This window comes from Lacerta agilis, chromosome 9 (assembly GCF_009819535.1).
Source record: "Lacerta agilis isolate rLacAgi1 chromosome 9, rLacAgi1.pri, whole genome shotgun sequence".
NCBI lineage: Eukaryota > Metazoa > Chordata > Lepidosauria > Squamata > Lacertidae > Lacerta > Lacerta agilis.
The window spans coordinates 27,983,765-28,041,596 of NC_046320.1; the positions used below are offsets into that span (position 1 = coordinate 27,983,765).

The following is a 57,832-nucleotide window of genomic DNA, read 5'->3' on the forward strand; positions in this document are numbered from 1 at the left end:
AACACAGGATTTATCTCTAGTATTATGAAGGAACAGCCGCAGTTGTTCCTCCACAAAATCTATTCAATGACACTATAGCCAACATGCATACTTAATTTACATGTGGTGTAGAACTTTTCATCCTCTTTTTTGCCATAATTGTGTTTTTTAACAAGAGGACAACCATTAGCATAAACCCTTTTTATGAAACAATACCAATTTATTTAGGCATCTGGACCTCTGAATACAGTATTTTTACAATCACTACAATGAAAGGAATCAAATACTTTAAAATTTACATCATGTATTTTGGTACATTCCAATAACTAGTTTAATTACAAATTTTGTTTGAAAATAAATTTTAGAAATATGCTTACTCATTTAAAGTAAAGAAGTGTTGACAAAATATAAGAAAAAAGATTCTCATGCCAGTTGAGGTGTAAAACTAAGTATTCCAAAATACTTGCTAAACAATAATCTGTGTTTACTATACAACCATTTAATTTATGCATGAATAATTATTAGATTATCAGAATACAATCCATCCTCTCTAAGAGCTGCATAAGCTCCATTCGTTTCAGAGGATCTTGCACGACAAACATGTTGCATTCAGTAGGATGTGTGCTTAGCTTCCACCACAAGGATACAAATACACAAACTTTACCTAAAATAGGAAGCATATACTTCCCATCATAGGCTGCTAGTTCTAAAAGCAGCCATACTGCTCCAAATGGCATAAATAACATGTGTAAAGTGCATTTCAAATTATGAGCTTCAATTTGTGCTATCCTTGCAACTTCAATAGAGTGCAGATACTTCTCTACATGCTTCACATGTTTGTCCACAGAAACAACATTTTATTCTATTCTCAAAAGTCCATGGCTGCCAATGACTCTTTGGATTATCAAATTTAATATAAAAATTAAATTTACATAAAACTATCCTTCAAGTGGGATTCAACTTCAAATCCTCCAGCTAATAAATATAAAATGATAGCAACCAGCATATTAGCTGTTTGTTTTTAGTAAAAGTGAGGAGATCTTATGTTCTTTTGTTAGAATGGGTTGAGCCGTATTCCTGTACCCAGTGGAGAGAAAGGATTCACTTTTGCCCACATTAATGCATCGTTGAGTGAAATTGTGGACTTTCCATCTTCAAGGAAAAACACTGGACCCTGTTGGATGTAAGAAGTATGGGGGAGGGAAGCAAAATATTACACATTAAAAATACAGTACTCTTGAGAGAGAGAAATTGTGGCAGAAGTTAATACTTTCAAACTTCTAAATGTAATCCAGCTCCACTAAGAAATACCTGTATCCTTAATCCTGTCAAGCAAGAGATGTGAACATCTGAATGACTAGGAAGGTTAGAGCCTGTAACGTAATCTGGTCCAATTGTTACTTTCAGAGGTTCCTCTTTTATTCGAGATGTCAGTGTCGCATATATCTCTTGTTGCAATTCAGATGGGGGTGTAGGGGGCAATTCATCAGCAGATCTGTGTGAGAAATATATATCATTATTTGCAATAGTTTTCTTGACTTGAAACATACAAACAAGATTTTTTTTATTTTAAAAAGCATCTAAAAGTTAACAGAATTTCTGATACATTTGTCCTCTACTAAAAGACAAAAGATCACAAATTCAAATAATCTAAAGTTCTATTATGGTCATTGTACACCTACTTGTTTAGTGATTGAGTACAAGCTCTCCAAGCATCTAGTTCCTCAGAGAGTTGTTCAATTTTCAGGGGTACACACACCTCCCGTCTTTTTAAAAGCTGGCTGGAAAAGAATGCAGTGTAACAGAAGTTTTGAAAGCATATGACAAATTCTAGCTCTATACGATTGGGCAATCTGAACATACTTTTAAAAAATGCATACAAATTATACAGACTGCTTTTTCACCCAATACGGAAGGTTTTTGGCAGGCAACAATGAATATTATATATATATTACACACAAAATTACAACAAATGAACAAGCCTCGTCAGCCCCTCTCCCCAGTTCCATTTGAGAGCACTTGGAAGATAAAACTACTTTCACCAGTTTTGAAAAACACATTTGTTTCATATCCTCTATAAGTCCTTGAAATCAGTTCAATCTCAGAGACTTTTATGAAAAATACCTGCTGGTGATGGCCTGGTTGAATTGTAAACAGGACCACCAAGGAAGTCAATCTTCCAGGTGCTGTATTTAATACAATATCCCACTCCTTTGTACAGAGTACCAGAGCAGCTCACAAGAATTTAAGACATAAATAATAAAACTAATGAAATTTATTTAAAAGCTAGCAGCTTTTAAAGGATAAAACTAAAAAAAACTAAAAGGCCTGAGCAAATAAGATTAAAAAATGGTATGAAAAAAATATCAGACTGGGGCCAGGTGAGTATACCTTGGAGAAGGTTTAAAGCTACCACAAAGGAGGCCCTATCTCTACTCACCTCCAGAAGTAAGGCAAGGAGACATGGAGAAAGGCCCTTGGAAATTTTAATACCCAGGGAAGTTCGTATAAAAGAAAGGGCTGTTCCCCAGGTACCTGGGGCTCTCAAGCCATGCATATACTTTAAAGGTAAGTCCCAGCCAGCACTTTGAATTCTGCTCAGAAACCGACCATCATCCTTAATAGTTTTAAAACTGGCTAGATGTCTTCCAATCAACCAGTCTTGGTAATTTTGGTGCATCATTTTGGACTAACTGAAGTTTCCAAGTAGTTTTCAAAGACAATCTCGCATACAATAACTCACAATAGTCTAACAGATATAATACTGGATTGTTTCCAGGCTCTTTGTCCAGGGGGGTGATAGCTGACACACCTCCCTTAGCAGGTGAAACTATTTGGACCTCTAAAGATAAGTCCAGTTCTAAAAGCACCCAAAAGCTGCAGACCTGATCCTTTAGGGAGAATGCAACCCAAATCACACTGAATAGCATCTCCCAAACCAGATAAACCACCCACCAGCAGAACCTCTTTCTTGTCTGAATTGAGTTTCAACTTCTTGGTCCTCATCCAGTCCCTTACTGATTCCACACATCATTTGAGCATCACAACAGCCTCATCAAGATCTGATGAAAAGGAGAAATAGAGTTGGCTGTCATCTGCATATTGATGACCCCTCACTCCATTTCTCCAGATATCCTCCCTCAGCATTTTCATGTACAGCACAGGGACAAAATGGAGCCCTGTGGCACACCATAGCATAAGTGCTGCTGGAAATGATAGTACAGATCAGAACACAACTACGTAACTGCACTATCCCCCAATTGCCAGTCTAGAAAGATGCCATGATCAATCATATCAAAAGTCACTGAGAGGTCCAGGTCACTCATCATAGAGACGAAGGTATTTTGAGGCAAAACCCAGGTCTGAAGCCAGACTGAAATTGATTCAGATTGTCTGGGTTATAGGGCAAACACCACACTTAGCACAAGAAAGGTATATTTGCAACCTGCCAATTATAGAATTGGAAGGGACCAGGAGGGCCATGTAGTCCAAACCAGCATGGGGCTCAAACCCACGACCCTGAGATTAAAAGTCTCATCCTCTACCAACTGTGGTATACTCAGCACAATCTGAGGTTTTCAAAGCAGTCTCATAACCACCTTCAAGGCAGTCAAGACCAGTGTTTTTCAACCACTGTTCCGCGGCACACTAGTGTGCCGCGAGATGTTGCCTGGTGTGCCGTGGGAAAAACTCCAGCCAGAATATCAGCTTTGTGTTCAGCCAAACAGGCCCTGGTTGCGCACTGAATAAAGTATTTTATAATTTTCATATTTCTGTTTACTTACTATTTCATAATAAAGTAATTATAAAATACTTTCTTTGTGTTTATTTGATTCCTATTCAAGAGAATTACTTTATATATAGTCAATATAGGCACAGAGTTAAATTTTTTAACATTTTCTAATGGTGGTGTGCCTCGTGATTTTTTTCATGAAACAAGTGTGCCTTTGCCCAAAAAAGGTTGAAAAACACTGGTCAAGACCACCATGCTTACAAGGAGGCAATAATGGCCTCTAGGTTCTCTAGGTTACCTCATAAACCAAGTTGACCAACTCTTTCCTCCTTATAGCTGCTATGGAGGCAGGAAAGGAAAGATTGAAGAAACATGCAGTAGGCTGCATTCCTTGAAGCTCCTTATCCACATACTGGACTAGCAATTTTGAAATAAATCCAATAAATACAACTAAGTAGTGCTCTAGATACATCTGGTGTTACCGTAGGCTAGGGATGATGGGAATTGTAGTCCAAAATATCTGGAGAACACTACGTTGTCTAGCCCTGGCCCATTCCATCAGATGTAACACTCTAACCCAGAGATCGGCAACCTAAGGCCCATGAGCTTCCTGGAACCAGCCCACAGCTGCTCCGTGGATCGGTGTGGGGATTCCATGCTTTTATTTTTTTCACTGCGCCATTTTTTTTTCTTGCCACAGGGACCGCCTTCCGGGTCTGAAGAGGGCTGGAAATAGTGTGTGCGCATGTGCACGGGTGCTCCTTCATCCCGCAAGTGCACCGGAAATAGTGTGTGCGCACGAACACAGGTGCTCCTCACTCGGCACACTTCCGGGACGAAGGAGCTCCCATGTGCATGCGCACGCACTATTTCCGGTACTCTTCCGACCTGGAAGAGTGCCGGAAATAGCCTGAGCACATGCGTGTGCGCGCACACTCCGGCCCACCAAGAAGTCTGCCAGGGAGTGGACCAGCCCGGCCTCAAAAAACGTTGCAGACCCCTGCTCTAACCCCTAAAGTATTACATATAATCTATGCCAAAAAAACTAATAATAATTGTTAAGACTACCACATGCATATGTTTAGTTCATCTTTGCTATAAAAAATAGAAGCTATCTCTCATTAGTATTTCTTATTTCTTTTCCTTGTATCGATTTGCAAAATAAAACCCATTTAAAACATTACACTAGAAAATCCCAAATGTCCCTTTGAAACAGTATTTGTGGTGCCCATGTTACATGGCAAGGAGATCAAGGCAGCTGAGAAATTAGATTTAACAAAGACTAAGCCAATTTCAAAGGGATTAATCACTATTCAAGTGCCAAGGAACATCATAAGTAATAATTGACAGCATTGGAGGAAAGGAAACAATCAAATCCATCATAATCCCAATGGATACAACTATTGTGTAATAAAGACTTACCTTGTATATTCATAAAGTGCTGGCACAATGCTAGTGTACTGTCTTCTAATAGCCAGTAATGCACCAATGTAACCACACAATATTAACAACTCGTTTCTAAATCTGAAAATAGAAGGAACATTAATAAGTGCTTCCATTATTTTGCCCAATCATTATTAAAGAAGATCATAGACATAAAACTTGTTTACTAATGAGAAATGGGACCTTGACTTCTTCCTCAGGTGTCCCCAAAATCTACTCCAGAGTCCCCCCCCCCAATCATTTGGAGCAGATTCTGAGGTCATAGGAGAACTGCAGGGGGGAGGAGATGATGTCGAAGTCCCATTGCTTAAGCGGAAGTCTGTTCCACACCCACACGGACAGCTTTGGATAAAACCCATACTCTCTTTCAAAGCAGTAAATAAACATCTGTTTAAAACATAATAAAACAGTAACAAAACAAAACAGCAAAAGCAGTGCCAGCTCCAAACTTAAGGGGGATTTTGCTCCCCACACCTCCACATACCCTTTCTCCTCCACTTCTCTCACACACTTTTCTCCAGTGGTGCTACCACTTAAATCAGTTTCCTCACTGGGCAGCAGTTTAGCACTGGGCAGGTGGAGATGTCACTTATGAATGAGAACCAAGCTCAGCTCTCATCCACAGTGGCCACTCACCAGGGCATTGCATGTTGGGCAAATTCAAGTGGTGGGTGGCCACTGCAGACAGGAGCAGATCTTGGCAACTGTTCACCAAAATGACAGCCTGGCAGCCCAGTGACAGCAATGGATTTAGGGCAGTGTGGGTGGTTCTCCCTGCACAGGGCACAGGGGGCACAGAATTTAGAAGATTCATAATTGAGAAGATCCATTTTGGGGTGCCAAATTTTGGGCTCACCCAGGGCAGCACATTAGGAAATATTACCATAGTCTGCCCCTGCCAGTGATGAGGGCAGTAATTGGTGGTACAGCCAGGTCAGGCAAGTGATGGACACCCAACTGCTGATGCTGGGCCTGAGCAAAGCCGAAATCTAAAAACATCTAGCACAGGGAATATCTCCAAAGGAACAACCCAGAAACATATCTAAAGCCAGCAAAAACTAGCAATATCCCATGTTTATAGAATATATGGTTCAGAAAAATGCTTGCAGAAAAATGCATTTTTTGCCATAGGTATTCTTCAAAATGAGGTGAAGATCTGACCTCAACATGCTCTAGAATAAAACACTGCAGAAGTCAACTGCACTTCTACAATGAACAGAACCTGTTTATTATTATACATGCGCTCATCTAAAATTGTCCTATGTTCATCAGCTCCGTTTAAAATGGTCAGCCCTGGTTTTACTTTATTTCTCTTCAGCTTAGTTCCGCTGGGGCTATTTAAGATGTCCTGGCAATGGAGGGCACACGGGTAAATAAAGTCTAACCATAGAAATAGGTCAGATTCCATTTCACAACTTTGACAAAGCATACTTACTCACTACATTTATGAAGTAACAACTTTTCTGTCCGGATAAAGCTTAGAAGATCAAGAAATGGACAGACTGAGTCCAAGGTCCAATCTGAACTACTGATTTGTTCTGTCAAACACAAATGGAGAAGAAAAGTTTAAAGCGTTGAAGGACAGAGAAACCAAGCAAATATGATTCTTTTAGATTTTCTGACTCATTAAGAAGCCTACCTTTCACATAATGAATGCCTATCGGAAGTGCTTTTTCTGGTTCTATAGTTAACAAATAATACTTTATTGACTCAAATATATTTCCTTCCTCCTGAGCTGTCTCTGCTAACTGCATGCATTCTTCTACATCTGGTAGGCTGCACTGAAAAACAAAACATTTACAAAACAACATTTATGACAGTATTTGTACAGGAAGCTGGGGTTTTGCACAAGAATGGGCGCAGTGTCCAACATGAAATGCTCCCCACAACTTAAAACCAGTTTCTTTCCCAGGCAGTGCTAAGGAACATTACAGGGAATGGAAAGTCTGTTTGCAATTTGTGTATCCTGAGGCCCTTGTCTTTGCACTAGGCACATTATTTATGCTCCAGAGTACAAGTAATCTGTATGGCATACATAGGGGATGTATGCCCAGACTTCTCATTCACCATAATGCCCTTGCACATCCATCCATCCATCCATCCATACTTACACTGGGATAGGAAAACGGGGCTCTCCTGTGGGGCACCTCTGCATGCAGCATCATGCCTGAACAAAATTGGACTCAGTCCATTGTACACACAGCTAAATATGTATTATCATTTCCATCAGAAAAGAGTATTCTGTGTAAACCTACTTTTCAAGCTGATGCAGATACCTTAATACTATAATAAGGCCACAGATCAACAGCTCAGTTGTGCACACTAAGCTTCATCTGTAGAGATACTTTCCATTGCCATCCACAAGAAAAAATATTGCTATGTCCAATAGGAAATGACTGCTTCCTCCTGTACATATGGGACTTGGATAGCAAATATTTTTTAAAAAAAGTAAAGGTAATAAATAACATAGAGGATTATGATTATAGTGCACTCTAATAGGAAGAATCCTAAAATAAATGGATCTAGGTATTAACAAATTAACATAAAACTTCTTCTGCTACTCACATAAATGGTTAAGAGACAGTTGACCTCTTAAGTGTACCTTTTCATGTAGGTCATTTATCTCTGCTGTGCATCCAGGATAGAAAGCACAAAGCTTTACTAACTGTAGCTCATTATTGGGGATCATCATAAGAAGATCTGCTGCTAAATCCCTGTGAAAAGACAAACATGCCACAGTTATTTAGCAATGTGAAAAGGTGGCAATGAGCAATGCCAGAATTAAGATTACTTGTTCTGCTCCCGTTCCTCTCTTAACTGGCTGTGAAACTGTAGGTGAAGTGAAGCTATTTTTATGCAGCGGACAGCTCTGGGAGAGAGTGTGGTAATGTTGAAGATACTGCATACTAACAATGAGCTCAAGAGCCTTTAATGCAGTTGTAAAACGGATGTACACAGTACTGACTCAGATTATCACCTAAACCATGATTTGGATGACCAGCAGCAAGCCTCAAGATGGGGAAGTGAAAAAGCTTCCTACTTTCCAACAAACCACAGTTTCACAATGCATTGAGTTTGAGGAACTGTGGTGTGTTCCAACAAAAGTCAATTAACAAAACAAATGACCACTAGAACAAATGGCTGCTTCTGTTTGGTCATTACAGAGAATTGTGGTTTGTTCTAAAGTGAAAGCAGAAGCTTCCACTCTCCTTCTCTCATGCTTGGGCCACTATCAAATTACCATTTTCAGATCCCTAGGATAGCAAACTGCTATGTATGAACACTCCAGGTAATTTGGACATGCTTTGGTGAAGTCATAAAATACAATTCTATGAGCAACAACAAAAATCTAATTCAGGTAGATTTATCATTCAAGATCAAAACCACATCTTTTAGTATCATTTAAAAAAATTAATTAAACAGCTACTAAGTTTATTCCATTTTCAGCAACTATATAGGCCAACCATGTCCAAAGTCCATTTTGGGGGCCTAATTTGGCCCCCGTGGCAGTATATGTCCTGGGCTAATATCCTAAAAAAAGCTCAACAACACAACAACAAAAAGCTCAACAACTCTGGGGTAAACTCTGCCGTCATGCATGTTCACTTCATCAAATCTGGCCCTCTTTGAAAAAAGTTTGGGCACCCCTGATTATAGGCAGTCTGTGACCTCTTAGAAAATACATCTTGCAACTCCAGAAATATTGCTGCTATCAAGCTGTCTTAGTTCACTGTAGATGGTGTGCATTATATAGTCAATAGTACTTGAGCCTAACAAGATGTTACCACAATGAAGTGATGGGAAACACGTGGCCTCCCAGATGCTGTTGGACTCCAGCTCCTAGCCAGAATGGCCAATAGTCAGGAATGATGAAAATCCAAATGAATCCATCATTCACCATTCTGTATCAGGGAACCTCCATACACAAAATGGGAATGTACACATTGTGTTATCCATGACATTATCAAGGGGGAAATCCTGCATCTTCATATACCAGAGCCTTGCATGCACAAAGAAGCCTCAGGTATATGACTAGCAATTGCTTTGTTTATTGAATAATGCTCCCCATGGGATTATATTTTAAGTACAGTACTGGAGGAGTGCTTTTACAGAAAGCTATTCGCCATCTGCGCTCCAAGAAATAGTTGGCAAGTATGTATACCAGTTTGTACATATGCATATGCCCAAATAAATGTTCACTTAGGATAGATTATGATCCTTCTATTGCTTGGCTGGCAAGGCAGCCATCAACTTTCAAGAAGCGGGTGCCCAAAGAAAGGATTCTAGGAAAACCTAAATATTGGGAGCCAATCTCCAGTGTTGCCATTAACACTGCTGCAATGCCGGCATAATATTAAGTATTCAAACACCACAGCTGTTGAATCACTAACCTCACTTCTTATGTGCTAGTATAGTATCAGGATCAAACTGTCAGAACTACAAATCGAAACAAAATTTAAAAAAATTCCTTCCAGTAGCACCTTAGAGACCAACTAAGTTTGTTATTGGTATGAGTTTTCGTGTGCATGCACACTTTTTCTGAAGTGTGTGCATCTGAAGAAGTGTGCATGTACACGAAAGCTCATACCAATAACAAACTTAGTTGGTCTCTAAGGTGCTACTGGAAGGAATTTTGTTACTTTGTTTCAACTACGGCAGACCAACACAGCTACCTACCTGTAACTAGAACTGCAAATGTTCTGCTTCATGAAGGCATGGGACAATCCCATGAGAGAAGAGGGATGTCTTAAGGATATGCCCTTACTTTGTGTTCTTACAGGTTGAATTCTCATCAGTAACCCATTATGTTTCTTTTCAGCCAGTCTATTCTACTTATTATGCAAAGTATTTTGTTCTATTAGAAAAGCCAGCAGAGGATGAAGGATTTTCTTTTCAGTCTAACCCGAAATGTCATGCTTTGCAGAGGATGGATTAGAATGTCCTTCTAGAAAAAAAGAAAGTACCTGTATCCAGGTGATGGAAAGCTAAAACAAAGATATTCAAAATGTAACAGACGAAAACAGCATTAATATACTAAACACACACAGAACAAATGGTGAGAGGCTGGGGAGAAGCTGGGATTAAAAAAAAAAAAAAAAACCACACACACACAGGGAAAGGAACAGACAGCTCCAAATTCTTACCCGCCTTCTACTACACCCAACATGCAAACTGCAATTATATGTATCCCATGTTAACTATCTTTGGACTTTTTATGTAAAATCAATCCTACCATTAACAAAACCAGATTTTTGCTTACATTTTGTTTCCCTTTGGCCTCTCCTGTAGATATCTTAAAACTGTGGGCCTCTAAATTTCTGCACCTTCCTCTTTCATTTTATTTATTTGCCAAGGAGCTGAGAAACATAAATGAGCACAGAAAGGCAATCTCCAAGACTTTGTTATGACTGGAGAAGACTGAGCAATTGCTAAACTTAGAGGAGGGGGGGTGGGGTGTCCCTTTTCACATCCCCTACCATAAAGTGGCAACTGCCAATACATTTCTCTCATCCACTTATGTCTAGCAGCTACATGCAAGACAAGTGTTCCTGAAATTAAGAACAGATTCTGGACACTATCATTTAGTCACAGAAAAAAAACAAGTTCTGTTAAAACTGCACTCCTGACATAAGCCACAATCCAAAGTAACTATTTTCTTCCAACCCTTATCAAAACCATGAGGCTAAAAGTTATCCCATAACACTTTGCTTGGATACACAAAGCAAAATGAAAGGAGAAAAGCAAAACATCACCCCAAAATTTGAAACAAACTATGCTGGATTTCTTCACATTATCTGAATCTAAGGTGAGGATTAGGGGACGATTCCCACCCCACTCTTTTGGCTCATTTCAATGTGTGCAGACTTATTCCCTAGTGGATTATCTGTCAAATCAGCTACATGGGTCAGAAAATCAACATAGATTATTGTGTGCGCACTAGTACTTGCTGCAACTTAGTCATATGACCATTTTATGCACGGGGCATTCAATCTGTGAAATGTAGTTGTTTTAATGTTTGTGGACTGAAAAAATAAGCTCAAAAGGTACTCAGAAGAACTGATTCTAACTGAGATGGAATCACAAAAGTGGTAAAGACAAATGTGGACACACACAAGCATGCCCCTGGTGCACTTTAGTCACCCAAGCAGAGCACAAATCCTAGAACCGTCTCAAAATTCTACCCTGCCTACTGATATGGTAGTTATTACTCCCGCAATATGGAAGCGCTTGGTACTAGCCAAATGAGAACTATTGACTTGGTCTTGCTAATTTTATACGACATTTTTCTGCTCTAAGAACATTGGTGTTTGTTTATAACATGCTACTGTAGTTGAGTTTTACTTTTTAATAGTTTCTTCTGGATAAAAAACCAAAGGTTCCTCAAAGTTGCTGTTGTTTTCAAAATATGAGACTCTGGTGTTCTATAAAAGTGTCCAAGGTTTGTTAGAGTGAAACATTCTTTGGAGTAAGAAGTTCTTACCATGTTGTTATAGTCATACATTTTCTTGCTAGTAACTCTAGCGCATATTGTGTTGCTTGCGCTGCACATTCTCCTAAGACAGTACCCACACTGACTGCCAATTCCAGTTCATTTCCACGAATCAGGTTTGCCATGGCAAGCTTGCTCAATAAGAAAATCATATCATTAAGCATCACAAACACTTAGGATTCATTGAGACCAGCATCGTAAAATATTCACTTTCCAATGCTACATTAAAGAGTGACAGAAACATGCATTAATGAACGAGACTCATAGTTTGACCTGCTTTACTTTAAATCACTGTAAGCAATATTTTGTCTATAACCAAACCAGCTAAAAGTGAATTACTATTTTAAATAGAAGAGACACGTCAGCCCAAGCTATTGGCAGCTTCTAGAAAAATTTAGAGTAAACAGGAATTTCTGTAACTCATCCAACCCTCCCAATATGAAAAGCTGTGAAAGATTTCACAATGGCCGCCTACCGACTTGCCAGTGAGCGGCAATTGCGGCCCGACACGGCACCTCCTCTCGCCCAGACGCGCCATTTTAAAAACTTTCCCCATCTCCCGCAGATAGAGGAAGGTAATGGCCACCAGAATAGTTATTTGTCCACTAATGAAGGGTTTCCCTTTAAGAGATTGTTAAGGAGAATGGGAATAGGATCCCCACTCTGTATGTGCTGCCTTTCCACTGCCTTTCTCAAGGGGAAGAGCGCAACTGGAAAAGGCTTTTGAAAATCAAAACTTTGGAAAGAGGTAAAGCTTAGAGTTACTTATGAATTTGGGCCTAGCAAACTGGAAATCTGGCTTTGACGCAGGCTTGGCTCTTAGATATGGACTAAGGAGCGATGTGACAGGGGAGAAATTACAATCCACCAGGAGCTGATGTTTCTTAACTATCGACACTATCTACATTTTAGGGACAATTGTAGGAACTCCCCTGGGAATTACTGTTTCCTGAAATAGTCACCAAGTATCCACGGCATCTTGGGGTCAGCTTTAATATCTAGCTAGTTGGTACATAAAAACATATCTCGAAAAGGGACTTTCTCCACCACAGTAGTAGTGTTGTTAGGCTTTGAGGTCTGTTATTCCCACAACTTTATCAGCTGCTGCTTACAGGAATTTTCATCACCTGCCTTGCATGTTGTAAGGAATGAACACAGTAAAAAGCTAACTAGAAAGCAATGGTAACACAGCAGGGCTAGATAAGACAGAGGCACAAAACAGACTCTCAACAGCATAAAAATCTCCTAAAGTGATGTGGCAACAGAATCCAGCTAATAGGAATGACTTTTAAAAATTCTTTCAATTATTTGTTCCCTTTGTTATTGCTGACAATGCATCTTTCCTATGTGTCTTTATTCCACAGTGCCCATTGGATCAACATGATGTAAAAAAAAAAGTTTATTTATACATAACAGGATTGGGTTTTTAAAAATTTAATAGAATGTATGCAAATGTACAAAACAAATAGTAATTGTTCTGCACATTTCTATTTTGGTATAGAGTAAACAGAAAATACTTTTACCTCAATGTTCTCAACAGCTAAATGGCAGCAAGCAGCTAGCACCGCACAGCCATCCTGAAAATACCACTCAGACAATTCTTTACTGACTTTGTGCAGCAGTCTAGAAAAAAAATAGAAATAACTTGGATTAAATAATTAAAACTAGATAAATCTACCAGATGTTGTTAGTACATCCTCCTCCTTTACTATCGTGAAAGTTTGGTCAGCACCACCATAGCATGAGACAGCCCAACCATAAATTAGTTTTGGTTATTGGCAGTGCTTTTTCTGGGGGGACGCATACCCCTAAACATTTTGTGAATCTAAGTTTGGCCTCATTGGGGGGCAGTATTTCAATTTGAGTAGGAAAATGAGAGTACCCCTAAACATTTTTTAAGAAAAAAAAGCACTGGTTATTGGAATATAGTGCCCTGGTTCACACACCATGTCAGTCATAATTTAATCGTAAATGTGCCCCCCGCCTCAAAAGAGTCAACAAACATATGGCCAGAGGCATACCGAGCTGCTGCAGACATGCACAGTCCGCCCAGACTCCCAAGCCACCGCCCGGCACCCCTTCCGTGCTCGTGTGGAAGGGCTGCCGGGAGGCGGCTTGGGAGTCGCACTCACGGGGGTGGGGGTGGGGTGGCACAGAGTGTCACCCTCCCCAGGCTGGAACCTGGGGCAGACTGCCCCCAACGCCCCACCCTCGCTACGCCACTAGATATGGCAAATCAATAGCTTACAAAATTCAGTTTAAAAAAATGTCAAATCTCAATTAAAAATACCACACTAATTTTGTGACAGACAAAAACAACCAAGATAACATATGAAAAATAACCACTCAGTGACTCACTCAGTGTAATCTTCCATGTTGTTTCCTTCAAAATCTGCTGATCCATTTGATTCTAAACACTGGGATGTTTGCATATTTCCTTCACATGCTGACTAAAATTGGTTAAAAAAAATGTCAATCAAAAGAAACATAAACCATTGTCCTCTTGGTAATATTATTGTCAAAAGGGGGTCAACAGTGAAATGCGAACAGTCAGATCACACAGTAGGAGAAAACAGCCCAGCTACCATCTGGAACAACTGTATCAGTACATCTCAAACTGATGGTAGAATATTTATTACAAGTCAGGGAGCTATCCTGTTATGTTGTAAATGTGGGAGAGTAAAATTCCAAGTACTTTGAATAGGATGTATAAGCTTCTATTATCCACAACAGAATGATATTCTTAGCAAAAGCTGCCAAGCTTTGTTTCGTAGCTAATATTGGTCTGTTTGTTTGTTTTTTATTCCAATACACTGAAACCGCTCCCTAGCTCTATTGGTGCCATCATTTCACAAAATACTAGCACTGGTACCAATCCACAGGTATAGGATTCTGACAATAGTGTAGGCTAAACAGGCCTATCATTACTAGGCTTTTAAAACTCAGGATTGGCATCATAAACACCAGCTTTAATGTCACCAGCATATGAGTACCGGTAAATTGTGGTAAATTGCAAATTCTTTGCAGAAGCAGGAAAATCTAAAGCTTTACTATCCCTTCCTTTTATTTAACAATTTCCTGGTTCTAACAATTCTTCTACTCAGTTAGTTTTTCTTGTTGATTTAGATAACACCACAACAGGTATCAGTTATAGCAAAAGTTATATTACATCCTAAAAGAGTTATTTACTATCTTGTACAGTGGTACCTGTGCAACAAGCAGAGCTTCTTTAAGCTGTCCTCTTGAAGTAAAAAATGTGACAAGTTTCTTCACATCGCCAGTTGCTATACAGTATGGAATAACATCATCATTTTCTTCCTGAATTAACTGGTCAGCTCTCCTAATCAAAATTGAAAGCACTGCTGTTATTAAGTTCATTTAAGTTATGTTTAGTATCAGATCCATTCAAAGAACATCAGTGAGGCATCAAGATTTATATATATATCCTTCTGAGATACACAAAATTCTTCCCAAAAGCACTGCTTCCCAAAACTTAACACTCTCAAGCACTTATATGGACAGTTTCAAATAACTAATTTAAAAATGCACCACCAGGTACAACTTTTACATGACTGTTGCAGATTCCTTCCTAACCAGGGTTTGCAAATAAAAACAGATGTCTATGGCAAGCAGGACATGAGTTGGAAGAGATCTTTTGAAGAGATATGTTCGTTTCTACCACTATGAATCATTTCTGTAAATATGGTCACTTATTTGATTGCTTAGCCCTAACACCAGGTTTATAACAAAGTTGAAAAGCACTGATAACCAACTTAATTGTGGATAAAGATGCCAGAAGGTGGGGGGGGGATTTATGGTGGGTGGCAAGGGAGGCAGCATGTGATGCTATAGTCACTCCTGAATCCAACACAGAATTAAGTTTTCTTAAGCCTACAAGAATCAGTGGACTTAAGCATGCCAAACTCTGTGTTGGATTCAGGCCTATGCCTCATAATGCAAAATGGTGACTTAAATTAGAATTCCCATCTTACCTTTGCATTAATTTCTTCCAGTATTTCATAGATACCCCTGGTGCAACTGAGAGAGCTTTGTCCCACTAAAACACAGAATATGTCATTATTTCCATCTCAACACAAGAAACCTACATCGTTCAAAGGTTTTTGAAAAACCATTTCAAATTCTCTTCCCTTTATACGGACATCATTAACAAATTAGCCCTTTCCATTTCTACTTTAAAATAAATGCTATCTGGGAAAAACGAGGTCACTTAAGAAGCCAGTATGTCATGTGTTACCCTTCACAACAGAATCACTGAAGAATGGTATGTTTACTTCGCAGAGTCGTGTTTTAAAATACAGTCGTTTTGATATAACTTTTTCCAGAGATCATAAAGGGTGAAAGTACTGTAACTTTTTCATACAAAGCTTTCTCAAAATACATTTTCTGGTTAACAGTAATGCAGGAGAGAGAAGGGGGGACATTTGCAGCAGATAATCATCAGATAGGAAAGGATTCTTAATCCTTCCTGGCTGCCCACCAATCATAGCTGTCAACTTTTCCCTTTTCTTGCGAGGAATCCTATTCGGGAATAAGGGAATTTCCCTTTAAAAAAAGGGAAACGTTGACAGCTATGGCACCAATTCTCACTTGCAACCCCGTCCCAAGGCCTTTACTTTTAGGTGGGTTGGGTATCCTTCATTTGTCTTGTAATGTGTTATTTTGACATGGAAGACATCAACAGCATACTAAATATGAGTATGATAGACCTTATTTAAAGTAAGCTATTATATAGTACTTTACAAATATGCTTAGTTGTGGGAATGAGGTGTGTGCGCGCGCACTCTCTCACACACACAAACACACACTTGCCAGTTTATTAAAAGTTTCAGCAAGGTCGACAAAATAAAAATAAAATCCAGCACCATTAGTCCAATGGCAATAGCATTGTTATAGTAATTATGAGGTACAAATAGTAACAATAGTAGCTACAACAAATGTTTTTTAAATACACAAATTTGGTATTTTAAATACACAGTAGCAACTACAGCAACATTAACACAGAACAAAACCCAACCTTTCAGAAGGCATTTGTACCTTTGTCATGCATATCTGGTGCACACGAACCTTTCATTTGTCCACATCTGTCATTAAATACATAAACCAATGAGTTGGCAGGAATATAATCAGGCATAGGCAAACTCGGCCCTCCAGATGTTTTGAGACTACAATTCCCATCATCCCTGACCACTGGTCCTGTTAGCTAGGGATGGTGGGAGTTGTATTCCCAAAACATCTGGAGGGCCAAGTTTCCCTATGCCTGATATATATGCTCCAGAGTGATACTCACATCTGGTCTGAAACACAGAGAAGTGGGAGAAAATGCCACCTCCCCTCCCTTCTCAAATGTACACTGAACTCTTATCATATCATAATGTAGTGTTTACCTGTCCAAGTTCCACCATAAGTTCACAGTATCTCTGAATTTGCCCAAGTCTTAGATGTATCTCTGCTGCTTCTTTTAGCCTTTCTTCCTTGCTAGGTGCACCAATTCCTCCTCCAAACTTAGACATCTTCACAGTAGTAAGTTCTTGGGCTTTGGACTGAAAGATGAAAATGAAAAACAACAACATCCCATCAGGTTTTCTCCTATAACATGAGTTAAGCCTTGACAAATTGCCCAAATGTATGGCCTCAATCTCCAGAGATGTTAAAGCAGAGCAGAAATGCTCCTGTACTTTATCTCCCCAACACAGATATTTCAGCTCTGGTGGCCTGTAAGGCAGAAAGGGGAGGAGAATGTGCCGGGTTAAAGTGGGGAAACTCTTTCCCCAAACAAGGTCAGTGACTTTTATGTTACAGAGTATCTGCTGTTGTAAAATATTTTATTGCACTTAATCTCGTTTTGGTTAAACCCATAACAATTTCTCAATGGAAACTGTCAGAATAAATTCCTTTTCAAAATTCCTATTGGTTAAAAAACAAACAAACCCCTTTACATATACTTTACAACCAAATGAGAAGAACAGACAAGGAAACTGACTTGTTATATTCTGAAATCTGGTTGTAAATTTGATAGAACTGAGGGTTCATATACCATTTATAACTACTCATTCTTATGAGAAGGAATATAGACTAAACTAAACAAACAAAACAAGCAAGCATGCCTGCACCTCATTGGTCTAAAGCAATCCTCTGGCTCAAGGAAACACAATTGTTAGGAGAAAATTAAGTGCCTCCCACGACAATGTAGGCAACCCTTGTTCCCAAGGGGGCTATTCTTAAGTGCATATTCCACAGATGGTAAGAAATGCCTGTATTTTCTTTTTCCATAATATCATTTTGCCTTGTGAAGCAAAATGAAATAAGCAGAAGCTTATTTCTTTTGTAATAAAGAAAGCTAAAGCTATTGCATCAACCTGCATATTTAACTTACCATTCTAAATCTAACCAGATGTTTCATGTGCATTATTCCCTTGCAATAATTCTGTGGAAGCAAGCTATCATCTTGGCCTTTTATTACAGCAACAAGATCCCATAAATTTTTACTGCCTCCTGGGGGCTGGAACAATAAAAAAATGGAACACAATGTTGTTTAAGCCATATCAGAATTAAACTTGCAATGAAAGCGATTATGTTTGTCAGTCAGTGCAAAAGTAAAAACAGGTCAATTCAAAAGTAAACGAGCCAATATTGAATGCAGGTAAAAGCGAGGTGTTCCCACATAGGTGTTCTTTCATTGTTAGATCCCTTAAATGTACTAAATCAGTATAATACACACCACATACTAACCTACAGCACCGCATAATTGTATAAACTTAAGACCACTAGTCATTTCATGACACTGGATCCACAGAATTACTTCCGTTAAAGTTGGAGAGGAAAAGCATATGACAGCTGAACTCAGGGGCTCTCAGTTTTCTTCAAAAGTATTTATCCTTCACTCTTATATTAAAGGACATTTTGGAAGCAGCTGCAGTAGCCTCAGTGAGCTAGTTTCGTCCAACCAATCTCGCTTCATTGTGGGATCCTGTCTCTACTTGGCCAAGCCCTACCTGGCCATGAACACACAGTTCCCTTGGTAGTTTCCAATCTGTACAATGGGAACACGGGGTGATTTCAAAGGTCCGTATAGTTAAAGCTATGGTTTTCCCAGTAGTAATGTATGGAAGTGAGAGCTGGACCATAAAGAAGGCTGATCGCCGTAGAATTGATGCTTTTGAACTATGGTGCTGGAGGAGACTCTTGAGAGTCCCATGGACTGCAAGAAGATCAAACCTATCCATTCTCAAAGAAATCAGCCCTGAGTGCTCACTAGAAGGACAGATCCTGAAGTTGAGGCTCCAGTACTTTGGCCACCTCATGAGAAGAGAAGACTCCCTAGAAAAGACCCTGATGTTGGGAAAGATGGAGGGCACAAGGAGAAGGGGACGACAGAGGATGAGATGGTTGGAGAGTGTTCTCGAAGCTACTAACATGAGTTTGGCCAAACTGCGAGAGGCAGTGAAGGATAGGTGTGCCTGGCGTGCTCTGGTCCATGGGGTCACGAAGAGTCGGACACGACTGAACGACTGAACAACAACAACAAAGAAGATTGTGAAGTACTTTCCATCTTAGAAATACTATATATAAGCAGTAAACATTGATGGCAATTAAGATTTATTAATCTTACATACCCTGTCCACCCAACCCTGCTAAGAACACTGATTATGTTAGAACTCCCATGGGTAGTCATAATTTATGTTATATTGTGCACCTAAATAGACAATGTGAGATCCATGTGCCAAGTGACAAATCAAGTTTAGTATTTTTTTGTAACAAATGAGACGTGTGAAAAATGCATTTGATAATATATAATACAATAAACATTCCATTTTGTGAAAGGTTTATTATACTTACAGTGCAGCCTTACATCCAACCCATTGAGACTAAAGTTCTATAGCTACATCTTACATGCACACATTTTTTTTTACTATTTAATACTTACTGATAAACATTCTGAAAACCACCTCAGTTTTCTCCCTCGGGGATTACCAGCCAATTTGTCGACTTCTTGTTTAATATCCCTAGATACTTTGCCACATAGCAAGGGAGAAGCGCCTACTTCAACAGCACGATCTATTAAAAACAAATATTTATACACCTTGTTAGAAACAGAGAAGACAATGAGGATGATATATGGCTATACTCTGAAGTCCACTCATGAGTGGATGTTTGCATGTCAAAATTCTTCTAGTTGTTGGGCCTCTGGCACCCTGTGAATTGCAGCTAGGGATTCCACAGTAAACCCAGCAAGTGTGATTACTACCACATACGGTGTTCTGCTACGGTGTGGGCAATGGTCCTGAATGCTCTATATCTCTTATTTACCTTCCAATGTGATGAGAAACTAATTGGCATATCCATTGGGCAAATGCTTCCACAAGCAGGTGGAAAGGGAGAAAATAAGAAGCTGAATGCACATTAGCATTCATCCCTGAATGTGGGATGTCTGTCAGTAAACGATGTTCAATGAGATGCACACCTCAATGCATAGTCATGTGAAACTACACATGACTAGAGCTATATATGGGTAAAGTTTAGTGTGCATGAATGTAAGCAAGCAAATTGGTAATTTTGAGCCTGTAGCCAGTCTCCAGGATGGTCTGTGTAGTTGCACTTGCAGATCCAACTTCTCAAATTGTTTTGTTCTTTTGTACATCAAGAAAAGGCATAGAAATCGCACTGCATCCAGAATTGTGACCAATACAGAAACAGTGTACTTGCACATGGGAAGTACATGCAACAAACCGGTGGTGTAAAGCACATAAATTGCCAATGCTGCTATTTCAGCTGGGGGTGAGTAGATACATAAGACTCCTGTATGAGCAAAAATTGACTTGAAAAGCAAGAATATCCAAGACTCTCCACAAACCTTCCATGAGCATGCGAGAGGGTGAGTGGAAAATGCGGAAATAAAGGGATAGCTTTGTATATCCCTAGTCAGCATGCATCTATCTATCTATCTATCTATCTATCTATCTATCTATCTATCGCTCACATATACTCACCAGTGTTTCCGATAATCTCATCCCATGATCTGTCTGCCAATATATTTATCTGGAGAGGATTTATTAGAGGTGTTAAAGACCAAAGCCTCACAGTAGAATCTCGTGAACAAGAGGCCATAGTGAAGGGACGACTAGGATGGCATGTTAATCCTAAAATACATTTTAACAAATTTGTTTTAAAATACTGAATGAAAATTTTTTAGCATATAAAAACTACTGAAAAGGTATTAATGTCAAACATTAAAATATATTACCATAGACATCTGCACCGTGATCATACACTGTGTCCAGGCAGGTTCCCTCTCTTGTATCCCACACTTTGATTGTATAATCCCAGCTGCCCGATATCAGTAAGTAAGGTATTTCTGTATTCCACAGCAATCCCCGTACTGGCGCTGTATGTCCACTAAGAACATTTATACAAGCATCTTGTGTATAATCCCATATTCGAACAGTGCTGTTAAGAAAGAAGTGAAAAAGTTTCATTGCAGCGCTTGACCATCTCTAGACAAAACTCTTTAAAAAAAAAATCCAGATAACACCAGAAGAACATCTACAAGAATTGCTCACACCATAACAGTCATTCACACTTACTTTCCCTTACTAATGGCATATATAAAATTTAAGAGACCTGTGTGAAAGAGAGTTGTCCTAATGCAGTAATTCTCCACGGTGAATAATTCCTGATTTACTGGGAAGGAAGTTGATTTACTCCATGCTCATCAGTGGAACGAGCATTGCAGGAGACTGTCATGTTTTGCTCTTGCTGCCACCCACACACAAATGTAACATTGTCACAACTGCATGTGAAGCTTTCCATATCACAGTACTGTATTTCCTTTTTCAGCTTCCCCATCATCTTCAGGTCTTTTCCTCTATTTTATTTTATCATTATTTTTTGACCAGGGTACCAGCATTTGTACAGTGCAAGCTTATGCACATCAACTCAAAAATAAGTCTCTCTTATATTAACAGGTGTTAAACACTATAAAGTGTGCATGGAATTGGAGCCAAAGACTTCTGTAGCCTTCCTTGGGATGGTGATTATGTTCAGAGCACTAAACGATTTTAAAGGAAACCAAACCAGTGAGGATAGGGGCACTGTTTACTTTAGAAAACTCAAATAATTGCACTGCTGGAGAGGCCTAATTTGGCTGATGAACTAAGATACAGAACTGTTATAGCAAAGGATGCAGAACACAACCAATCAGAAGCAACCATTATAATACTGTTCATGCAGACTGCACTATGGGCAACACGTGATGCATTTAAAAAGTGATATATATTTTAACCAGCAAGTGCAGTTTGCCACTTTGATTTCTCTACTTTTCTTCTAGTTGCTCACTGAGGACTGCAATGACCTCAGTGATGCTCAGCTTTCTCCCGGCCTGTATTTTCATACAGTTAAGAGGTACACCCCAAACGTTTTGCAGCCTTGTCAGAGTCCAGAAGGATAACTTTGATATCCATTGAATATCCATGCTGAGGCTGCCCCTAGCATTCGAACTCGAGATTCCATGGGTTTCTATGATGACCATGGGGATGCCTCAAGATGTCCGACACAAATGGTAGGCCACACCCTCAATTGGGTTTCTGCTCCAGATGGAGGGAGTTGGGGTCTGGAGATGAGTGGTGATGGCTGTCACCCTGCTGCAAGGGTCAGATCATTTCCTTGTGAAGTTTGGATTTACAGCTCCAATCCTACCCTGCAGGGTGGTGGGCAGATTGAAAAGATCTGTGCTTGGAAGCTAATGGAATCCAATGGATTACTGAATGCCCTGAGGGAGTTTCCAGGAGATAGAGCAGGCGCCCCTGCTGAAGGCCTTGTCATGCTGCGACACAGAGGTGTCAGGGTCTTGACACAGTTGCTCTCGAGTGCCCTCTTCTCAGCATTGTGGAGTGCATTCTGTACTTTGGTACACCGGTAAGCTAAGGTCAATGAAACAGGCTGGATGGCAGCTAGAGTGCAAGTGGTAGAAGTTGTGTTATGGACAAAAAACATTTTTTATTTTGCATTGCTAATCCCACCACCGCAATTTCAGCCAAATATGCTCACCCATCATCAGAACCGCTGCAGAGGATCCCTTCCCTCAGAGGAGACCACCTTACATGAAACACTTTGGCAGTATGCCCACTGAATACTTTCAGTGGCTGATCAGAGCTAGTTGCTAGGTAATAGACACGGACATTTTTATCTTCACATCCAGTGGCTATCATATCTCTGCAAAATGGAGTACAGTCATCAGCTACAAAAGGCACAAGAATTTCACTGTTCACAGGTAAACATAACAAGACGTTTTGAAAACTTGCCCTGCATTATTACATTTTAATTTTAAACATTTAATGGTAGCAATCATCCTGTTTTCAAATTAGTTGCATCTCTTTTGTTTTAACAATCAGCACCAAAGAAATCAAGTGCTGCCCCCTTACTGCAGCCAGAACTGGGAGTGGATATAAAGACAACGCAATTTGGGAAGGGAAGGTTGAAGTGATGGACCTGATTCCTAGAGAGAAGACACAGACCAGGGAAGGAAACATGCAGAGTAGTCAAGGAAACAGCTACAGCCCGTAGAGATGTCGTAGCTGGCCAGAACAACATCACAATAGACCATCAATAATACCCAAGGAAATTGTGCAACAATTTCACTGACTTTTTAAAAAGTCTTTTTTTGGAACTTGGGTGCATGGGACAGGACACAAAACAGATGGACAGGGGAAATGTGAGAGGAGAATGTTGTTATTGGTTTTATGTAGATGTCCCATAAAAAGTGAGTGACAGTATGACAGTTTTACAGCACGTGCACAGTACAATAACTGGCAGAAATCAAACTGGAATTTGACACTGCCAAGTCTTCCAAGGATATAAATATATAAATTCTCAGCTCTAGGCAGACTCCCCTGCTCAGTGCCTGAGGGCCCCAGTCCTGCCACTCACCACCTGGCCTAGGGCGGGGCCTGATGAGCTCTATAAAGGACTGCTGCCACTGCTGCTGCTGGGCAGAGAGGGCTCTGTTTTGTTTTGGGTTTTTTTGTTTAAATTGCTGTTATTTTTTAACCTATGTCATTTTAAACTGTGGTATTAATGTTGTATTCTTAGTTTTAGATTTTGATTTATGTGGAAAAAATTCCATTTCGTTGTGTATTTTTTATGTGGTTTATTTATTTATGACTTTTGTAATTATGTAAATCTTGTCATGTTGTAAGCCGCCTTGAGCATTGTTTTTAACTGTGGAAAGGCGGCATACAAATAAAAAATGATGATGATGATCCAGAGCATATTGCCTTTTACTTGATCCTACTGAGCTACATCACACTAAAACCATTACATTATTCTAGCTACATTAATTCTGGAAAAAGCTTATTCTAACATTTATAATTCACTGAGTCTTTAAGACTATGAAGTTAATTATATGAAAGCACTTACTTGTTGTTTTGACTCCAGTCACAGCCAAAAACTGAAGCTGGATGTTTGTACTTGTGGAGAATTTTGCCATCAATGGTCCGAATAATGCTGAATGAATTGAATGAATATGGAAATCAGAGATTTATAATTTTGTATTTACATGGTTTTATTTGTTTGTCATGGCACTTTGGGGGAAAATGGAGGCACAGAAAGGGAGTCGCAGCAGCAACTACACAGAACAAATGGGGCTAGCCCAAAAGCTCAATTAAAAATTATATAAATTTAATAACCCTCCACAGTGATCCAACATGTTTTAGGTCTGTATGGCAGTTCATCAGGGAACTATGAATTTATGAAATGTTCAACATTATAACCACATTTAAAAAATCACATCTTTGTCCTTTGTTGGGACATGCAACTTTATGACAATGCCTGCTATCCATTTACATTTTGCCAGAAAATCAAATCAATTAATACCATCACAATGTATATCAGTGGTGATATATCATTAGATAATTTATAGCCTACAGGCCTAATTAGGCTGTAAGACCTCTGAATTTTGGCCTGCAAGGCCATGTTGGGCAAGCAAAGCCCTCCTGTCAGTTACCTTACATCATATGGCATCATCTGCAGAGATATGTTATCTCCCATCTAAGGACTAAGTGCCAAGATCAGAGTTAAGCCTCTGCTGCTGCCACAATGGTGTGATTCCACAGCACTAAGACTGGAGATAAGCCTCTGCTGCCTTCTGAACCACATTCAAAGGCTGATCTTATAGCTGCAATCAAAGCAATCTTAGCACTGGCGAACTGCAGTGCTAAGATTGGAAATAATCAGCATTTTTGTTTAAAAATAGTGACAAGTGACTGAAATCACACTACTAGATTTCTGGAGCATGCACCTCCATATCAGTAGATATGATCAAATTCACATTTGCCAGGTAGTCAAATCAAATAATGCTTTGTTATTTGTCACATAAATTTTCATAGAGTTGTATTCAAAATAGCACTCACCAGAATCCATCTCCACTGCAGGTTGCTATCCTTTTGGAATCTTTATGACTCCATGCAATGCAGAAGATTCCACTCTTTCCATGCTTCAAAAAATGTAAAATACCTATCAATAAGAAATAATTCACCCCTTTTTTCTTATTTATATAATTTTCTTATGACTCCCCACCCCTGCTTTTCCAAGTAGAAGTAATCAATATTTTCTACCAGCCTTTAAGCAAACATAACTCCCGCTCCCATGAGGCATTTTGTGTGGCCTCTTTTAGGTAATATTTTTGCATTCTTCATGATAAGAAAGAGGATGAAACACAAAGCTAATGTATTCTAGTAATTTCTGTCTTAAGTAGCACAGAAGTGAGGCGAAGACTGGAGAGTTATAGCCAAATGAAGATGAATAGATACCACCTGAATCAGTTCCCCAACAACATGTTAAGAAGTGTGCATGCACACAAAAGCTCATACCAAGGGTATCTGAAGAAGTGTGCATGCACACGAAAGCTCATACCAAGAACAAACTTAGTTGGTCTCTAAGGTGCTACTGGAAGGAATTTTTTAATTTTGTTTTGAGCATGTTTTGAACTTTAAAGATTTTAAACAACAGTTTACAAACTTTAAAATGCCACCTTTTAAATTAGTAACTCAAGAGTAAGCATTTAGATGCACAATCATAATACTAGTGCTCTTCTGAATTCCAGACTATGAGGAAACTAGATGCAACCTGAATTGCGTGGATGCAATTAACACATGTTTTCATTATGCAAACAGTAGCCAGGAAGAAGTTTAAAAGGTCTTGGGGAGATCAACTTCCCATCTCCCCTACTTCTCTTTCTGCCAACAGAAGAAACAAAACAAAAAATTAAAAAAATCCTTCCAGTAGCACCTTAGAGACCAACTAAGTTTGTTCTTGGTATGAGCTTTCGTGTGCATGCACACTTCTTCAGGTACACTGAAACAGAAGTCACTAGACCCTTATATATAGTGAAAGAGTGGGGAGGGGTATTACTCAGAAGGGTGGTGGGAATGGGTGATTGGCTGATAGGTGTGGAAAACCTGTTGACGACTGTTAACGACTGCAATTGGTCTTACAGGAAAAGGCAAGGGGTGAGATGGCTAAAGCTAGCTTTGTCATGTATAATGAGATAAGAACCCAATGTCTTTGTTCAGACCAGTAACTGCCTGTAACTGCCAATAGAAGGTTCTCTTGAAACACAAAAAACAGCTTGTGAGAGATTATTTTTGCTGCACCAGGACAGGCCCACAGTTATAAGCACTTCAACCCCTATGATCCAAGGCTGCTCAAGCCTCTTCATGACTGCTAGTTGCATAAAAAACTGTATTCATACAATTAGTGTCACATCTAGTCTGGCCCCAAGACTATTTCTACTATGCCCTTAGGCATAGATCTCACTCCTTATTGAAATGTTTAAGTAAGACTCCAAAAGACCACCACCACTTGAATCTGCAACACTTCAATTTTTAACTGAGGATACACAGAAAACACAATATTTTTATCTAAAACGTAGCGCTTTTAGGATGATTGAAATGTCCCCAGGGGAAGGTGTGCATGATGGGAAACCAGCAAACCTTCCCCACCGTGACTTTTACTACTGTCTGTTCATTCCCCAAGATTGTTTGGCTCTATTTATTTTATTTTTTTAATGGTAAGTGGACACTTTTATTCTAAGTGTTCCCCACCAAATTGCTGGAGGAGGGGTATTTTTCACCACTGACTAAATAAGTCACAAAAGTTTCACTTTTGGCCTAGATTTTTGTTTTGCAGCTAAAGTTTAATAGTTCTTAGGATCAAGTTACTGGTACACATACTAACTGAACATTTCCTTAAACAAGCATTAGTGGGAGCTATAAGGTAAAGGTAAAGGACCCCTGGGCGGTTAAGTCCAGTCAAATGCAACTAAAGGGTTGTGGTGCTCATCTCGCTTTCAGGCCGAGGGAGCTGGCATTTGTCCACAGACAGCTTTCTGGGTCATGTGGCCAGCATGACTAAACCACTTCTGCAGCAAAAGAACACTGCATCGAGTGCCAGAGCACACAGAAACGTCATTTACCTTCTTGCAATAACCTCAGTTATAAGAACTTAAAACCAAACTCACATTACCTCATTAAAGCGGGTTATCATTTTGCCCCGTGGGACGTCCCAGATGAAGCCACCGTTTCTGGAAGTTCCACCAGCTATGCAGTTCAAGTCTCCTTTAGGAAAGAGTCCATTGGATAGATAGAAGGTTAACTATATTCTTATTTATCCTACCTTTCCTTTTACCTATTAAAGGCTCAGAACAAGCAATGTAATGAAAGACCTTCCCTGACTGTGCTCTCTTTGACTCTTCTAAACATATTCCTCCATAAAAGCTTCCTCAAAGTTCTTCTAATTTTCACTGCAGGCATCTCTTTGTTCTGTTTACCTAATACTCAGTTTCAGCTCTACCTCTGATGTTACCAAAGAATCGCCAACCATTTTGCACATTCACTCTTATTTTCTCAAGCAGTCAGGTTTTTTCCCCCTTCCCATTTTCTTTTTCCTCAAATGCATCTCAAGATTCCTTAGCTTCTTTACCCTTCACGGAACATGCCTTGTTTCTTCATTTAGAATGAGATAGCATGCTGCCTCCTATTTGCCATGACACAACCAGTTCACAGTGTTTACAATTGGCATGACTTGCTCTTTTGATCCTTGCCTTTATAAGCTGCCCCAACTAAGCCCATTTCTGACCAATTTTCTCTTTCTGCACAAAATACTGCTGCAATTTGATTTTTCCCCCCTTCACTCATGTACTCTTTGCACTTAAAAGAAAAATCTATGTTCTACAGGGTGACCAAAAATTTGCACTAGCCTGAACTGAATTATCCAACCGAAACGAAATGTGCAAATTAAGAACATCTACATAATTTCGCTTATTTTGAAATCATACTGACATCTAAATGATTTGCTATTGTGCATTTTCAATACGACTCTGTTAGACACAGAAAAGAAATGCAGTGGGAGATTAAATCCTTCTTTCTTAATAAAAAAAAATCTTATTCAGTACCCCCTCTGAGCTTCTTAGACTTCACCAGGCACTGCTGACACACTTCTAAAATTAGTTTTGAAAGGACAAAATCTATAAATCTGCTTTTAAAAAACTCCCCCAAACCATTAAAAAAAAATAAAGCTGAAGTTTGTGCCGGGTACTATAATCCTGCCCCCAACCCAGTTGCAAGACTCACACTACAGGTACATCAGAGGCCATTTGAGGGGGCGTCTCACAAGAGGCTGTAGTGGAAAAGCGCAATTCTGTGAATGGAAGAGCCCTTGCAGTTTTTTTGCTCTGAGCTGTGCTTTTTTTCTGCATGAAGTTACCAAATATACATAACTCTGGATACCCACCAATCTTAGCTAAGAAGCATTCTCTTTTCTATATGAAACTTTAGTTATTTCTAAGGTAAAACATTCTCACCTGGAGCCCATGAAAGGGAGTATATGACTCCCTCGTTACCAGGAGAAGTGTAGACAGCAGTTAAAGTATTTATATCCCACACCTTTATTGTTCCGTCAAAGGATGCGGTAGCTAGAAGGTCAGGGTTGTCAGGTTTGAATTTACAATCGAAGATGGTTTCGACATGACCCTAGAGCAACAAAAGAAAGCCCCGTTACAAGAGAAGAGGCTTGACACCAGAAGAGGATTGCCAGGTTGGGTGCAGACGCTACACTACCTTTCTGGCAGGCAGGTCGCCGCTGCTTACCAGGAGGGGAAAGGGTGAAGCAGTGGGAAGGTCAGTGCAGTGCAAACGCACCATCAGAGCTAATCCAGCACTCCTGCCAGAGCGTTTAAATCACACTGACCTTCCTGCAACCTCCTCCCCGCATTAGCCTGGGAAGCTAGCAAAGTGGTTCCATCCAATCTGGCACACTGCTTCTGGGTGACACTTCTACTGTAGTTTTCCAAGTCCCTTCAAAGAAGGAGGAAACAAACAGCCTAATTATTAGCACACAAACTAATTATTTCTATTTGGGCTACTTCACATGTTCAAAAAGTATTCTCCACAAGGTATTCCTCTGTCACCAGGGATAAGTGCAGATAAAGGAACAAACACATGGACATAGCAATACCCCCTTGGGAATGCTTCAGATACTCATGATTTTTGCTGGTAGAAAACCTTGGGCTTGGAAACTGCAACTGGGAGAAACATCTGTATCCACAGACAGCCCCAATGACATATAATATTCTCCATGTGAAAGCATCCCCAGGAACAGCTAGGGCACATCACCTGAAGATTTTAAACACCTTAAGTGACCCTGAGTTCAAAGACCGGAAAGAAGAGCAAACATACCAGATCTCTAAGAAAATCCCATTTCTTGGCTCCCATGTCATAAAGTCCCACTCCACCATCCATAAAGCAGCAGACAGCATGCCCAGGAGGGAGAGAAAATGCTTGGTTTTGTGTTAGAGTTGGAGGTGGAACAGCCTCACTTGTAGATGACATGTGGTGGTTTTTGGTAGGAGACTCTGAAGAAAATGCTGAATTAAAAAGATAAAACACATTAGCATAAGTTTTATGTTCTTCTACATTTAAAACAAACTATTGTCCACTTGACACTGGGAACTACATTCCTTGGGAAATTAAGCCCTATGTGATTTATTTCTTACATCTGAGAATTTCTTATGTATGAGAATTTCCTAATTTACTCTCCAGTACTTTGAAGCCATAAACTTTATTTTCCTTAAATGTTTTAGTTTCTCAGTCCAGCTGTCTCCTTCAGACACCAGTGTTATCTTACTGAAGCATATGGCACAGAGAGATTTAGTACAATAAATTTATAAAATCAGCTGATGAGAAGTTCTTTTTTACTAACAGTATTTATTTCAGTCACAGAAAGTGGATCTGTTAATTCACATAGCATCATAATACTAATTATATTTTAATAGCAAGACTTGCAGTGCCTCAAGGTCCACCTTTCCCCATGAACCAACCTGGACCCTTCAATCATTATCTGAGAACCAGAGGGTGGCAACATGAGTGTGGGCCTTTTCCGTGGTGGCTCCCCACTTGTGGAATGTTCTCCCTGGGGAGGCTCACCTGGCACCTTCGCTACATACCTTTAAGCACCTTGCGAAAACATTCCTCTTCTCCCAGGCCTCTGACTAATTAATCTATGGCCTTTTAAACCGTGGGGGGGGGGGGGGTATTGTTTTTGTTTGTTACTATGTTTTGTAATTTTTTGTTTATAAAATTCACCCTGTGGTCCTCAGATGAAGGGTGGTATAGAAATTTAATTAATAACAATAATTACAGTAATTATAGCATTTTTCTCTAAGTAGTCAGAACATTTCCCATATATGTTAAAGGTAAAGGACCCTTGGATGGTTAAGTTCAGTCAAACTTGACTATGGGATGCGGTGCTCATCTTGCTTCAGGCTGAGGGAGCCGGTGTTTGTCTGCAGAAAGCTTTCCAGGTCATGTGACTAGCATGACTAAACTGCTTCTGGTGCAACGGGACACCATGACCAGTGCCAGAGTGTATATTCTGGCGTATAAGACTACTTTTTAATCCAGGAAAATCTTCTCAAAAGTCGGGGGTCGTCTTATACGCTGGGTGGAGAATCTGCGGTTGAGTATATCTCAAACTCTATATTTTAACTGGAAAAGTTGGGGGTCGTCTTATACGCCCAGTCATCTTATATGCCGGAAAATACGGTACTTGCATTGGTATGCTTTTGAACTGCTGGGACAAAGCAATGGGAGCTCACACCATCGTGTGGATTCAAACTGCCAACCTTCTGATCGACAAGCACTTCAGTCATAGTTTCTGCTCATAGCCCACTACTCTACATCAGCTATCCAGTTAGTTTCAGCAATCTTCTTGCAAGTTCAAAAAAAGAGAGAGAAGTATTAATGCCTCTCCCAAACCCTTTTAGCCTGGTAGAAACAAAATGGGCTGCTGTTTCTGCACAGGTAAAGGAGACCCAGATAGGAAAGGCATTCCTGGTATGATTCTCTCAAATGGCACCCCTCCCTTAAACAGCCAGAAGACTCACCACATTACTGCCTTGGGCGAAGGGTGTTACAGCAATTAAAACAAAGAAAAGATGCTAAACAGAATGGATTGCAGGTTGGTGAGGGGGCGAAAGGGAGAAAAACAGGAGGATAGAATGGAGCACTCAGGGATCAGTGAGCTTTCAACAAGTTGTAAGGCATCTTAACTAGCATGCTTTCAAATCTTCATACTGGCATGCATTTTGAATTATAAAATGAGACTCTCTAAAGTATTCCGATAATCCTTAAGGAGGAATTCCTTTTGTGCGTGCATGTTTTAAATGGTGTTTTGGAAAACTATACAGCCTATATTGGCCCAGTTCACACATAACAATAAACTGTGGATTATCAAGATTAGGCAGTCTGTACTAGCCATTTCTCCATGGCAGTGAATTATTTGAAAGAAACAACTCATAACCCTATATTCAGAAGTAACAAATAGTCAACACTTCACGGCCTGTTGTTCCTGCTGGTACCAGAGAAGGAGCGAAGCAGGAGCAACAGGGCAGCACAAAGTAGCAGGCTGCTCAATCCCGATAAGCCATTCACTGTGGCTTATAGTTATGTTATATTTTGTTGAACAACAAAGAGTTTACAAGTGCAAACAGAAAAGGAAAAGGCACATTTTTCTAGGTGATTTTTTATTAAAAAAAAGATACTTACATTTTTTCTTTGGGGGAGAACTAAGAACATGTAAACCATGGAAACCTGTTTTCTTCAGTTTAAAATTATCTATTGGTGTTGTACGTGACACATTCCAGACACGCAACACACCAACTTGAGAATCTGTATTAAGAGAAAAAAATCCCATTTCTTTTCTGATTATCAATTCAAAAAGTTCTATCCATCTAGTCCAATGACTCAGAAATTTAACAACTGCAATATATTTTGTACATATTAATGCATACATATTTCTTGGTAGACAAGATAAACATAACACAAGTCATCTCTGGAGCATAAACAGAATATGACAAATAGAGCCCATGTCCTGTTTCATAAAGTGTTGTATGTCTTCACCAGGGCTTTGTTTGTATTTTTATTAAAGATTTTCTTGATTTACAAAAGTATGTGCAATGTCTCTCTCATATTTTTCCCCATGTAACATTTTTACAAATCAGTTTCATTTGTTGAGACATTGGGAAGAAAAGGGGGAAAGAGGTGGATGGGGGCGTATTTTACTTAATATATGTAGGGTTTGATGTCAGCGTTGTAGCCAGAACTTGCCAGAACTCAGTTCCAGCACCTTTCAGGTGGACGCCATTGCTGTTATAAGAGAACAAGAGAGGCATTCATGGCAAGTTCTAGCACCTCTTTTCCTGGAAAAAAGAGCATTGGTCTTCACCTATTTTTCACACATTGTGTGAGTCTGGTTTCCCAACCTGGGTTGCAGCATGCACACCAGCTAACAGAGCATGCTTTCATGCCAAGAAGGTGTGTTAGCCTCAGTCCCTCAGTCTGTTCCCTCTTCTTGTGTATCATGTGAGTTATCTAGTTTTCAAGAGGTGTGTGAATTAACTTTCTTAAACCAGATACAAAACTGTTCCACGAACAAGAATGAGCATAGGAGAGGAAAGTGGTCCTGGCATTGTTATGAAGTTTTTACCAAAGCCACCTTTTCTCCCCTCACCACCCAATTTAACCCAAACTAGATCAAACCCCCACAGAACCTTCTTTTCCCCTTTCCATAATTTGCTTCAAGACAGAGACATTTACATATGTTTTCAGGGCTACTGGCTGCCATTTCTATCACTCTTCAAATCTTCTGTCCTCACCTTTAGCTAACTCACAATTTAAATCACATTCTACTGAAGTAACCTGGAAATAACCAGCTGGCATTCATGGCTCTGGATTGTGCCTGTGCATTACATATTTTACTATTTCATAAAACAATGTGTGAAAATATTTGCTTACCTCCAGTGATAAACATTCCAGGAGCACTAGGAACCCATGCTAAACACTGCACAGATGCTGCTGCACTAGGGAAACTAAAGACTGTAATGCAGGACAGAGACTCTGAATCAACTAGACGAATTCCATTGTGCAGATTTGCAACAAGAAGATAATCTGTGGAGAGAGGGTCCCATTCCAGGGCAGTAACGGGATCTTCTTCATCTGTACCTTCAAGTGATTCTGGCCTTAGAACATGTTTCTGACTCTTAGAACCTTGAAAAGTAAAAGATGTATCCATTTTAAAAGCAGGTTAAGAGTTAGCTTTCCAGATACTGAACACAAGTTCCAGAAAGTAGAAAACTTTCAGTAAATGCAGATCCAACCTACTGGATACAGCAACTGCCCATGATGATTGCTCCCAACAGATTCAATGAGCTCTAGATTGAATCTGTGACACTAGACCTTCTTTGCATTTTTCTCAGCAGATATGAGTTTTCGGGTTACTCGACGAAAGGCAAAGCCATTGCAATTCTCAGGAACCTTCTATTGTTCTTGTTAATTGAAGTTGATTTTCTACCAATAAAGCTGATTTGGAGTGGGGGTGGGGGGTGGGATAAGGGAAAAGCTGCATCCATGATTCAAACAATTGTTCCATGGAACAAACCTTGGTCAATAAACTCTGGCTCCTGGCTTAAGCCTGAATGCTGGTCTTAGGGGCAGAGATTTTTTCTTAGCCTGAACCTCTGGATTCTGAATTCAGAGTTAGGATAGATAAAGGAGGGGAAAGAAAGAACATTTTTGCCAAGGTGACCTGGTCAAAATATGGTTATTTCCTATGGCTCTGGCCCAGAATGCATCTTATAAGACCCGAGGATCACATCAGGTGCCCCAAGAAAAAGGAAAGCTTTATCATGGACAGTCAAGTGGTATGACCTACCATTTACCAGTTCATAAATAAAATTCTGTTCTAAACAAATGACATGGAGAAGAGGAGTAGAACCAATCAGCAAGTAGTAAAGGGAGTTGGAATGTTGGGGAGTTGAAAAACTTTCATGTTTTTCCATGTTTCTTCACTATTCTCCATCTTAGCAAGCAGCTTCACCCACAATACCATTTTCTGTAGTAACGTATCTCTTCTATGAAACACAAAACTTTGTTTTTAGATTTCATTTTTGCTGCTTGAAATAATTTTACTCTGCATCGTGACGTTTACCTAAATTAGCCTTTTCTGGTTTTGGCCTTTGTGCAGCTTTGAATAGAATTGTTTCTTGTGGGCTTAGGGTACAACCATAACCCCAGCTGCATAGGAGTTAAAGGAGCTGCAGAGTTGCTGCCAAATCCACAGCCCTGTTGCATGTATTGGTTGGGAAAGCAGTGGGTTTTTGTTTTTTGTTGCTATGCCAATTCCAGGGAAGATTCAAGCCACCCACTGCAACTTGAGGCTTACTGGGCTAGCTTAGAATCCAATGGATATTTGCTTAGTTGAGTTCCACTTCTGAAACACCCTATTTGGAGGGATTATGCTGGCTACTGCTGGCAGAGATCCTTAGGATGGGGTAGGCTCTACTAGATGCAGTGGGACTTACTGGAAAGCAAACATGCACAGGATCAGGAAACCAGAATGACTTCTGCAGATTTATTTTTACATTTGAATAAACACCAATCTTTAAGTTAGACTTTCACATGTTTCTTTAAACATCTGCACTCTTTTTTGTTGTGTGCCTCCACTGTGTTACCAGTAGCTAGAGACAGCTAATTAGTTGAAAATAAAGTGAATGCACTGGATAAAAACGCTAAATGCTAACAATTAAAAGCCATTGTTGCATTCTGCTAGTTACTCAATAATGACTCAGCCTTAAATTACAGCACTGTAGGTGCTCAGTGCTTTTCTGGAGGGCAAAACAGTACTTTGTAAGGAAGAAGACCATTCACTGTAATTTCCTACTAATGTCTTGTTAAAGACTGAGGGTTCAAATTCAATTGCAATATCAACTGATGCAATTCTGCAGCAGCTTCTTGTGAACGGCATGCACTTGCCTGAACTTCTCAAAGCTTTCATTATAGAGATAGGCATCCTTGCAAAATAAAGCAAGTGTACAAACTTTAATGCACAGATAGCGTCCCCCAGCCTCTGAATGCCACATTCATTCCAATGGAAGCAACAGACACTTTCATGTCTATACTGTCATGTTCATGAAGCAAGAAAGTGAACAAGCTGTGTGCTTAAAGTGTTTCATGTACATCTTGAGATTCACCCAGAGATCTGGATTGGGGGGTAACTGAAGGATCTTAGGAAGAGAACCCCAAATGTGGTATGATACACACATTACGAGCAATGCCTGGATGCATTCTAACAAATCAGAAACTAAGGGCCATCTTCAACATGATGTTTTTAATCATCTATTTTTCCTCAGAGATAAGGGTGTAGAGGTTGAGTCCATGCATATCTTTGGCATCAAAAAGACACCAGCAGGCTTTGATTCCATCATAAAGAAGAAAAAGGAAACTGCATGCTTCTGCTTCCCTGTAGGATGCAGATTACACAAAGGCATTCCAACATGCAAATGTTCCAAATTTATACCAAACAGAACTGATTGGTTCATCAAATTTTAGCAAAGGCTCAACAATTCCAGTACATGGAGGTGAAAAAATGAGATGTGACTGTGCGTTTGTATGTTTAAACCTACAATTGAAAAGATAATTGCTGCATCCAGAACCTTCTCCGCAGAAATTAACTCATTAATGAATTCATGTTATCATGTGTCTTTTTCTAAATTGGTCTAAGGTGGGGTAAATGGCTAAAAATAAGACATCTGAACAAAATGGCTCCTGATAGCTCTCTTTACTGTGATGCGTCCAAGTGCAGATTGAGTTTCTACTCTGACAAGCTTGGTTCTAAACTGCCAACACTGAACAAAACGAAAAACAAATCAAAAAGATCCCTCCTTCTGAAAATGAGAACTGACACGGAACTGCAGCAGTTGCTATAGCAATATGAAAATGAATATGGTCTTGCAGAGACTGGCTTCATTCATCTAAGCAAACCTGTAGAAGCCACATGCCTACTCTTGTAGCTATATAAAGATATATCCAAAGTACTGACAATCAGTCTTTTTGTTCTGACTAGCCACTCGCTCTCCAGAAACATCTCTGTTTTGAGAAGTTATAATATACTGTGCTTACTGGCTGCCAGTTTATGACCTCATGATGCACCATATCTACCGGTACCTTTTCTTCCACATGGGAAACTAATGTATCAAGCAACTGGTATAAAGTGGATGTCAGAATCAGGGGTACCAACTTGAATGAAATATTAGGGGGCCCAGGTAAGCCCCGCTCCGCATAACTGATCACATGATGCAGTGCATGCACACCATTTGAATGGTGATGCCCATCAACTTGGGGGGGCAGCCCCTTCAAATATTTTATTGGGGGGGCAAAGACCCCTCATCCTCTATGGGTTGGCTCCTATGGTCAGAATTCTTAGTCATTCCCATCCATATATGATTATATATATTTATTTTATTAGCCTGTTGTTAGCAAACATTTACAGACCTTGTTTGCACGGTGAACCAAACTATGGCATATTGGTACCCGGCAAACATGCTGGCTGATGGACTGATGCTCACACCTACTTCCCTCTTCCTTGGTCATTTTAGAGCAGGGATTGGCTCTGTGTATCATCTGAGAATGAACTGCAGTTAAGCTCTCCACTCCTTAACCATGATCAGTAAAGGTAAAGGTAAAAGACCCCTGGATGGTTAAGTCTAGTCAAAGGCGACTATGGGGTTGCGGTGCTCATCTCACTTTTAGGCCGAAGGAGCCAACATTTGTCCACAGACAGCTTTCCGAGTCATGTGATCAGCATGACTAAACCGCTTCTGGCGCAACGGGACATCGTGACAACAACCGCAGGCACAGAAACGCCGGAGCAGTACAGTCATACCTCGGGTTATGGCCACTTCAGGTTGTGCTATTTCGGGTCGCACATTGCGCTGAACCGGGAAGTAATGGAACAGGTTACTTCAGGGTTTCAGTGCTCGTGCATGCGCAGAAAACACTAAATCGCACTTTGTGCATGCAAAGAAGCACCAAATTGCATCGCGCGTGCGCAGACGCAGTAGCGCGCGTTGCGAACGCGCCTCTTGAATGGATCGCGTTCACAACCCAAGCGTCCACTGTACCTATTTATCTACTTGCATTGACATGCTTTCAAACTGCTAGGTTGGCAGGAGCTGAGACAGAGCAACGGGAGGTCACTCCGTCGTGGGGATTCGAACCGTTGACCTTCTGATCAGCAAGCCCAAGAGGCTCAGTGGTTTAGACCACAGCACCACCCACATCTGTAGCCAAGACTAAAAGGACCCAGTAGCAGCAAAATGAGTGCGAGTTCCTCTCCACTTTGCATGGTCCCAGGAAGACATAGTTTGGCTTACTGTGATTTGCAAACAAGGCCGCTGTATTCCAAGAATGTCCTTATTATGTAGTAATAAATTATGATGCCTTGTTAATCTAAAATCAACCTTCTGCTGCCCAAGACTGAGATTCCCACTCCCTTCCATTAGCAATGCATTGGCGGAGGCAGTGGGGGGGGGGATCAGTGAAAAACTAGTGTCCAGTTTTCTCAAAAGAATGGTTTTCTTCACCATGCATCAAAACATGCATATGCTATAAAAAAGAACCTTACCTGGCTGAAAAATAGAAAGACTTCCATCAGTGTGTCCAAATACTACTTTCCCCTTTTTCTTGGGATGCCATCTAAACAGGGAAATGTCTGACAAAAAACTGTGAGCGTCTTTATGTACTGTTACACCACTGTCCGGTCCTGAAATTGTCCAAATATACAAGGGTCCTCTATGGGAGACAAAAGCAACGGCATCACCTGCATTCCAGCACCAACTAAGAGATGCAGGAATTCCTGAAAAATAAAAACAAATCTAAGAATCTAAAAAACATTTGGTGCCATATCTCCAATAGTGTGATACTGAATTTAAACAGACAACTCAAATAACATTCATTTCTCAGCCTGAACATTCACTCTATGAACACATTTCAGCCTTGAGATTAAAAACAGAAGGAGAATGTGTGCTGGTTCTAATGTATTTTTTTTTTCTCTTCAAAGGAAGAATTTCTCTGGAGAAACACATAAGGAAGTTATTCCACTGGAATGGAAAGGTCACATGGTTTTTATTTTTATTTTAAAGGAAGAGCTGCTATTTGGTTATGGATCCTTCCTGAACAAAACACAGGGAATTTCCATTCAAATGTAAACTGTTCCCTCCATAGGAATCATCCTGAAGCAGACTGCTGGCAAAGCATTAACGGCGGAATTGGCTAAGGGTCTACCCTTAAATTATACATACACATAATCCAAATTAAAATACCTTAACTGGCGCCTTTTCTACTCTAATTCATAGTAATGGTCAAGCAGAGCCAACTGTTTTCACCGCAGCAATCTCCCTCTTTTCTATAGTAGGATAACAGAACAGAGGTTTGTAGTTTCAAGCTGTTGTCTGGGAAAATGACTGTATTTGTTTTTTGTGTCATCCTAGCAAAACTACCATGACCACGCTTAGGCTCCTGTGAACTGAAATGGTGTGCATGTCAAGAAGGGCAAGTTGATGTTCACCAATTCCTTCTCCCCTCCCCTGCACCACCTCCCATTCTATTCCGGATGCACCCCACCCCCCACCCCCCAAACTTCACAGATTGCGTGTGTAGGGAACTAAAGTGGAAAATCAGTAAAAAGCACACACACACATTCTTCTGCCTTGGCTGTCTTCAGTTGACAGAACAGCACTCCTGGATTCAGCCTTTGGTGGCTTCATTTTGCTATCAATAAATGTCATTAGACTCAAATTTCTCGCTTACCTTTCGTACCATCAAGTTTTGCAGTAACTTTTTGTTCAGCCACATTCCAAATTATGACTAAATTATCTGCGCTTGCGCTTGCAAACAGGTCATGGTTATGGGGACACCAGGAAACGGCTGTGATGGTCTTCTTGTGCTCAGACATAATTGCCCACAGTTTGAACTCATTGTACCGCTGATCCAGCTAAAAGGTTACACAGATTTAAAATTAAATGTAAATATACCTCAAAATACAGTATGTGCATTTCGCTACTTTGAGAAACATTGAAAACTAATTACACATGCATTTTAAGTAATAGCGGAAGCTTAAGAGCCACCAGGTTGCATCCCACAAGCTTATTCAGAAGGAATAAAGGAGGGGTTGGGAGAGAGAGACACCTTTAACACCACAGATGAGGCAAAGGTGGCTGGGGGGGGGGAACCACCACAAATCAGGCAGGGATATACCCAGGTTTCAGCAATATTCCCTCGCCCCAGCAGCGCCATCCCAGAAGAGTCTAAAAGGGCCCACAAACCCTCAATACAGTTGTTACAGGGGGCACAGGAGCTGCAAGGGAGAGAGGGGAATGGGAAACTGTCCTTTCATTGACTTCCTTAAGTTGGCTTACCTTAAGTTCCAAGAGTTGTAGCCAACTAAGTTCTACTCAAAATAGATCCACTGAAATTAATGGACATAAGTTAGTTATGTCCGTTAACAGCAATGGGTCTGCAGAGCAGGACCAGCACTGGATACAGCCCCAGGTTTCTGCCTTTAAACAGCACACATTTTAATTGTACACATGATGATATATTATAAAACTATGTCTACAGAATTTTTAGGTTCCTGGAGAAATGTTTCCAAAAAAAGAATGAAGCTCTTAAAGCTATGAGCCTGGATTAAGGGGGCACATGTATGCACATCTGGTGGGCATATGCAATGTTTTGCAGTTTTGACAGCAAGAGAAGGCAACAGCTTGAAGGGAAATCCAAGAGGGAAACCTCATGCATAGAGGCAACAGTTTTCCTTAAACAGCTCTTGTGCCTACCTTTAAAAAAAACAAAAATGTGAGAGTTTAAAAAACAATTTGGGAGTCCTACGGCAGGCTGGGGAAAATAATGAAATTCAAGAGGGTGAAATGGGATTGGGAATCATGCATGGAGCAGTTGTGGATGCACATCGGATTGGAGATGTGTACTTAGCACTTAGCAGTTTGGCCAAACTGTGAGAGGCAGTGAAGGATAGGCGTGCCTGGCGTGCTCTGGTCCATGGGGTCATGAAGAGTCGGACACGACTGAATGACAACAACACTTAGCACTCAGTTCCCCCGCACATGGCACTGAGCTGAGGGGGCACAAAATTTAGAGGATCCATAATTGAAACCATCCATTTGGGGATGCCCAATTTTGGAATTGTACAGGGCACCATATTAAGAAAGATTACCGAAATCCACCCCTGTGTGTACCGTAATTGCAATGTTCACATAGGCTCTCGGTGAAACTTGACAGATTAATCTGTTGAAGCAGACATAAATGGACATCTGTATCTGAGGCTACTGTTTTTCATGCAACCCCTTTGCTACATCGAGACACATGACTTTTTGGCCTAAGTTACAGCTTTTGAAATATATAACAGTTCTGACAGAGTGCAGTATGCAGTATCTGTACCACAGACTCCAAGTCACTCCAGCTTGGTTACTCTGGTCCTGAACTAATGAACCACTAACAGAATTAAAATTTAAAATTTCCCTAAAAAGGAATATTATATGTAGTTAGATTTTGTTTTAAAATAAATAAATAAAGATCTGTTTAATCCTGCAACAACACTTACTAGGAAACATTACTGTGTAGCAGGAAAGAAAAATATTCACAGAGAAATCTAAAAATTCATCTCACCTGATATATATAAATAGCAAGAGTTGCACAATAGGCAAATCTATCCCCACTTGCAGCACAGACGTCTTTATTCCATGGCTGACACCCAGCAGCTAATAAGCCCACTTGCTTAACCTGTGCCATATTTGCCTGGAAAACAGAGAAACAGAGTAAGAGAAACAGAATAATTTAAGTGATGTTTTATTCAGCACTTTGATGTAGAAGTCTGAAGAGCTAGGAAAGACATAGCTGTAAAGCAAGAAGACAGAAACTTGAATAAAACGACGCAAATATCCTTGTGATTAAACAAGCTCAGATTATTTAATTGGTCTTTGGGACAGGTGAATGGAGACTGTGCATAGGTACAATCTGCAAAGGCCAGCTCTCATACAAGCTTCACTCATTAATTCCAATATATATCACAGTTCTGTTGAAACTTGCACATTTGGTCTAATTTTCTGATCATAGCATTAAAATTAATACTGTGGTAACTATATATTTGTACCCAGCTCTTTCCCCACCTTACATCCAGGGCTTTTTTTTCAGGGGGAACTCACAGGAACTCAGGTCCAGCACCTCTCAGGTAGGCACCATTGCCATTATAAGAGAGCAAGGGAAGTGTTCATGGTGAGTTCTGGTACCTCTTTTTCTAGAGAAATAGCACTGCTCACATCCATTAACTGATGGTCTGGGTTCTTAGATACTAAATGCTGAAAACAAGCTGCTGAGTCTGGGCTGCTTCAAATTAAGTAGTGGGAGGAAGATGGGGAGAGAGATGGTTTTCCTTCTGTACTGACATTTTCCATCTGCCTGAACTAAATGTACATGGGGTAAGAGTCTACTGAAGTGTGTTCATTCAATTTGGAGAAATAGAAATTGTTTAGAAAACTGGATTTAAATGCATGAAATAACTACTCTGCCCTGGCCACCTGAGGAAGAAATGATTGACTAGGGGAAGTATTTTTTTAATTTTTATTTTACAAAAAGCCTGAAGGAAATCCCAAGATGATATGAAGAAATTATGCTTAAAGTGCAGAATGGATGAGTATACAGCCACCGCCACTCACTTGCCTGTTACCCAGCAGGGAAGCCGAGATGGAGAAGCACTGCACTCTGGCTTTGGGCAGATCAATAATCACTGAGCCAGGGAAGCAGCTTCTTTCTTGATAATGGAACATTTCAGGCTGTCAGAAACAGGCCAGTCAAGTTTCATCACTCCAAAATGCCACTTTGCAGGAAGGCACATCTAGGACATGTGCAGGTGTTATTCTTTGGTATTGTTATTACCTGTCTTTCACCAGAAGGCAGGTAACCACTATTTAAAATGCAGTATTAAAAACAAATTACAGTAACGGGAATAGGGTGGATTCTAAAAAACACACATGTTGGGAGTATGAGGTCAGTGAGGTCCCCCTCACTATGGAGAACTGCAAAAAACTTGGACTGCACTGCATTTATTTGATTGTAGTATCTACCTGATCTTTCTTTAGAAAAATGAGTTTTGGTTAGCTCAGTTGGTTAGAGCATGATGCCAACGAAACAGGTGGACAGGAAGATGACATGTTCACACAAGGAAGAGCAGTTCATTAATAATTTTATCCCTACATACACAGTCCGGTAAAGTTAACGCCTGACTATGCATCTAAGCCCCGCTTCCACCTATAGATAGGATGGTCCTACTTTACAGAGGACAATCCTGTATTTGAAGGACCTTCCCATTCGGATCCAGTTTAAAGATAAACCCTTGAAACTTCCCATGAACATGCAAAGCAGACTCCGCAGGTAAAGGTCATAGGTTTCTGCTACAATGGAGAGTTGTATCTTATTTCTATTTAAATAAGAGTAATTATTTCTGAATTTGCATTTAGCATACGCAAATTTTATGTAAATCTATCTTCTTTCGGCCACTTTTTAAAAATCCCTATCTATAGGATGAAAACACATTACTAACATCCTACATACAAACTGCTCTACCTTAGAAAACCTAATGGGATGCTCCACCATTCCACTTCTACGTTGTCACTACCAGCCTTATTCAGCTGATTTCAGACATACCTGCATTGCTTCAATGCAATTGCAGTTTTCCTCAAGTTGTCTATTCACCATTTTGATGTAGTTTCTGACCCTCAGAAGCCAGAAGGCTCTGCATGGAAAACCTGATAATATTCCAAAAAAATCTTGCAATGTGGATTTTAAATTTGTTAGATTTCTAGCTCAGCAATATTCTAAAATCAATTGTGCAAATACGTGAACCTCTAGTCAACATTATGCACCCAAACCAGAAATAGCTGATTTCCTCAGTAATTTAAATCAGTCACAGAGAAGCACATTCACCACAAACTGAAAGCAACTCCAAGAAAAAGAAAGGTTAAACCTCTTCAAGAGTATGAATATATAAAATCAGCCTTGCCAAATAAGTCTCAGCTATTCAAGACACAGGTGAAACAAAAGCATTTTGCTACACTCGTATTTTACACCATAAACAAAATACTAGTAAAAAATGATGTCTGTGGTTACCAAAGCTATGACAAAGGGGAAGGGAGAGAGACCTTTCTCCCAGGCAGCTACATCGAGAGTAATATTTTAAGCCCTTCCTCGTTTCTAAATATAGAAAAGTGATAAAACTGAAGGACTGTTTGTTCTAGATCTCTTTGAACAGGCGTATGTTTTTAATAAAATGGGCTGGCTTGAGAAAGCTGGATGACTCGGTTACCCCTACCTTTACACAGATGTCATTTTCTGCAAGCCATTTAAGGATTTCCATGTCCATTCCAAAGCCCTGCAGATTCCAAATATGCAGCCTCTTTCTGTCTATAATGTGAAACAGCTTTACTTGACGGCTGAGGAAATTAAATCCTGATGTTGTTAATGAAATAATACTGCTACTAAAAGATGCTGGAGAGCTGTCCAAGCATGGTGGAGCACTACGTACACGACACAGCAATGCCAGTAGCCTGGCAACTACAGCTCTCGAAGAGGTACCATGTTAATATGCAAGTGTGCATTTTCCCGAAGTCTTCCTGTTCCAGCTCTTGTGTTCTCAGTATTTGCTCTAACTTTGTAATAATACCTTATCATTGTGTATAACTAAGAGAGCTGGGGGACCAGTGTAGGACCTGGGGGACCAGTGTTCGAATCTCCACTCAGCAAGAAGCTCAATGGGTGCCCTTGGGCAAGTCGCTGCCTCTCAGCCTAACCTACTTCACAGGGTTGTTGTGGGGAACCGTTGAAGAGTGGGAGCAGAGGCAGATTTAGGGGAGCACGACCAGTTCAGTCACACTGGGCATGGAGCCTCAGCGGTGCCACAACTATGATGTAGAACGGAAGGTGAGAGGCAGGGGGGGTACCAAATTTGGGCATTCCACAAGGCACTGCTGAAATTTGACATCCCAAGGACTGCCACTGGTGAGACAACCATGTACACCACCTTGAGCTCCTTGGAGAAAAAAGGGGATATAAATAAATTAATTAATCAACTTATTGCCAGTCACATCCGATGCATGCTGTCTTTCTGTTTCCAACAATTCATGTGTGCACAAATGAGAAAACACTGAAATGTCATATATCATGCCATTTTTCAGTTTCTGCAGGACATTCATATTAGCCAAGCAATGTTATTATCTGCTGTTGGGGTGGGGGGAGCCATCTTCAAGGAGGCATCCACCCAGCTTTCACACACAATATAAAATAGCTCTTCTAAAATACATATTATTCACAAAAGATCCATCTGCCTGACTCATCACAAATTATGGCATGCATATTTGTATGCTTGTATTGTCAGTGCATCTTCCTTTGTTTTGTTCTCTTTGTACTAAACTGAGTTCATTCAGCTTCTCAGGTTTGAAGCCACATGATGCTACAACCTTGCAGAATGTAATGAGATCTGGGTCTCAAAAGTATCTGGATGGAAGATGGCGTGGAAACCGTATGAACACTGCCTTGAGCTCTACACAGAAAAGCCAGGATATGAAAGATATTTAATAAATTAATAAATTCTGCTCATATTATTTCTTTTAGACACTAGTTATATAACTTGCTATGATTTTTTAAAATACAATATTGAACTGATCTTTTTATCCTGCTGTACCATTTTAAAAACTGCACTGCTGCAAGATGTTGATCATAACAACAAAGAGGATCTATGGAGCTGCATTTGTGCAGTGTGATGTATTTCATGCAACTTACAACCAGTGCACCAAAATTCAGACTTCCTTTTTAAAAAACCAGAGTCTACTCCCTCTACTCTCTGTTTAAACCCATAGAAAATCATAATTTCCTGAAGCAGTTGTTCGATGTCTTTAAAAATTCCCCCCCAAACATCGTACAAAGATCACCATAGCAACCCTGTTTCTTATTGCAAAATACTGTTAATGCCTACATCAGCCTTCAAAAAACACTTGAGTAAAATTCTATGCTGCATTTAGTAAAACTGGCTTAATATCTATTAATCGTTCCTTAATTATTTCCCACCTCCATAGCTTTTGCATCAATTTTTTTCCAATTCAGTAAAATAAAGATTTTGCAGTATATTGTATTTTAAGCTCGGAGCCCCAGACAGATTCCACTGTTCGCAAACTGACAGCTTACCTTTAGCTCCAAACATCAAATTGTTATTATAAAACATTGTATAACATGATTAAATTTCACCCATCAAATAAATATTTCTGATCCAATCACTGCACTGCAGTGCAAAGTATAAATGCTATAAACAACAGGCGCTGCAGAAAGATTCAGTGAGATTAAATACAAAGCAGTTATTTCTAGAAAAGAAGGTATCTTACTCTTTGCTGTGCATCATACCAATCGTCTTCATCAAACCAATACGAAATACAACTCATCCAAGCCATTGTATATTTGAAATGTAGGATATGGTAACTAAGACCTTGAATAATGCTAAGGCAATATGGATTCTGTGTGAAAATTTCTGAGACTACACAGAGATGAGCCCAAAGCTCTGTGAAATCAACTCATCTATAAAAGCAAGTTTGACTATGACTATTCATAGAAAACATTTTTAAAAGATTCAAGCACAAATAAGATTCATATATGGTATGAGATCCAAACAAGGAAAGGAGAACAATTTAGAATGGGGGGCACACAAAACCATTACTATATTATAATATTTAAGTTTATTAATGTTTCAAGCTATAGAAAACAACACAGGCTGTCTCTCTTAGTTCAATGGAATTCACTGCCATCCCAAGTTAGTAGGTATAAGACTGCAGCCTAAGCACTAATGCAGTGATGGTGGGATGGGAATTAAATCTCAATGAACATTGTGCAATCAATCCAGTGGCTCATATTTATTTATAGAAGTATTTCCATATTGCCATATCATAAAACATCAAGCTGGTGTACACTGCTAAAACACAGAATACCATTTTAAAAAATGAAATGAAATTTAAAACGCTTATAATCATTAAGGTGACTGGTGAGAGACACCCCTGCGCACACACAAAACAGATGCAAAGGTTTGTGGGCACAAAGAATGTATTGAAGAGATGCCTGAAAGTTATAAGCAAGGATGCCTGCCAAATTGCACAGGGTGGTGGAAGGGCTCTCGGGATGCTACAGAGAGCCTCAGCCCCACCTGACCAGTAGCTTCTCCTCCCCCAGTGGAGGGAGCAGCGAGGTCTCCAGTGGGAAAGGGCAGGCAGCTCAGGAGCTGGAGAGCCGAAGCTCTGGGGTTGTTGGAGAGACCCTGCACTCCTCTCGCTCAGTGGGTGAGGAGGGAGACACACTATTTCCATTGCCCCAAGTACACAGAGGGGTGAAACGAAAAGAGGGGAGGTGGAGATTTCGTATACCGAAACTCTTGTGTTGGGGTCAGAACCGGAAGGGGCCACTCCCGGATTCTGCAGACAGTTGATACAGACATGAACTTTTTAGCTCTGCACTGTACATAGTATGCACAATAAAACTACTAAGGAAACTGCTGGAGTTTTGCCTGGTTTCTCATGAGCAACCATCCAAGGACCTTACACAGAGCATGGGATAGGTGACGCTAAATGTTGAGGCCAGTCAGGCCTCTGTAACATCGGGGCCAGTGATCAAGCTAAGATCTAATGGATGTCCAACATTGCATTTCTTTTCTTATATTTTGGAACGGTGACATACAAGCAACCATAAGTTCTTTGCAAGTTTGCATCATTGTGATGCTTTCAACTGCATATTTTCTTGAAAGTATGTGGGCATTTAAAAAAAATTAAAGAGCAGACAGGTGTGAGAAGGAAGCTTAATCTTCCCCTTCAAATGCCCAGTCAATTAAAAGTGGGGGGGGGGGGGGAATGAGACTAATTCCAAGACTGGAAGCAGAACTGTGTGTCATCAGCATATTGCTGACAACGTACTCCAAAGCTCCAGATGACCCCACTCAGCAGTTTCATGTAGATGTTAAACAGCATAGGGGATGAAACTGAACCCCGAGGAACCCCACATTGAAGACTCCACAGGCCCAAAGAGCAGGCTCCCAAGCATCACCCTCTGTAAAAGACTAACCACAGCAAAGCAGTGCCACCCACCTCCAACTCGGACAAGGTGCTCCAGGAGGATACCATGACTGATGGTACTGAAAGCTCCTGTGAGTTCAAGGAGAATTATTTAGGACACATTTCCCCTGTCTCTCTCCTGACACAAGTCATTATACAGGGCAACCAAAGCAGTTTCTATGCCAAAACTGGGTCTAAACCCAGATTGAAATGGATCTAGAAAATCAGTTTCCTCCAAGAGTGCCTGGATATAGTCTACAGAACCTTGCCCAAGAAGGCAAGATTGGCAACTTACTTATGCTGCAATCCTATACCCCTGATTTCGATGGGGCTCACTTTTAAATAGACATGCATAGTATTGAACTGTAAAAGAGCAACTCCACCCTCACCCCAAATTAAATCTCAGTCAACCTTATAAGTTGCATACATGATAAGGTACAAAGGTAAATGACCCCTGGACAGTTAAGTCCAGTCAAAGGTGACTATGGGGTGCAGCGCTCATCTCGCTTCAGGTTGAGGGAGCTGGTGTTTGTCCACGGACAACTTTCCAGGTCATGTGGCCAGCATGACTAAACCGCTTCTGGCGCAATGGAACATGGTGACAGAAGCCAGAGTGCATGGAAATGCCATATACCTTCCTGCCACAGCGGTACCTATTTATCTACTTGCACTGGTATGCTTTCAAACTGCTAGGTTGGAAAAAGCTGGGACAGAGCAATGGGAGCTCAACCCGCCACATGGATTTGAACTGCCGACCTTCCAATCAGCAAGCCCATGAGGCTCAGTGGTATAGACCACAGCGTACCCGTGTCCCTCTTGCATACATTATATGGTTCATCTGAAGTAGTAAATCACAGTGAATTTCTATTAATGCTTTCAATATTTATTGATCTACCACAGGCTTTCTGCTTAATATATTTCTAAATTGCTTCTCCTCTCCAAGAAGAATGTCTTGGTCATTTTTTCCAATATATGAAATTAGAGCTTGCCGTTTATTTAAAACAAAATGTAACCGAACAATATTAAACTTATAACAAAGATAAATGGGGATATTCTTGATTTGATCTAAATTTAGACCAGCTTTTGAAAGTAATCCCAGGAGTCTTCAAAGGAGATATAAACACAAATCCCATCCAATGCATTGCTACTTAATTCTGTGATTAGTGTCACCATGGTGACCGAGCCAGTCCAGACCCCAGAAACCCTTGCTTAAAAGTCTATGGTTCCACATGGCACTAACCACACAGCCTCCAATTAATACCAAAAGGCAATAAGAACGCAATGCACTCTGCAGAATCAAACCCTGGATTCAGGCCTGCATATAAAGTGAAGCCAATGTAACCTTATTACACACAAATTTTAAACATTCAAACAAGTTTCTTTTTAGATTTCTAAAGTCCAGGTTTCAGAAGATGTATGCATAAACTTCCCCTAACCATATACAGTGGCACCTTGGTTCTCAAACTTAATTTGTTCCGGAAGTCCATTCCAAAACCAAAACATCCAAAACCAAGGCGCGCTTTCCCATAGAAAGTAATGCAAAATGGATTAATCCGTTCCAAACTTTTAAAAACACCCCCTAAAACAGCAATTTAACATGAATTTTACTATCTAACGAGACCACTGATCCATAAAATGAAAGCAATAAACCAGGTATAGACAACCTCGGCCCTTCAGATGTTTTGATACTACAGTTCCCATCCTCCCTGACCACTGGTCCTGTTAGCTAGGGATCATGGGAGTTGTCGTTCCAAAACATTTGGAGGGCCGAGGTTGCCTATGCCTGCAATAAACAATGTACCGTAGTCACATAATCAATCAATCAATCAATCAATCAATCAGTAGCTGAACTGGGTTCCACACAGTCACAAAAACAAAACAAAAAAGCCGCAAAAACAAAAACGCAAAATAAATAGCAAAAACACTTGGCTTTCGAAAAAAGTTTACAAACACTTACTTCCGGGTTTGCAGTGTTTGGGTTCCAAGTTCTTTGAGTACCAAGGCGTTTGAGAACCAAGGTACCACTGTACCACACTTATTGAAAAGTTTTGCTTAATCTGCTTAACAAGTAAAGTGTTGTTATGCGGCAGCAGTCCACTGGGACTAGGGTGCGAGAACTCACAAGTATATAAATGATGATGGCTCAGGGGAGAGAGCTGAAAGAGTGTTAACCCTGGAGCTTAACAGAGCAAGCAGAACTTCAGAATCTGAAGGTGAAGCTGCTGCCACAGAAATCGTTTTAGCACCTTATACGTACAAGGAGTTAAAAGAAGTCTAGGTCCATATGAAGTTAACTGAAACTTTATTTCAGTAATACCTTTATGGTACTGACCAAAATGTCACAAAACTATAGAAAGCTTTTGTACTCTCCAGATCTCTTAATAAAGCAAGATGCTACACAAAGCAGGGGGAGGGGAAAAACCCTCCCCATAAGTTCAAAAACTAGGCTACTAGAGCCATGAAATCCAATATGAGGCACAACTGTCCTAGTTGGAGCTGATGGGAGTTGTAGTTCAAACCATCTGGAGAGCACTAGGTTGGATAAGGATAGTTTATAAACAATAGCTGAAAGGAAGGTGAGTTTTGTGGAAATGTTTTCAAAGAAGCTGTGATGTTTCAAGGACAGGAATATGTAAATATAACCATTCCTGTTTAGGCTCTCTGCAGGCATGCAGTCTAGTCATTGTCTTTATTGCTATAACTAAAATACCACATTAGATATAGCATAATGAAATCATGTCAATTGCTGGTAATGCAAGAGTTTCTGTAGCTGAAACAAACGTCAAGAACCAACCCAAGAACACCCCAAGTATCCCCCTGGAAAGCGTTATTGCCTCCTATAAAAATACTGTTCTGTTGTTGCTTCTCTCAAGTTTATTTAGTAAAACTGAGAAACAAACAGTTGAAAGGGAAATTAATATAGTTGGAATCCAAACACAGCAGGAAGGCTCACTGGACAATTGCTGAGTAACCAAAAAAGGCTTATTAACCCTTATGGTCAATCTTATAAAATGGTTGCCTAGTGGGTTCCAACAGAATATTCCTCTGGTGTGCTAGGGGTTTTTTGGTTTGCAAGATGTTTTTTCTTTTTAAAAAAGAAAGGGAACACTGGAGCATTTTTCCTCAGCTACAGTCCAATGTAGCACTATTTTTCCTGAGCTGAATTATTCAGTTCTGCTGCACATACACAGTACAGTACATCAGTTCTAACCCTGTGGATTACCACATAGTGTGCTGCATGAAAGTTTAGCATGTGGATTGTTAGTCACCTGTACTTCTGAGGCAGTTGTTAAACAGATTATAAGCAGGGTCAGAATGCAGTTGACCATGAGACTACAAATAAACTCTCTTCCTAGTTAGCACTTCCACAAGTTTTTTTTTTTAATGGTCCTTTGCAAAGGCACTTGATGCACAATGTACATAGCTTGAGTGGGGAACTCACTGGGGATCCACAATCACCCCTTTTGGGGTAAGATGTACATTTTTCATAGAGCCTAGCTCGTTGGCTGGCTCTTGTGTTTATTATTAAAACACACACACACACACACACACACAAAACACAACAACAACAACAAGCACTTTCAAGTTTAAAAATAATAATAAACTCGCTTTTTAGAAAAGGCACCAAATCTACACTTAAGTAGAGGAACATGTCATATGCCTAAAACCCTTTTTTAAGCCAAAAGCCGCCAAAAATATTGGAGTGGGGTGGAGTGGAGGAGATGGAGAAGAAACCAGTGTTCAGTTTGATAGAGGAGCAAAGGTAAGAATGAGCAGAGCCAACTGGGCCAGTTGTGGGGGAGCAGGAGCTCCTGTGGATGTGTATATCTGTACACAAGTAATCATTACTCACACTGCACATACTTCTTCCACTTTCCAATTTATTTTTCTGCTTGCATTATAAGCCACATGTTTAAACATTTTGCATTTAAATTCTCCATGAAATCAAACGGACACTCTGGGCAGATATCACTGTTAGACAAATGGATTATTCAAAGGGATCCGGTACATTGCCAACCCCCAGTGCCATCATTAAGCAAGCAAGGGATTTTCAGCTTTTCAAAAGCACAGAATTTCAATATCGCCATGTTTTTGTCTTTAAAACAATCCAGTTCCATAGAGAGATCACTTCACACCGACTTCACATTTCATCATGCAACTGAATGGGGTGGGGGGGGGGGCAGGGATAGTTGTTGACTCTTCAATACAGTACTTTGCTTACAACATCACATTCTTTAAGTGTGCTTGAATGTTCTGTGATCTATTTCAGTGCTTGCCTTACTCTATTGTTGCTATTTATTGTTCAGCATCTCTCCCATTTCAACAACTGAATGCTGTAGATACAACATCTTAAAGACTAATAGATTTATTGCAGTATGCAGTCTCCTGGATGGGAGCCTACCTCTGATGACTCTAATCCAAGGAAGCCCATGCCACAGTCAACCTAAGAAGTGTGCATGCACACGAAAGCTCATACCAAGAACAAACTCAGTTGGTCTCTAATGTGCTACTGGAAAGAATTTTCTATTTTGTTTGACTATGGCAGACCAACACGGCTACCCACCTGTAACTAAGACAATTTGTTTTTCCTACCACAACCTAACACAGCTACACCTCTGAATATTGTAGACATGTACAAAGTAGGGAAAGCGTTACAGCACTATGCCTGCCCTTTTATACCAAAAACTGTATACACGTTTCCTTCAAATCTACATGCAACAAGTTGTTTTTTAAAAGAGATGGCATACTGTCAATCCCCCCAAAAAAACATAAATCAAAATGCTTCTATTATTATTGGCTGAAAAAAAGCTTGTTTGCAATAGCCACTTCCCACGTAAAGTATTCCAAACCCCCCCCCCCCTTTAAAAAGAAAAAAGTTAAACACACTCTCTCTTTTTGGATGGGGAGGGAGGGGAAGCAAGCATCTTAATCCGAAACGCTTGCCAGAAAACGTATTTATTTCTCCATAATCTAAAAAACGAAAGGAAACACAAGAGCTACAGATGACTATCATGAGCAGGAGAGAAGAGCGTGAAGGTTTGGAATTAGGACCACAAGCCAAGTAAGGAGATAAAGAGCCCAAAGAGAAAGGCGGCCAGGCCAGCAGGGCACAGGCAGGACTCCCGCAACGTGGCTCTGCAAGGGCTCCCAGGCTGCACGACAACAGCCATGTCACCCCTCAGCTTCCTTCCCCACCTAGGAAAGGTCAGCGGGGCCCCTTTCCCGCCCGCTCCCCCAGACTCTCCACCTGGGGAACGGACAACCTGCTTGCATCAAGGGCTACAGGTTGGCCTCCTCGCCACACCAACCCGCTCTCGGCTCCGCTCGCTCGCTTGCCCGTCCTCCTCCTCCTCCTCCTCCTCCTGCTGCCTACCTGCCCGTGTGGCGCGGCGCTGGCGGGCGCTACTGGACTTGGCCGCGCACACGCGCACGCACGGCAACGCGCGCGCGCTGACAGCTCCGAGAGAGGCGCGGCGCGGCGAGGACGCGGAGGAAAAGAAGCAGCCGCCGCCGGCGGGAGGCCAGCTTCGTTGCCTTGGCAATTGGCTGGGCCCGCCCCCTTCGCTTCGCGCGGATTGCATGCTGCTCGGTGGAGGGGCGTGGCGTTCTCGTGATGGACGTCGCGGCAGCGGTGGAGGGGCGGGTTGCCAAGGCAACTGGGCGGGTGAGAGGGGGAAAGGCTCAGCCCACAAACAGAATCGCGGGCGGTCTTGGAAAATGGATCTTGCTTTTTCACCCCTTTCACCTTTGGTCTACGCTCACTTTTTCTTGCATGCCTCATTTATTTATTTTTTTAATTTTTAAACCCCACCTCTTTCTTCTGGTGCGAGGTTTTATTGGGAAGGCAACCATGGTCAGGAAACGGAACTTTTAAAAATGCGTGGATAAATAAAATAGTAATAAATATACCACGCATCTGAGAAAATGGATCCTATTCCATGAAAGGTTGTGCCCCCCCTTTTTTTAGCCTTTAAGGTGCTATCAGATTTGTGGAATGCTCTCCCCCAAGGAGGTTCATCTGGTGCCTTCATTATACTTGTACACCTTTAGGAGCAAGAGGAAAACATTCAACTAGGCCTTTGGTTGATAAACATCTTATACCCCTTTTTAAATGTGTTTGTTGGGGAGGGGTGTTTATTTGTTCTGTGGTTTTTGTTCTTGTTTTATTACATACTTTTGTGTTTTATATATTGTGTTTTTATACTGTGAGCCACCCTGATATCTTCGGATGAATGAAAGATGGTATACTAGTGTAATAAAAGGATAATCATTCCACTTGTTTTTCTTCACCTCTTGATGACTCAGTGCTGTGCAAATTTATTCCATTGGAAACACTGTGCTCAGAAGTGAGATGAAATGTTCTGTTTGTGGCATTGGATCTGCGATGAGTTATTCCTCTTGGTTCTGTGAGCTCTGCAGAACTGCAAAGAGGAAGAAGGCTCCTTCCGAAACCCTACTGGCACATCAGGGACAGAATCCGCTTCACACAATCAGGCAGTGAAAATATACATGTCAGTGTAGTGAACTTGCATCTCCCATATGGCATAATGCAAGGCCCATGTTTTCAAGTTCAAGGAATGGGGAGGGGGAGTGTTTCACAGAAGTTTCCCTCATATACGCAGTGAGTGAGTGTACAAATTCCCATTCCCACTGATTCAAACCTGATTGAACTGATGGCACAATATGTATTATCAGGAAAGATGATATGAATCAATGTGAGCAAAATGTCACCAAAGCAATATAATGAATTATGATTTCAAACCTATGATTTGAGTGACCTCTGGTGGGAGTTAATAATGCAGTAGGCACTCATCAGATGATTACAAAAGGATTTACCGTACTTCCAGAACATAGTTTGATTGGGGAGGGAGATAGTGATTTAATTTAGGGTTGCCATACGTCCGGAATTTCCCAGACATATACGGAATACTGCAGTCAACAGCAGTGTGTGTGGAAATTGGCAAAAATGTCTGGGAAAATCCAGACGTATGTTGGCAGTGCCGTTGTTGCCGATTTCCCATAAAAATAGCTCCAAATAGGCATTTTTTCCTTGCAATTTTGCCAAAAAAGCTCAATAGCTTTGGCCAAAACTAAAAGAAGCTCAACAACTTTGCCAAAAATGCTACACATGCATGGCCCACCCTCCCTTGTTGGGAGCATTTTCATCAGATTCAAGCCCACTTCTCTCCTTTCCCCCATTCTTCCAAGTGAAACCACCTTATGGTGCCTCCACCTCCATTCTTGTTTCAGGATTCCTCCCTCTTTTTTCCCATTAGATTGCCTTTCTAGCCTGTGAGCTTATGCAGCCATGTAGTGCCTCTGAAACATCTCTCACTCCCCCAGGAAAGAAACCTTGTGTAAACGAGCTCACCCCACCATCAGTGGCTCTGCAGAACTGTTTCCCTTTTTAGTGATTTCCCTTCACTCTGTTTTACTTTCCCCCTCTCTCTTTCCTCCAGATGCGGTCGCCAAGCGGTCATCGCTGCATGTGGTATGGTGGCTGCTGTTGTTTGAGACCACACACAGCTTGGCTGGGAATTCCATCCCTGCTGCCTGACCAGGCTGGTCTGGACTGCAGCCAAGTAGGCAGCAGGACATAGCCCATCCAGCCCACCCCCTAGGGGGGTTGATGCCTCTTGCAGAGTTGTTAGAGGGTTGATCTGAACTACATAGCACCTAGGATTTATTTATTTATTGTGGAGGTCATGTGATCAGATGACAGCTTTCTGGACAGTACATCTTCAGAGTGCAGGTGAAAGTCTATTTCTGAATGCTTCCCATAAAACAAAACAAAAATGTTAAACCTGCTTGAAAGTCAAAAAGGAAAAGAAGCCCGTCAAGGAATAACATTTTCGCCTGGCCTTCTCCCCTGCTGTGTGCTGATTTGCAGGAAATTTTCAATATACACTGTGTGCCTTGGATTCCACAAGGGAAGGAAGATGAGGTATAAATGAAATAAAATAAACAATGATCGGAAGCAAGTCCCACATAATTCAGTGAGGAAAAATATATTACACCCCAACCTCTGAGTGGTGCGAGATTCCAGGGGATGCCAAGCAGGTGCACTTACTAGGGTCTGTGCTTCTTTTTGCACAATGAGGAACAGCGGAGACTGTGGCGTCTTTATGAAATATGGTTTATTTACACATATATACAACCTGAGGCTAGATGAAGAGAGTTCAGAGCATTCATATCCCAAGAGGGTCCTCTTCCTTTTATTGTTAAAGCCTCAGATTCCAAGAGATTCCCCAAACATTGTATCTGACCTCTGTGCAGAATAAAACAGACATATATCCTTCTGTCCTGGACTGCCCCACACCCAGCTTGCAAAAATGAAACTTCTTTCCTGTTTGCTTACACCATCCAAACTGAAATCCTACACCCTTTTAAACCCCTTGCCTCTGCCCACTAACACACAGCTGGAGGGAGACCCCCCCCCACCCTCTTCCTCTGGCATAATCTTCACATTCCTAATGGTTTTCTTGATGACTTGGCCATTATTAGATTATTAGCTTTGTTTCCCTTGATGGTTCCTCTCCCAGGTTGTTTCCTGGACAGACATAGCTGAATCCAGCTAACTTTCAGTTTAACCCTCAAAGCATTGGTTAATTCTAACTTTTATTAAATCCAGGAATTATGGGGAGGATCTAGCAACCATGAGTTTAGGGGATCCTTGACCCACCCCTCCACTCAAAAAAACTTATAACACATATATTTTAGCCATGATGAATATTATATGGTATTTTTTTTACTTCATACAGTTTATTTTAGTAGTCCTTACAACACTCCTGTAAAGTAGACCAGCAGCATTATGTGTCTGTTAAAGATGGAGTATGAGCTAAGAAGACACAATGACTTGTGCTAAAGGCTAGCTGGTGAGTTGACGTCTAAACAGAGATTTGAACTAGAAGCTTCCAGGGTGTATACTCAGGACCCAAACTGCAACTATATCAACAGAAACAGTGTGTTTGGCTTTCATTTTACTACTTTCAGCACACTGAAGAGCTTAGAATATGGAACATAACTACTTTTAAATGAGCAAAGCAATGCTTTTCAGAAGAAGCAAGAGTTTAACACTGTGCAATCTGAGCGAGTATGTTTGGATTCTACTGCCATTATCTCTGCTAGATTTGAGGAGGACATAACTTTTATGTTACAAAAGTTGAAGATGCATTTACATTGTATGTATAATCTATACATAATAATTATTATTATTTGACTATAGAAATGATACTTTTAATGCAATCCTGTGCTTAGATGCCACTACTGTATTTGATGTTCAGGATTGCAGCCATGTTAAAAAATGTGATATTGTTTCTCATCCCCTCCACAATTTTCATATACCTCACCTAAGTCATAGCTGTATCAACTTTTCCCTTTTCTTATGAGGACTGCTATTTGGAATAAGGGAATTTCCCTTTTAAAAAAGTGAAAAGTTGACAGCTATGCTCACCTTGTCAGTTGCTTCTAGCAGTGGCATGCAGGATTATCTCCCCATGGGTGGGGGTGGGGGTTTACATTATCCATGCAGTTCTATCTTTATGGTGGTGCTCCTAATCTATATGCAGCCATTTCCTGTTCTGAACTCAGTAGTAGTGTGCAATAGTATTTCCTAGATAGTTTTGGCTTCTTTTTCCTGGACAGCTTATTTAAATGAAAACAGGAAGAAGAAATATAATCAGCAGCACTACTTGGTCAGCAGAGGTCGCTTTCTTTCTTTTCCCTCGAGCATACGGACACATTGTCTGAATTTATATGCACATACATAGTTTCAGGTAGGTGGGATCATATCAGAATAATGTTTGTAAGATGGATGTTTTTGCAGTGTGAATAACCTTTCAACAAAAGTATTATGTGATGTAACCTGATGGAGTCTAATCTACAGAAAGGCAGGCTTTGGACAATGCATAGTAAACAGATAATTGGTGTTTTTTTTGAAGATTTCATATATTTACATCAAAAGGTCTAAGCTAAGAGACAGATCTATAAATCCACTGTTTGGTGACTTTTTGAGTAGAGTTCTCAATGTTTTGAATACAGTGGTACCTCAGGTTAAGTACTTAATTCGTTCTGGAGGTCCGTTCTTAACCTGAAACTGTTCTTAACCTGAAGCACCACTTTAGCTAATGGGGCCTCCCTCTGCCACTGCGCCACCAGAGAACAATGTCTGTTCTTATCCTGAAGCAAAGTTCTTAACCTGAAGCGTTATTTCTGGGTTAGCGGAGTTTGTAACCTGAAGCGTATGTAACCTGAAGCATGTGTAACCCAAGGTACCACTGTACTCTCTAAAGTTGCAATGGAGAATGTTATCTCCATGCTGTGAAAATCTTCAGGCTGCTATGAAAGGATTAAGAACAGGCCTGGCTTTTACTTATTGGCATTTGTTTAGTTGGCAAGCCTATTTTATACTTACTACTGCTTCTTGGGCTTTCTATACTCAGTTAATAAAGAGCTATGATTTTATGTTCAGTGTACAAAAAGCAGCCAAAATTATTTTTGCCTTTACAATATCAGTCAATACAAGAATAATAGCTTAAGTCCTCTTTCTCTCTCTCTCTCTCCCCCCCCCCCCTCGCTGGCCACCCCTGCGGCTCCACCCCAGCAGTGCCGAAAATAGCCTTAATTTTTTTTTTTA

General features: G+C 40.5%; 1 protein-coding gene across 7 annotated transcripts; it reads right to left on the reverse strand.

The window, feature by feature from the left end:
- Window positions 1-900: 900 nt before the first annotated feature.
- On the reverse strand, window positions 901-52,546 carry WDR17 (WD repeat domain 17). Of its 7 annotated transcripts, none has more exons than XM_033159854.1 (30): window positions 52,506-52,546; window positions 40,730-40,858; window positions 38,858-39,041; window positions 37,674-37,904; window positions 33,008-33,259; window positions 31,760-31,882; window positions 29,393-29,580; window positions 28,519-28,687; window positions 27,183-27,274; window positions 25,070-25,152; window positions 24,078-24,164; window positions 22,710-22,874; window positions 20,908-21,110; window positions 20,654-20,803; window positions 19,591-19,721; window positions 18,040-18,165; window positions 17,051-17,206; window positions 15,638-15,702; window positions 14,853-14,985; window positions 14,004-14,095; window positions 13,169-13,268; window positions 11,637-11,776; window positions 10,120-10,140; window positions 7,758-7,869; window positions 6,795-6,936; window positions 6,591-6,693; window positions 5,135-5,236; window positions 1,662-1,760; window positions 1,291-1,474; window positions 901-1,153 (listed from the first exon to the last, which is right to left on the reverse strand). In XM_033159854.1, the coding sequence occupies exons 2-30, from the start codon at window positions 40,850-40,852 to the stop codon at window positions 1,034-1,036; spliced, it is 3,876 nt and encodes a 1,291-aa protein (XP_033015745.1). In that variant the 5' UTR covers window positions 40,853-40,858; window positions 52,506-52,546; the 3' UTR covers window positions 901-1,033. The 7 variants fall into 7 exon arrangements, with proteins under 7 accessions (XP_033015745.1, XP_033015743.1, XP_033015744.1 ...); XM_033159852.1 differs by having other exon boundaries at window positions 52,461-52,540; XM_033159853.1 differs by having other exon boundaries at window positions 52,445-52,523.
- Between the last annotated feature and the right edge of the window lie 5,286 nt (window positions 52,547-57,832).

Coding starts and splice junctions, on each gene's coding strand:
- WDR17 (XM_033159850.1), bottom strand. CDS start 45,555: ATGGCTTGGATGAGTTGTATTTCGTATTGGTTTGATGAAGACGATTGG. Junction 37,905..38,857: donor AAAACTTGATGGTACGAAAG/GTAAGCGAGAAA, acceptor TTTATTTTTCAG/GAATTCCTGCATCTCTTAGT. Junction 28,688..29,392: donor GGGATTTTCTTAGAGATCTG/GTATGTTTGCTC, acceptor TTGTTGCTCTAG/GGTCATGTCGAAACCATCTT.